At 38.3% G+C, this 72,089-nt stretch overlaps 1 protein-coding gene across 2 annotated transcripts; it reads left to right on the top strand.

Moving 5' to 3' along the window:
• The first annotated feature begins 14,921 nt into the window (after window positions 1-14,921).
• Window positions 14,922-51,165, top strand: VRK1 (VRK serine/threonine kinase 1). 2 transcript variants are annotated; one of them, XM_037395642.1, is made up of 13 exons: window positions 14,922-15,026; window positions 21,566-21,724; window positions 23,213-23,268; window positions 28,027-28,096; window positions 28,493-28,580; window positions 29,980-30,088; window positions 30,227-30,319; window positions 31,300-31,432; window positions 32,701-32,821; window positions 33,908-33,966; window positions 35,130-35,308; window positions 39,580-39,673; window positions 50,970-51,165. In XM_037395642.1, the coding sequence occupies exons 2-13, from the start codon at window positions 21,571-21,573 to the stop codon at window positions 51,050-51,052; spliced, it is 1,239 nt and encodes a 412-aa protein (XP_037251539.1). In that variant the 5' UTR covers window positions 14,922-15,026; window positions 21,566-21,570; the 3' UTR covers window positions 51,053-51,165. The 2 variants fall into 2 exon arrangements, with proteins under 2 accessions (XP_037251539.1, XP_037251538.1); XM_037395641.1 differs by lacking the exon at window positions 14,922-15,026 and adding an exon at window positions 15,167-15,319.
• The last annotated feature ends 20,924 nt before the right edge of the window (window positions 51,166-72,089 follow it).

The following is a 72,089-nucleotide window of genomic DNA, read 5'->3' as shown; positions in this document are numbered from 1 at the left end:
TGTTTTGGATAGTAACAATTACAGTAAAAAGACACCACACTTCAACGTCTCCTGTTCCACCCCGTGGTTCTTGAAAAACATGATGCAGCTTATTAATAATGCAACCCTTTACTTAGGATGTAGTTATGTGTACCAGCCTGGAATTTCTAATACTCACTGAATGATGATATATCAAATAATCTGTATTATAAATATCTTTTGGAGTTGCTCTGGTTTGTGCTAATTACCATGTTGGATTCTGAGTCATAAAGGTATTAAACCAGATAAAATAGACTGTATTTTGCCACAGAGGTGGCATAGTTCAGCATGACTGAGTCACTGCTCTGAAGAGAAGCGGCACTGAAATTTTATGCAGGGTATTGCAAGTCAAGCCTGAAGTGCATTGGCAGAGCTGCACAGCTGCAGGCAAAAAGCTGCTTTTCAGTACATACCTAATTTTACCTGTGCAATTCACTTTTTTCCAGATACACATCTTCATCATATAACCTAAACTACGTATTAGGTGCAAGCGTCCCAGGATGATTCATGCAGTGAAAAGGGAACAAGTAAAATTCTGAATCATTGCAAATGGTCAGTTTGGCAGGTGCCAAGTACAACATGTGTGGCCATGCTAAACAAACTTGGCTGGGAACTTGAAGCTGGCAAGTATCTTCTAGCTGCTGCCTTGTCTGCTTCAGTTTCCCTCTTTCCTCAGCTGGAAAATGCTTACTTACTATAGTGGAGACCTTTATGACAGATATGTCTTCTTTTTCCTCCTCCTCCTGCCTGTGCTTGCCCTTTTCTAACCAGTGCTGATTTGAAAAGGGTTTCCAGTTGGTTAGGTCTTCTCTCTGGTAACTCCAACTTGGTTCCCCTTGCCCTGTTCTGTCTGGACTCCCTGCCTTCTTTCTGCTTTACCTGTTTCCCAACAACTTTTGTGCCCAGAAACACCAGATGCAATTCTTTTCTCCCTGCCACCAGAACAAACCTCTCAGCTGCCCACTCCTACCTGCTGTCATCTCTCACTCATCTGTTAAATCCCCAGGCTTCCTTTATTCCTAGGCAAATGTCCCTTCTGGTTCTTTCTTGGAACATCTTCTATGGGTTTTGTGAATACTTCTGTCTGTGTATTTTTCACAATGTTTTTTCTTGGTGTTATTTCCTCTGTTGGTATACAGCAGGAAACAAGACTATTTTAAGGCTCCGACTATTGTGTTTATTAGTTTCTTGAAAGTTTTTTGCAGCTTATTATTGATGTGGGATAGAAATTCACAATGAATAAAAGGTGAATAAAACACTATTAGACCACATCTTTAATGATTCATATTCACTCCAGGCTCACAGTGCCTTGGTAAAAGTTACCACAAAAGGGCAGACTGAATTTTATTACGCTATGTTGTTAATTTAAAAAAAAAAATCACCTAAAAATGGTGTTTTGCAAGGAACTTTTCAGATGCTTTATAATAACCTGCATCCTTTACCTTATGCTTGGCATTCTACTGGGGGAAAAATAAGCCAATAACTTTGAGACCATGAGTTAAATATGTCATTCTACTAAGAAAATTCTCCATAAGTCCTTGCTGTCTTTTATGCTTTCCATCTTTTGAGGTTTTGGTAACTAAAGATTATTATACCTAATAAATTAGTATCTTGATAACTAATAAAACAAATCCAAGTATAGCCTACCTATTAGGTGAATTAATTGTTCACAACTTCTGGCTTGTTTGAAAGACCAGGTGCAAATGTTGTTTAGCATATCCCTGGGAAGGTACACACCTACATGTACATACTTCTTCCTTCCATGCACTTTTATCATTCTAAGATGATATAATGATTTACTATTTCCAACAGATGCTCTGGCAATCTAAAGATGTGACAAACAACACTTGCAGGAAAAGGTTATATATCTTATCTCACCAACTGTATGCAGAAATTATAAACTTCCATGCATCTGAATTCCCCTTTCGATTCTTTTTATAAGAGAAAATTTTCTTGCACTTCATTCTGAGCATTCCCAAATGTAGCCTTTCCCTCTTTCATATGACACATAAAGTGGTCACTAAATAATTGCATTTTGAGCTTAATCCAAACTACAGCACAAAGACATCAGTACTGAAGTGGTGCGAAGTGCATCTTTAGGTGGTTATATAGGATATATCTTCATATTAGGTTTTTAAAATTATTTATTTATGGAACAGGTATGTTTGTTTTTTTGAGGCCTAGGTTGTGTGTTCTGGTCTTACTATGCCATGGGGTCTTGATTAAGAGTTAGAGGCAATGTAGCATCTATGTTGAACAGGCGTTCAGTGATAGCTGACTACAGGGAGGGAGCTTTTCACCCCAGAACAAATGCTTGAATAACAGTCTGTACAAGCAGGAGAAAGAGATGGCATGTGCACTTTGGGCTGGTTCAGTGCTCTCTGCATGCAGAGTCAAGCAAACGGGACCAATGGTTTCATGCCTGAGCCAGGCAGACCCATCCCTCTGCTTAGAGGCCTGTCTCATGCACAAGCAATGTAAATCTAAGTAAACAGCCAACACTTAGGAAGCATTTTCAACCTTAAAGAAATAACTTAATAAAAAGGGAAAAACACCCGATCAAGCAATCTAATACTTTTAAAAGTAGTTGTACCCTCTCGAGTTTTCTGAACTAGAAATGTAGGCGAAGCAGGCTCTATTTTGGGGCTCTGTAAATAAGTTATTTATTAAAAATATGATATTACTTTAATGATCATTCTCAAAAGACTCTTTGAAAATGAAGGAAAAGCAAAGTTTATGTTGGACAAGGAGACGGGACACAATTCTGAGAAATATTCAAGAATAAGTTATATGAAGTTCACGAAACTGGAAGATTTACTCTTCTACCCATCTATTTTGGCCCCGCTCGCTTACTTTCATCACGAGAGATGGCATGCTTTATACCAGGGGTCCTCAGACTTTGTAACCAGGGGGCCGGCGCGCGGATGCAGTGGCAGGCAGCCCTCTGCGGCTGCTTGGTTTCCCCCCCCCAACCCCTGGCGGGGGGTGGGCAGGGGGAGTCTGTAAATACCGGGGGCCGGATTGAGGACCCTGGGGGGCCGTGTCCGGCCCGTGGGCCGTAGTTTGAGGCCACCTGCTTTATACTTACAGCCTTTCTAGCAGTCAATGTAGTATTGACTGTATTGCAGCCAGTGTAGCCAGTGTGGTGATGAGATACTGTAGTTTTTACAAGCTTTCATTAGGTTTGCTGTGAAATGCCATATTCTCATATTAGTCATCATCCCTGCTTTATATCTTAAAAGATGCGTTTCAAACTGTTTTAAAAGTACATTATTATTCAACTGTTCACCAAAATAGACCAATATATATTATAATATGTTTACAAGGTGGCAGTCTTACAATTCAACAATTGAAAATTTAGATTCCATCTGAGATAGCCACAAAATTGTTTCAAATGGCTGTGCTTACTTTTTGGAGCAAGTAGTTCTAAATGAAAAGGTTGATGGCTGCAATTTGATTATTAGCAAGTAAAAGAACTCCGATAGAAACATTGTAGTCAGTATGTTGATATTCCATGGAGAATGAAAAATGTTTAGTGGACAGTTTAGGATATTGTCAGTATACGGTGTCATAAAAACTGCTGAACATGCTTCTTTATTTATATCATTGAGGCAGGTTTAACACCATTTAAATATCTTCAAAGCCATGTCTTTACTGAAAAAATTAGCTGTTTCAACAATAGATGGTAAACACTTTCTCCCTGGCATGTTTCAATTGAATACAAGCTTTAGACAGCTGGGGAGGGACAAAGCTTGGCATCTCCTGTCAAAAAGCACCCAGTCTGCAGGGAATGCAGAACTCCTCATCTCAACCATGAGATAGGTAAGGTCATATTTCATATGTGTGGATGGAGCCAGGTTCAAGTGTGTGAAGGGAGAGAAGGAGGTGAAGGGATGGAAGGAAAAGGAAGAAAATTAACCTATTCCCCAAGAACAAACCGTAACACAGAGAGCCTATCAGATTCTAGACATCTTCTCTTAGCGCCCTGGTAAGTTCACTGCGACAGAGGACAAAGCTGATTAATCATGTTTTTTTTAGTTGCTACTACTACATTAATTAATTCAATGCTTTCAACAGATGTCTGCATGAAAATACAGCAACTCAACTAGAAAAAACAGATCTTATAAACAGAGGTCTTAGGAGCTGAGATAATACTGAAGTAAAACACTACTTCTCTGAATAACAGGGCCAGTGCCAACGATATGGAAAATAAGCAAATGAGACCCTGAGGACAGAATGAAGATGGAGAGGAGCACAGCTACAGTGTGTCTCCTCAAGTCAAGGGTGGAAAAGTGTTGGGATTGTGTGTGAAGCTAGATGTGTGTTCTTGCAACTTCTTAAAAGCCTTGCATATTTCTCCAGTGAAAAATGTGTTTGCGGTTTTCCTTACCCACCATTGCAAAGGAAGAAATGAATTATTAATTTACTATCGGACAAAAGATTGTCTTAAGTTATCCAAGCCCATTTAGATCAAGTTATTCTACTGGAATACCTGCCTACAAATATCCAAACAAGTGGCTTTTAAAGCAAAGAGCACTGGTCACATAAAAGATGCCTGAATCAACAATATTGCACGCTGAAAATGCAGCACTGTCAGTGGTATTGTAAACATCCTCCATCTTCACCTGCCTCCTCGTAGCAAGGAGGACACTCTCCTGCCTCTCGTCCATTCATCCTGAGCCTGCGCTGCTGCCAGCATGTGTGACAACTATTGCCAATTATGACAGTTGTTTTTGCGAAGGGGGACATCTGTCTACATAAAATCAGGCTGGGGTCTGAAAACTTGTTCACAGAGGCCATGAAATAGTCATCAGATGGTAAAAATTACCTTCTTGGTTAAAAGATAAACTACTGTCCCAAAACTGAGACAGACTGTATCTGACTAATACCTGAGCCAGGCTGACGTTTGTATGATATGTGTTCTGGGGAATCCTTGTAATTGCTGACAGATGGGTCTTCATCTAAAAAACCTTCCACTGCTACATGCATCTCCTAAGTTTTGAAGTGTTAACATAAAAAATATGGTCCCCACTATATACTAAAAATCTGGAACATTAAATTTTTGAAAAATATATCGATATGTACTATGGATGTCTTATCTTGAGCTGTTTGCAAATGCTAATCAAACGGCCCACTAGTTTTGTGGCTTTCCATAGATGGGATTGTCTCAGAGGAGTTTCAACATGAGCCCAGCTCTTTTCTTGGCATCTCATTTCTCCACTCATTGTCTTCTATATCTTTTGCTGTAAGCCTAAAAGCATAAAGATCCTCCATACAGTTGGTTCTAATTAAGTAAATTAAAGCTATAGATTTTTAAACAAAAATAAAAATGACATGAACAACAGTTAAGCATTTAAAGCACAAGAATGAATATATCCGTAAATGGGCAGGCAGTTACATTAACTCTTGACTTTCTACCTGATGCAACATATTTGCAGGGTAAATGCATTAGCAGTTCAGTGTTTCTTTAATTTTTGCACAGAAGCATCAATTTTTTTTTGTCAGATCACATTTTGTAACACAATATCAATCTTGCCATATCCATGTTCTAGACAGGCTGTAGGGATTCTGCTGTAATTATGTCAAAAAATGAAATATTTCAAAATCTGATTGACAGCTTGATTACAATAATGCATGTGATTAAATTCAGGTTGTGCTGGTGTAACGAAGGAGGGAATGTCAGTGGTAATTAACTGTATTTTTGTTAAATTTTGTTGAGCATTTCTTCCTCTTAGGTTGAAGTATATCGAAACCAATGAGACACCTAGTGGTAGCATTTTTTCAGAACTTCTTAGTGCCATTTGGGACTTGGAGAAAACCAGTTCTTATGCAAATCATATATTTTGTTACATGTCATGTAAATTTTATGTAGATTAGCATGGTCATGAGCGGCAAAACTATGCAGTACAGCAGCATGACAGGAAGGATTCCATGCTATGCTCACGTACAGAAGAGCAGCAGTAAGTACTTTTTCTTCTCCAGACAGCTAGTTCTGGATAATAAAGCTTGCCAGAAGACAGAAAATTGTGGATTATAATGAAATGCAGTGGTTTATTTTCAATTTTCTTTGTATGATATCTCCTTCTGAGGAAACAGTCAATGACTTCTGCCCCTTCTACTTCCTCAAAGAAAGTTTGTATGAGACAATTAATCCACCGAATACCTATTTATATGAATATGGATTAACTTTTGATATGAAAAAGGATGCAATGTGCACTGATTTTCATTAGGTTTTTTCTTCTCTGAACAGTAAGCTCCATGGAAAAAAAATGCTATATCCAATCTTATAAAAGTTTTTAGGTATTTTAGAGTGTTGTTTGAAAATAAAAGAAAAATGTTACCTAGATGATAAATATTTAGTGCTCTCTCTCTCTCTGTATTTCTACTTCTCCTCCAAGCATTAGTTAAACTGCAGGATAAAAGCAGAGATGGGAAACTGTTAATTCTTAGATTCAAATAATTGAAGGTGCTTTGCCACACAGTATAATAGACTCAAAACTGTGATCCTTCACTGATCTGCCGATATCTGCTAACCTTGATATTTTGCCTGCCCATCTCTTCTACAAGTTTCACTGTCCTCTCAAATGTTTCCCTTACAACTGGAACATCCATTCCAGGCCAATACTCTTCTCTCAATCCAAATTATACTCGCTCTTAAAAGCCTGTAACTGCTGACTTGTCAGAAATCAGGTTACCTATATTCATTCTATTTTTGGGAGTGAAGGGACAGGGTAGAATAACTAACAGAAAGCTTTGGAATTTATCTGGTATTCACTGACTGTATTCTCTTTGAACAAATGTTATGTTTTCCTCTGACTCTGGAAAACACTCAGTAAACTGCTTCCTAGCAAGATATAGACAGTAAAAATACGTAAATAAAATGCACTGTAATATAATAAAGTGAAATATAAATACATAAAGCTGGCATCCTTATTTATTTTCCATGAAAGAAAGTTCTGAAGAGATTGTTAGAGAATGTAACAAATACATGGTGGTTCTTTATTTTTCCCACTACACAAACACATTTTCAAAACCCAGGGGGAAAGATGCTATTTTTGCTATTTTGAAGCAACAGAGTTAATGCTGCAGTATTTAAAATCCACTGTAGAAAACCTGCAACAGCCCAGTGACCTTGGAAGTCATGGTGATGTCTCTAAACAACAGGAAATATGGAACTGTAGATGGGGAGTAAACTACACAAAGTTTTGCATCTGGCTGTTTGCATCAAAAGAAGGTTTAAAAATATATAACCTCATTCTTCCTTGCACTTTGCTAGAACCTAATCACCTTAAGAAATCATTATTTGATCAGTAGGTCTATTGCTAATAGTAAGCTCATCTCATCCAAGAGATCTGAACTACAGAGGATAGTAAATAATAAGTTTATAGAATTCTGGTTTGTTATTGAAATAGCGTATAGTGAGAACTCCACTACTGTTTAGCAGAAAAGTATTTGGAGGTATGCTAATGACCACAAGAAATTTTCAAACCTTCATAATGTGCTTTAATCATCAGCTGGAGATCAAAAGCCACCATGTGATTTTATACAGCATGGGCAGCTTCCAGAACTGCCTTACATGGAAAAGATCAATGGTAAAATTGGTAGATACAGCAAAGCTTTGCAATAAAGGCATTTTATGTATCTTGTTCAAAGTATTTAAGTGCCTTTTAGATCACTGATTGAACCATAGACATTATAAAGTGGAACCTTTTAATACCAAAATAAATTTGCAGAATAAAATTCCATTATAGGAAAAAGCATTGCACTGCAACAGGACAGATAATAATTCTTTCACATGTAATGGGATATATGAAATGTTTGATGATAAACAGAAGTTCTTTGTATAATTATAGTTAGACTTCATGTACTGTTGTTTGTGTGCATGCAAATGTATCTGCAGCGTAGGATATACAGTGTTCCCCAGATAAAATGCATGCGTACCTATAAATACAGCTTCTAAGATGGGTGAAAACACTTCATATTCAAGACAGTCCAGTTATTTATTTTTAAGTAGAAAAAACTGCCCATGCATATGAGTTTGGACCTTGACCAAAGAAAACATACAAACCATTTAGAAACTCATGAAAGTCCTTTAATTTGGATTAATTTAATGCACTTCAAACAAACTCTAGTCTTAGAAGCTTCAAGTTATTTAAAACTATTCCCTTTCACAGCTTCAAATCACGTCTGTTAGCATCACAAAACTTCCAGAAAAAGTGAAACTTCTAACAGATCTGACTGTAGCTTTTCTTCTGGAGCATTTTCATTAATTCTTCTAATACTCCATCCCCTTTCCATTAAATTATTGGGTACTCTGTAGAGTCTGGATCTCTTATTCCCCATATTCCATTCCTTCATTTAACTATTTAACTGCTTAACTTGGGGAGTGAATACAGAGGATATTTGCAAAGAACTGCAAGATTTATAAAGACCTTTCCTGCCTCTGCATATTAATTTTGAATTTAGTATGTTCTGAATAGTACAATTAATAATGTTTTTTTAATTCATAATACAGAATCAGGATTCAAGAAATCCAGGCCTTACTTTGACATGTATTACAAATTTCCTTTGCCACTTCAAGCTAAACAAACTTCACTCAGCATCTCTGTGACTGCTTCTTCATTTGTAGTAAGGGGTAAATATTTATTTGCTGAAGGGACTCTTTATCAAGTTCTGTAAGAACTTGATCCTATCATGAAACAGTGTTGTACTTTCCTTTAGTGAAGAAAACTTAGGTGACAGCCTTATCTTGTGTAATTTTTTAGATAGATATGTAAGAACTCTATTATATAAATAAATAGTCTCATCAAATAGATTGAATATTCAAAATAATAGTTGATTCTCTCTGGTTTCTTATTCTCTGCGTTCTGAAGGAACTAATAAACAAAAAAATTAAATTCCTACCTCAAAACACCAAAATGAGTCTAACTTGTAAAGACACGTGGAAAGATCTTAAACACGGGGCAAAACCAATTTTGTTCCTAGCTATCTTCCAACAAGCACTAGGACATAATAGGATGTTTTACTGCTCTCCTAAAATACACACAAGCTCTGAGGTTACTGGGCAGACCATCTTAAATACTCTCAGAATGTATATTAATGGATGAACAAAGACAACTCTGGAGTGCCATATTGCTATTCTTAGATAATAGTGATTACCCTTTTAAAGTTTAATAAAAGTGGAGTAGAGGATAAACCCCACAGGCTTCACTTAATTTATACACATCTTTCCACTGTGGAAGATGGCATGAAATGTGAATGAGAGAAAAAAAAGAAAGTTTGCAGTTACCTCATTTTTCCCCCAGTGTTGTTATAGTCACACTGCAGGCTAAGACATGGATATGATGGGGAGCATAATCATTTCTACACCACAGTAGGTACACTGTGGATGGACAGTAACACAAGGCTACTGAGTCAAGAACTGCTTCTTGGAACGTGATCATATCACTGTTCCTTCTCAAACTGTTAATGAACTCTGACCAGCAGGTTTTTAGCAAATCTCTTTTTGTCTAGCACTTTACAAGGACTGTAATTTGAAGCCAATACCGTGGAAATTTTTAGGACCAGTAATCTCTAACCTCTACTCCTGCCTGTGGTCCTCACACCCTAGTTAGGACAGCCGAGTGCAGTGCCTATGTACTCCTTTATCAAGTATCTCTGGTGGCACAGTCTACCCATTAATTCTGGAATTGTCTGCTGAATTATTTTTTTTTAATTTTTCCTTTTTAAAATCTTTGTGTGCAGTATGGCAAGGTGTTTGTGAAATGTGTAATAGTTTTCTTATTTTGCAAAGTAGAAAAATATAAAAGACTGCAGGAAGGGAATGCATGCTCGAGTTCTGAACCATTTCATTCTGTAATTTTTGGAAGAGTGGAAATGTGAAGAACATAATGTAAAAATACCACTGTATCACTTAATAACTTTTTAAATCCAAAGGTAATTTCATGTTTTTATAAAGAGATAAGCAGCAATCTTGTGAGGTTTCATTTTCTATAATTTCCAAGAACAAAACTCAAGGGATATGTTGTATTACTTTCACATTTCTAGATTGTTGCTTGTTTACTTGCATCTGTATGTGGAAAAGCATGCATGCATCTTTTGCTCCAATATTCCTTTCTGATATCTTGCAGAAGTTTAGACCATGAATCACAGCCTGGAAAACCTACACTAAAGCGGAAATGAGCCTAACTGAAGCATAACACTGTCTCACTACTACCTGCCGACATTTGGCATTCTCTTGATATTTTTACTGGAACCCTCACATTCATGCATTCTGGTGTTGCATTCTACCCAGCCTTGTGAGAAAGCACTGAACCCACTCAAGAGATTTGGGCTACTTTTCTGACCTTGCCTAATAATCCCTGAAGACCTTGAACAAATATTTTACTCAACCTATGCCTCAGCTTTCTTAGTGTAGAATGAAAGAGGGGCTAAATCACTTGGAACATTTCACTTTTTTCTCTATTTTTTTGTTTGTTTGTTTGTTTGTTTTTGTGAGGTCGGAGGATTCGGATGTTTTTGTACTATTTTAAGTCTTTTGAGGAACATTCTTAATATTCTCTTAGTAATGAGGATGTAACTTGCATGTCTTCTGGAATTCATAAGTACACATAGCTCTCCCAAACAAATAGCCGTTTCTGCAATGGCTATTCTCCATTTACTCTGGAGATTCAGCAGCCCTCTGAAAACTTTCACATTTAATCTAGGTAATTTTATAAGGTGCTGATTTAGAATAATTTATCCTGTAGTTTGATTGCTACCTCTTCAGATGTTCTTGTCAAGCCACATTCAAAATGTGATTCTTTTTAACCCGTTGCTAAATTAAAGGAATCTGACTGTTTATATACTATAGTTCATTATATACTGCATATTTGCTATTATTTAAAAGTAGCATTTGAACTCTTCTTACAGCTGTTTCTGTAGTGCATACATAGATTTGATTGCCCATGCCATTTAGGAAAAGAGATCTTTTAAGGAAAAGATACAAAGTCCTCTCTTTGGAGAAGAATCAAATATAACTATCAAATCTAAAATAATTCTTAAAGCATATTTGAAAGTTGTAGTCAACACATTCCAGGAATGTTCTTACTACGCATTAAAGTGAAGGATGATAGTAAGAAACTCACTCTATGCTTTTGTTTGTTCCCCTGTACTTGGCACGGGTGAGGCTGCACCTCAAACCCTGTATCCAGTTTGGGCCCCTCACTACAAGAGGGATGCAGAGGTGCTGCAGCGTGGCCAGGGAAGGGCAATGAAGATGGTGAAGGGTCTGGAGCACAAGTCTTATGAGGAGGGAGGCTGAGGGAACTGGGGTTGTTTAGCCTGAGGAAGAGGAGGCTCAGGGGAGACCTTATCGCTCTCTACAACTACCTGGAAGGAGGTCATAGCATCATGGGTGTTGGTTTTTTTCCCCAAGTAACTAGTGATAGCAGCCCTGGCTAACCGGTCACATCCCAGAAAACCAGAAATTAGGAAACATGATGCCCATCTACAAGAAGGGCCAGAAGGACAACCTGGGGAACTACAGGCCTGTCAGCCTGACCTCAGTGCCAGGGAAGGTTATAGAGCGGATCAGCCTGAGTGCCATCGCATGGCCTGTACAGGACAACCAGGTGATCAGGCCCAGTCACTATGGGTTTATGAAAGGCAGGTCCTGCTTGACGAACCTGATCTTCTTTGATGACATCATGACCTGCTTAGTGGATGAGGGAAAGGCTGTGGATGTTGTCTACCTGGACCTTAGCAAAGCCTTTGATGCTGTTTCCCACAGCATTCTTCTGGAGAAAGAGGCTGCTCAAGGCTTGGACAGGTCTACTCTTCAGTGGGTAAAAAAACTGGCTGGACAGCTGAGCCCGAAGAGATGTGGTGAATGGAGTTAAACCCAGTTGGCAGCCACTCACAAGTGGTGTTCCCCTGGGCTCAGTACCGGGGCCAGTCCTGTTCAATATCTTTATCAATGATCTGGATGTAGGGGATCTTGTGCACCCTCAGGAAGTTTACAGATGACACCAAGCTGGGCAGGAGTGTTGATCTGCTGGAGGGTAGGAAGGCTCTGCAAGGGGATCTGGACAGGCTGGACCCATGGGCCAAGGCCAGCTGTGTGAAGTTCAACAAGGCTCAGTGCCGGGTCCTGTATGTGGGCCACAACAGCTCCACACAGCGCTACAGGCTGGGGCAGAGCGGCTGGAGAGCTGCCTGGTGGAAAGGGACCTGGGGGTGCTGGTTGACAGCCGGCTGAACATGAGCCAGCAGTGTGCCCAGGTGGCCAAGGCAGCCAACAGCATCCTGGCTTGTATCCGAAACAGTGTGGCCAGCAGGACCAGGGCAGTGATCGTCCCCCTGTGCTCAGCACTGGTGAGGCCGCACCTCGAGTCCTGTGTCCAGTTTGGGCCCCTCACTACAAGAGGGATGCAGAGGTGCTGCAGCGTGGCCAGGGAAGGGCAATGAAGATGGTGAAGGGTCTGGAGCACAAGTCTTACGAGGAGGGAGGTTGAGGGAACTGGGGTTGTTTAGCCTGAGGAAGAGGAGGCTCAGGGGAGACCTTATCGCTCTCTACAACTACCTGGAAGGAGGTTGCAGCGACGTGGGTGTTGGTCTCTTTTCCCAAGTAACAAGTGATAGGACAAGAGGAAATGGCCTCAAGATGTGCCAGGGCAGGTTTAGATTGAATATTAGGAAAAATTCCTTCACTGAAAGGGTGTTCAAGCACTGGAGCAGGCTGTCCAGGGAAGTGGTTGAGTCACCATTCCCGTAGGTATTTAAAAGAAATGTAGATGTGGCACTTAGGGGCATGGTTTAGTGGTGGACTTGGCAGTGCTAGGTTAAGGGTTGGACTTGGTGATCTTAAAGGTCTTTTCCAATCTAAATGATTCTATAATTGTTTGGTCAATATTTGCCTTTCTGATATCTAGTCGAACAATTGACAGTATATGGGGAACATCTGAGAAAAATTGTATTCACTTCAGGTTTGGTTAATACTTGAAGGATTTCTAGCTGTAGCAATATTAACACAAATGTATCCAGATTGGCTAAATAAAACCCTATCCCTTTAGTGTATAGAAACATAATATATGAAAGTCCTTGCGCTGATAGTTTATTGGCAGAATCTTATGATTTTTTTAATAGAGCCAGGATTAGTATATTGAAACTGTACTTTTTGATTTAAACTGAACTGGTTATTCTGGCTCAAAAGAGAAAAATCTGAGGCAGAATGAGGTCCAGGTTTCTCTCTTCATATAAGAAAGATAATACATTTTGGCCAAATTTTTACATGGGATAGAAGAATTTATTTTAGATCTCCATAGCTTCATTGTTAAGACTCTGTCCAGAATGACATCTTGAAGGTCAACTTTTCACTGAAGTTTGAATAATATTTTTTTTTAAACTAAGTACTAGATTCTAGTAATTTAAAATGGGATTAATGTGTAGAAATTAAATTTCTCATTTTCTCTATTGGCATCTTAAAATGGTTTCACAATCCCAGTAATCTGATATTAAAGACGATGGTACTTCAAATGAAATGGTATTATGTGTGATAGCCTCATCCATTTCTTTCAAACAACCTTTTGGTCTTTCCTATAAGTGGCAATACTCTAGAACATTCAGAATAGTTCAGATTCCTGAACATCTGCAGGAGTACCTAGGATTTCTAGCATATATTTCTGTTATTCCTAATGTAGCCCAGGTTTTCATGGAAATCTTTATGAATACTGTCATTGTGAACATACTATGGAAAGATAGTTCTTTGGTTCAAGCTGTTTAATACCTCTAAACCTGCAGCGTGTGAAGATGGTGGCCATGAAAACATAATGCTTTTCTTAAGGGTTTAAAATTCCCATGAATTTAACAAAACAAAACCATTGTCCTTTTATTTTCCTGCCTCATCCCATAAATCCCCTGTTTTGGCCTGCCTTTAATTTTCCAGGCCTGTCTCCTATGTCACCGCTTGGCAGAAGCAAATGTGGGTGTGCCCATACTTGTACCCAACAATAAAAGAAAGAGGTGTCAATGGAGCACTTAGGGAAATGGTTTAGTGGTGGACTTGGCAGTGTTAGGTTTATAGCTGGACCCAATGATTTTAAAGGTCTTTTCCAATCTAAATTATTCCGTGATTCTTTGATTCTATGTAGTGATACCAGATGATTGGATCAGACCTGCTAGATGAACCAACACCATGTGATTTGACTTGAAGAAAAGGAGAGGAAAGAGAATCAGAGCAGTCAGAATCCATGCTGACCCTACAAAGGCATGGGCTTTTTTCCATAAAGTTTTGTAATAATTAATTTTGCAGAATGTTCTTGTGTACTCTGAACAACCTAAGTATTAGAGATCCCATTAAAAAAAAAATAAATCAGTCAGGACTAATTAAACGCAGACTTTGCCAAAGGGCAGATAAAAAGCTTCTTTGGAGCAGGGAAAACTCCATCAGTAGATAGGTAAAATCAGTAGTAGGGTAAATCAGAAAAGGTCTGACAGTATGAAAGTAGGTAAAGTCAGGACGTATGTAATGGTATGTAATGAAGTAACGCACAGCTGCAGGCTCTGGTGCTGCGGTGGCTGGAGGGGTCAGTTTTTGCCTAGGCATCTGTTGCACAAGATGGATCTTGCCTCCTGGAAACCTGTGTCTTGCCCTGTTTCCTGAACAGGGGTTATCACCACACGGCATCAGCCTGACACTGGCATTACTAAACTTATTTCAGCTTCAAACGCTGAGATTCCTCACAGCTCCCCGGCGAAACACCTCAGCTTTTGGCGCGCTTTGGCGCGGTGCCTGCTGGGAAGTGTAGCCCGTTCCCGCCGCCGGCCCCCGCGCAGCTCACGGACTGCACTTCCCAGCAGGCACCGCGCCCGAGGCGGGGCGAGGGCGGGCGGCCGTGGCGTGGCAGCCCAACGGGCGCGGGCGGTGTTGCCAGGTGGGCGCCGGGGCGGGCGGGCGCTCAGGGCCCCTCGCAGTGCGGGAATTTCGGACAGGGCGGAGGGAGCGGCGGCCGGGCCTGGGCACGGAGGAGGTATTTGAAGCAGGCTTCTGCTTTTGTGGTGTAGTTTTTTATTTTAGGAGGCAAGTTTTGGGGCGCTGTTTCTCCTCCCCTTCGGCCTGTTGAGCGTCCCCGGCCCTTCTGGCGGGTTGCGGCTGGGTTTTCCCGCTTCCCTAGCTAAGGAGGCTGGTGGTACCGCCGGGGCCTGCTCGGATCTTGTGCCTCCCTCGCGGGTGGGGAGAGCACCTTCCCCGCTTTCTCCTGACCCAGCCCGTGGCGCCGGAGGCATCTCGCTGGGTCAGCAGCGAGGGAGAGAATGGGGGGAGGTGGGTATGAGCTCCCCTGAGTTTCACCCTTGGGGTCTGCTGCACCCACATTCCTCTGCCTTCATGGGCTGTTGGCTCTAAAGCTGCCTTTGGTGGCAGGGGCCTCAGTTGCTTTCTTTCGTGGTTATTCTTTTTAGCTCTAAGACTAGGTGGGGTAGGTGGAGTGAAAGCTATACTCGGTGCACTTAGAGGTTTGTCGCTTTCAGGAGCATCCCGGTGTGGCTACCAAAAAAACTACCATCTTGGTTGGGAGGCATTCCTGAGTTTTGTTTTAAAGTAAACGTAATTGGGTTTTTTTTAATACAAACCTACAAATCACAAATTAAAATCTTCAATATTAGGATCAGGACAGGCCTGTTGTGTAAGAACGGGGCTAAGCTAGTTTTTGTCAGTGGTTGTGGTCTCTCTTCACTTCCTTTTTTTTGCCATTCTCCTTCCTTGTTCAAAAATTACACAATTGCAGGTAGGGTAAACCCTGTATCTTCTTTGGTTTTCAAGTTGTGCTTAAGCCTTCTAGTAATTCATAGGGAATTTATAGGCCCTTCTTATCATGAACAAAAATATAAAAGCTGTTGTGAAGCGTTCTGTAGCTATTGCCACGTCAAAAGACTTTTGTCTTCCTCTGTAGGAATAAGCTGTCCACTTAATTTTTGGGGATAATCCCCAAATGATGTAGGATTCCTAATGAATTTCAGAGCTGTTGATTTTTATGCAGTGTGCCAAATTATCAAAAAGCCTTTTAAGTGTCTAACTCCCATGCATAGGTACTTCCTGTTGGTTTGGTGGTGAGGTGATTTGGAGTACAGATGATTTTGTACCTTAAAAAGTTCACTGTACTCTTTATTGCAATAACTCTCTCGGTGATGCTCAGGGTTTTCAGGAGAACCTTAGTAACACAGTAATTTCTCTTGTAAATGCCTGTTTCCTATTTCTGAACAAGCTGTATTCTGGAATTTTAAAAAGTTATTGGTGTGTTTGAAAAAAAAAAATAGTCTGTTTGTCTTATGATGAAATGCTTCCCATTAATTGCAGTCCACCAATGTACATGTATTCATTTTGTCTAAAAACACATTTTCCTGTTTACTGGGGAAAGAACCCTAGTACCTCTTCTACCATACGTACCATTATTTGCCATATGTCTTAATAGCCAGGAAGTGAGATTATAGCAGCAGTCAGAAATGTAACACAATGATAGACCAGTCAGTCACAGTCCAACTTAAGCAAGAACACGCTCACTATCTACCTCACTTGGTATTACAAGTCAGTGATACTTCAGGTACTGCTTTGGTGGTCCCTCATATGAAACAGTTTTACAGTTTTCAGAAGTCTTAAACCGTCATGTTCTTTCCCTGCCACTCCTTGAGCAAAAACTTGCTTTTGTTTTCTGCTTGTCTTTATTTCTTTTTTTGCAAGCAGTTAGATGTCTTGCTGTGGCTGATGAACACTGTTAATGATGCATAGATTTCAGGTCTTGCTGAGCTACCTGTTTACAAAGAGGAGCACAGGTTGCCAGCATGCCTTCTCTGTGTTGAGAATGAAAGTAGGTCCTACTCAGAAAAACAACTATAAAAATTGCAGTATCCAGAGAATAAAAGAACAGGATCAGGAAGACACCAGTCTGACTTGACACACAGCAGAAATACTTCCTTCAAAATAAGTTTGATTTACATTAATTTCAGAGTTATTGGGAATGGCTGCCAACAAAAATTGAGAAGTGGCTATTCATATTTATTGTAAGAGTTCAAGTATCGCTAGAGTAGCAATGATTGCAGACAGCATTTGTAAGAATAATGCCACTAATAGCACTATTGATGCAAAATTGTCTATGTATCTCAAGTACAGTGTATTCAGTTTCTTCCAGGATGTTTTATTAGGGAGAAGCAGGAGAGATAGCCTTTGTGGTACTAAGAGGCTTTTGGAGAGAGTTTAGACAAATAGACTTCTGTTATTCATACTTGTTAGTAGAAAAATCTTTGTTTTGAGCATATTGTAGCCATATAAAACACTGCTGTTTACAGTCATGCACCCTGAAAATTGTTCTTGTCAGATACCTTGGCTAAGTAGGGTCAGGTCTGTTTGATACTTGAATGATAGTACAGTACTTGACATCTATGGCACTGTTTCCAAGGACTTCAGCATGGTTGCAGGCAGTAATGAATTAGCTTCACAGTACCCGTGGGATATAAAATATTTCCATTTACTAGTGAGAAGTAATTGAGATGCAGGAAAGTTTAAGGTGTTGGGTTTTTTTTTAATTTTTTGGTATGTGTGTGTCCATTTTTAAAAGTGATTTTAGGGAGCAGTATGTCTATTCCAGTTGTGCAATATTACAGTAGGGACCTCTACATCATGCTTGCTAGTTTGTAGGTTTCCTGACAAACCTTTCATGTTTGCTGTATCATGAGTTGAAAAGCAGACAGAATGATAGAATTTGCACGAAGATGTAATTTTCTTTTTTCATTATATTTGGTGGGGTTTGTTTTGCCCAGTTCTATTTTTTCTTGTAGAAAATTTTTGCAGTCTCCAGGTGTCTGTGGTTTCAATCAATAGAAGATCCGTGAATGGATTTATCCAAATAAATGGGAAAGCATGTGCAGCCATTGCTTAAATATTTCCATGGATAACAGCTTTTTTGCAAAAGAGTGAGTGCTTAGTATTGTGCATGCTGCCCAGTGAAAGCAATCAGTGTTTGGAACCTATGGCCTACTGATAGTTTGACCAACTTGTAAGTAGGCACAGTGCCATCTTAACAGACGGATATGAATATAGACAGCCAAGAAACCATGTATGTGTATCTAGTGTATTTGTTAAGGGCAGGGTTCCCAGCTGGGGACGTTCAAACTTATGTCCATTTTGAATTTTTGCTTTTATGGATAAAGGGAAGTTGTGATTAATTTTTATTTTTTTTTTAACTAAATACCTTCAGGCATACAATTACTGACCACATTAAATGAAAAAAGGAATTAAAAAAAAAAAAAAAAGGGAAACACCAGCTCTTTCTTTGATACTCTTGAGGAGCTATTTTAAATAAACTTTATTCCCTTTTAACCAAGGCTACTATCAAGAGACTCACTGTGAGTGTCAAAGATGTGAAGCATATCAATAGTTTTACTTCACTGACTTGCTAGTTTTATTGGAACAGAGGCTACAAATTTTTCTTTTACTGGGCAGCAATCTGTCCAGAATTCAAACACCTAAGCGCATGTGTCCAAGTCTAGCTGGAATTGTAGTAATTCAGAGAGTCAAGGGATGCAGTCCTTCAAGCCCTCTTCATGTCTCTTGTACTGTTCTTAGCTTAAGGACAGTATGCTTATTTTGTATACATTTTTGTACCCTTTAGATGATAGTGAGTGTGATGTTGTCCCACATCTGAGTCATTAAGTAACACTGCTGATTTTTGCACTTTAGGTTTCTCCTTATCTGAGTCAGTCTTGGGGCTGTAGGCTTCTGGTTTATTATCCTATTACCACTACAAATGGTTTAAGCCTGTCCTTTGTTTTAATCTTTTTCTTGATCTGAGTGTCCTGAGAAGCTGCTAAAAGGTTGACCTGTTCTTGTGGTATCAACAGTCCTGCCACTCTTTGTTCCTTCTGGCACTTTGACACCATTATGTTCTTATTGGTATGGTCCTAGCAGAGCTAGCTGGAATTGCATTTGGTTTTTGGAAGTGTCATTTTTCTTATGTAGAAAATTTGGAGGAAGAACCTTCCTCTAAGACAGTACAGTATGTATCACCTTGAAGATTAAAAAAACCCACAACAAACATTGAAGAGGTATAGAGAGAAGAGTTTCTTGAAGATGGGGTATGGATAGAGCTGTGGGTAAAGTTAGCCTTAAAATTTAAGTGTAAAATGTCAAAACTGTATCTTGATTACAGGGAAGAAGTATCTTGATTACAGGGAAGAATGTTACTGTATAGAAGTGGAAATATGGGAGAGTAATGCAAAATTAAAACATCCTGTTTTGTGATAATGAGGAAGCTTATGCAGTGTAGGTATTGATGAATACCAGTCTCTTCCTGTGATGTGGGTGTTTTGTAATACCATTTTGTTGAAGTTTTTTGTTTAACCACAATAGGTATTCGGATGTGACACTGAGACTCTTCTCAGATTAATGAGGACATTGAAAAAGCAGAAGTTTTCTTTGGCATGGACTCTTACACCTTCTATTCTGTGTTTATTTCTATATTGAATGACTGTAGCGTCTGCAGACTGCTTGCAGCCACAGTCCAGTATGGTCTGACTAGGTTCTTTTAGATCTTCTTGTACGAAGGGTGTAATATTTAATGTAAAATTTTACTTATTTGAAGGTAGTTGATGCTATATGAGATTTCTGATGCAGGAGAGTGTTACAAAATATGCTGAAAACAATACAAATGTAAGCGGTGTTGGGCAAAATACAGCAATTGCAATACATGTTTTGGCTACAATACTGATGTGATTCCCTTTGCTGGTCTGTGTAATATGCTTACTGTCACAATGCTGGTGTCCCCACTTACCACAAAAGGATACCTTGGTTGAAACCAGCTCAAAGTTGTTGATCTCTTGCAAATTCTTTTGCTGGTTGTTTATTTTTTTATACTCTTATGTTGGGCTGAGCCTCATAGTTACTGGCCTGGCTAACTCGGGAGACATTTACGTATCATTTGATCCACTCCAAAATTTTGAGCTCCACTCAACTGTTGTTTAGCTATTACCCAAAACAAAGGCCACCCACCCGTTCCCTTTGTGTTGAGCTAAAGAGAGCTCCTTTGCATTATTTCCAGATCTCCTTGGGCGTGTCACTGTGCCCATCTTGATGGACTGTTCCATACATTGTTGAGCTTTTTTCAGTGACTTTCCACCCCAAGGGGTTTGGTGAGTCACAGCTGCACACTTGAGTATTAGCAGACAGAATAACATTTTCACGGAACTCGACAGTTATTCTTGCATTTAGTAAGTAGAAAAATGAGTATGAGTTGCTCTTTTCAGATGTTAGTTGGGTGATAGACATTATTTGGGGAAGAAAATTTCCTAAAGATACTACCTAGTCAGAAAAGAGACTTGTAAAGTGGGGAGCACTTTTGAAACAACTCTTGTAGTTACGCAATTTTCGATTTGGGAAATTTAAAAAAGTCCTAGAGGAGCATTGGAACTAAAAGAGGAAAACTGATGTTAAGTAACTGCATTTGGCTTAGGCTTATTGAATTTTGTAGCTAGACTGGGAAAAAGTTATTTTGCTATCCAGAAACTTCCTGAATTTGTATTAATACTCCTTCCTGCTTCCCCACGCAAAATAAAATAATACTATTAAAATCTCACCAATCAGAACCATATCTTTTAGAAAATTCCTCTGGCTCTGTTTGTATGACTTTTATCTTCACACTTTAGAAGGAAGGATCAGTTCATTGTAAAACAAATCATGAATGTTTTTAATGTAAAGAGATCCAGCGCACTCTTTGCCCTATTGTGGCTGCATATTCAGTAAGTTATTTTCCCAAATGAAACTCTGACTGCTAAAAACTCAAAACATTTATTTGCTCAAAATGCGGCCTATTCTGCAGAAAGATGCATGTGTTTGGTTCCTGAGGGCTTTTATGTTATTTCCGGAACTATTGCTTACCTGAGACCTGAGGCTGGGAGAAGGCAACAGTAATTTTTTTACATTTATGTTCTCAAACTAGGTAGTTGTGTGCTAGTTTGATGATGATCTATTACATGCTGCCCTGTGAACAACAATGTTTCTGTTGCATGCAGTTATGTAGGAGAAAAAACCCCATTTGAATGGCTTAATTTTTTTTGGTATTTTTTATAGCTAAGAGGAATTCCTCATATTATTAATGAAGACTTAGACTATGTGACACTTCTTCAATATGCAAGTTTCTTTCCAGGAAAACCGATGAACTTTATTTCAATAGTTTACTTTTTTCCTAAGTTTAGACCTATGATTTGTTGTGATTAAGTGCAATAGATTCTGAGATTTTTTTCTAGCATGTATTATACAGGGTCTTCTAATAGGTTTCTCTTGTGAAGATTTTTGCTGTCAAATTTTTATGTGATGCCTGGAAAAATTAGTTGGTTTTCCACTTAGAATTCATGCCAATAAAACTACTTACTGTATTTCTTTTAAAGTATTTTTGTAGTAACAAATTAAAACTTAAACAATCCATACTTTTTCATGCTTCTAATAAATTTCTACATAAAGTAAGTCTGGCTAGCGTGTAACCTCAGCTTTTGTTTTATTTTTCCTTCCCTCCTCTCCCTCCAGGGAAAATGCCTTATAAGAAGACTGCTGGAAAAAGAGCCCCTGCAAAAAGGAAACTTGCTGAAGTGTTTGCTCTGGGGGAGGTTCTAGCAGATACATCAAGAAAAGAATGGAAATTAGGTATCCCTATAGGGCAAGGAGGCTTTGGACGGCTGTATCTTGGTAAGTGTAGTTATCTTTGATAATGCTTTAAAATGGAGAGGGAGATGTTTATCCTTATTCAAAGCAATGAAAAATTGAACCTAAGTTAGAAGTGCGGAGTGTCTTCAAGTGATCTTTTTTACTAGAACCTTAACTTAGTTCATGGTGTTGGAAAAAAATTCCAGGAGCGCATAAATGGTCATTGTAAGTACTGTGGTTGTGTGAGATTCCAATGGTAGTGCATTCAATTTTTAAACCAAAATCTTTATTACTTTTTAGCAGTGAAATGATAGTTTAGTATTTATTTAAACTTGATTTCTGGTCTGGCTGAAAGAAAGTATTTTCACGTGAGTGTCCTTTTCACAAATTCTGAACTGAAACTGTCTGTCCTGTTGAGGCTACTGATCAGCCAGTATTTTGGCTGGTTTTGACTTCGGTGTTGCTTGTGACTTTTTCATTGCTTTGTGAACTTATGACATAAGTCATATACTTTTACCAATGCTCAAAATAAATTGAAATCTTGGACTTTACAGTTTAAGGCATCAGCACAGATCTTGGTTTGCAATGCTGTTTATCGAATTGAAGGAAAACTTCTGTTAGTGGATGGTGTTTCATACTTAGTATCTCTGTTACTTGAACAGATGAAGAGGGGTCTTGAGAATACCTCAGGGAGTCCAAAAAACTTGATTGCCCCTGTTAATTTTCCACACAATTTTGAAGGGATGAAAGTTAATGTGATCATGATGGTAAGGTTTTTTGTTGCTATGGATTTATGATCTGTCTCCTCTTGGTGAAAAAGTTGCACTGAGTTCATAGTGAGTTGAAAAAAAAATTATTAATAATCTATCCTGATTTCAAAATGAACAGACTGCAGCATAAGTGGATTAAGAAGGAAAACAAGACCAATGGGTGGCTTCTTGCCAAAGCAGCTGCCCTCTACTACCTATTCAGCCTTGCTCAATAAGCTACTACATTTACTGAGACTGGAGTTCCAGCTCACTCAAATTGTGCAGTTCTTCATGTTAAGATTTCTGGCTTTGTACAAGCCAAATCTTGCTTTCAGTTTTCCTCCCCATCATTAGCACAAAGCTGTGCCCCTGACTGTTCCTGTACTTTGTACTTGCCTAACTTGCCCTTCATACCTGTATTGCCTTCTGTCACAAATATCAACAGCTTAGTGGCAATGGAAAGTCTCTTTTGCATGTATGACATAGCAAAATAGTAGAGAATGTGTTTTTCGTCTTTGTCCACTGTGTATGTTCATCATAGTCCTGGAAAAAGAAAGTAATGCTATTGACTAGGAAAAAGTTCCTAAATAATAAAAAAGAACTTGTTTATTTAGTAAATTGCCCGTTTTCCTCAAACAGGAGGGAGAATGCAAGACCATATCCATATAGAGTAGTTCTCTTACCAGAGAACATACAGATACATGTTCACATCAGTACTTAATTGCTTTGTTGTTTGTAACTGTATGTTTTATGACAGTTTCCTCTCCTTCCTTTTTAACAGCTGATGTTAATTCTTCAAAGTCAGTTGGCGGTGACGCACCTTATGTTGCAAAAGTGGTAAGAGCATTTGAATCTTTACTTCACAACTTGAAAATGTTTGTTCTAGAACAGCATGTGTAATTTAAAACATCTTCTGGCTGAAAATAATACAGTTGCATAGTGCTGTTTAAAATAAAAGTAAGTGTGGTGATATAGAAGAATGCTGCTGAGAATTGGGACTCCTCTATGAGGGTGGATAATGGAATATCAGCAAGTTGGAAAAGGTTCATTAAATGGATCGGATTCTGTTTCATTTGCTTCTTCCTGTAAACAGCCCAAATAACACAAAATGAATGAAATCTGGCTAGATTTTGGAGAATTTATGTGATTCAATGGTGAGTCTGTGTGAACTGTTGCTCACCACTGGATGTAGGTAAGCTGACAGATGGCTTGGGAGTAGAAACAGAAAAACTTTGATTCCTGAGGTCCCAACAGATATGAAGTCCTTTGAATAGTTTATCGTAAAATACATATGTATTCTAATTTCTGTTGAATTAAAATGGCACTGACACATAATTTTTTTAACCTAATGATTAGAGAGAACAAAAAGCATTGTTCATAGCTCATTTTTAGCCCATTGTAGCAAATCAGCAGACTCTTTTTATTAGTTGAAATTTTCTTGGTTTTAATCTTAAAATAAAAGAGTTATTTAACTTGATTTGGCTGTAATGGTCTCTTCCTAAGTGCCATGGTTGTAATCCTGGTTTAACTAAGCACTGCACCACTGCTCACTTGCTACCTCCCCCAGTGGGATGGGGGAGGGAATTGGAAGGGTAAAAGTGAGAAAGCTTGTGGGCTGAGATAAAGACCGTTTTAATAGGTAATGCAGAAGCTGTGCATGCAGGCAAAGCAAAATAAGGAATTCATTCACCGCTTCCCATCGGCAGGCAGGTGTTCAGCCATCTCCAGGAAAGCAGGACTCCATCATGTTTTCATGGTTAATTGGGAAGAGAAATGCCATGACTCCAAACATCCTCCCCTCCCCTTCTCCCAACTTTATATAGCTGAGCATGATGTCGTATGGTATGGAAAAACCCTTTGGTTAGTTGACGTCAGCTGTCCTGGCCCTATTCCCTCCTAACTTCTTGTACCACCAGCCTACTGGCTGACAGGGCCCTGTTAGAAGCAGAAAAGGCCTTGAATCAGTGTAAGCCCTGCTCAGTAATAAAGAAAACATCTCTGTATTAGCAACCGTGTTTCCAGCACAAATCCAAACCATAGCTCCCATAGTGGCTACTGGGAAGAGAATTAACTCTATCCCAGCCAAAACCAGGACACCAAGGTATAAAGTATTTTTTCTTACATTTTGCTAAATTATTTTGTATAGAACCTACTATTATATGTGATTCCCCGGTACAGTTTTAGTGAAAAAGCCTAAGAATATGTGAATAGCCATAGTAGATCCAGACCATTCATTTTTTATGTGACAAAAGGAAATACCAAAACTGTACTTTTATTAAACTAAAAGATCAGGTTAATGTAGAATGAAATACATTTTAGTCAGTATGTGCCTTTACTCTTGATATTTACATCTGCTGACTATGGGGAAATTCTGGAGTACTGGTTTTGGTACTGCTCAGACTGTTGGTGATGAACCTCTTTCTGAAAAGTTGTCCCTTGCTGAAAATTCTACTGATTATGTTGTAAACATCTACCACACTTCCAACATTGGTGTACTGCTACTGCCTTAGATGTTTGTGGGCAGGAATCCCCCATAGACCAGGAGCCCCAGCCTGCAGCTGTTGCATGGTGGCAGCCTGCTTTTCTATGTCCAACGTGTGCGTTGAGGGCAGGAGGTGTCCATTGTGCAGAAGCTGTGGCCTGTTTTAGAGGCAGACAACAGACATTCAAGTTATCAGTAGTGGCTTGCCTATGAGAGGCAGTAGCTCCTAATGGCTGGCTCCTGCCACGTTTGAACTGATCAGGAAGCAGAGCACCATTCAACCCTTCATGGAAGAATCCAGCTTGACTTGCTTGGAAAATTGTCAGATATGCATTATTTTATGCTGTACATAATTGCTATTCTACTTTTTCCTGGATTTTGAAACCTGTTCATCAGCAGCTTCTCTTTGGGCTCTGAATATAAGAAGAGTTGCTGTAACTTCTGGGTTGCTTTTATGCTAAATTCACTTTGTTGCAGCACTTTGTAAATACCTCCATTGCTAATCTCCCAGATGACTACTCACTTTTTAATTTGTCTTTTATAATTTTGTCTTTATGGCAATAAAGAGTAGCCCCAGTCTTTGTGCTGCGCTCACAAATGACCCATAATGTGTTATGCCACTACAGCGTAGTATAACACAACTATGAGTAAGAGCCTGTTTTCTGATGCCTGGGTGATTGCTGGTTGATCCATCAGCTGAAGCAAAGCAGTCAACAGCTTTGAACAATTATTAGTGTTTAACAAAATATGTGCTTCTATAGTTATGTTCTTCAAATTAAGCTATTAAAGCAGGATGGAAATTGACTTACTTTTTGACATATCCTTATAGTATTGATGTCTGGGCAGTATGAAATGAATCACAGTTTTTATTAAAAAAAGAAATGCTTTTTAACATGTGGACCTTTCAGATTTCATTGTTCAGGAGTGGATGCAGAGTTTAATAACACGTCATTAAATTGCTGACTGAAAAAGACCAGAATTCTTAAAGTACTACTAGAAGAAATTTGTTTGGTTTCGACACATACTCCGTAATCTGTTCCATTATGATATCTTTTCTAATTAAACTTTAATTGCAGTTTTGCAAATCATGTGTTTAGAATGACCCTGGGCATGAAGTTGTAGAAATTTGTGTTTGAAGTCTTTCTGGTTTTAGCATATTATAAGATGACTACTATGGCAAATATTGGACATTATTACGTGAGCCTTTTTAACATAGTGTATGCATTTCTTTATCTATATGTAGAATTAACAGTATTATGGGAAAACTGCTTCATGGTCAATATGAAGATCTGTTTTGTGGTTAAATCATTTATCCATCCCCTCAAGTAAGAAAACATACTAAATTTTCAGCATTTGCTCTGACTAGAGAAAGATATATTTTCTTCAGCACTGAGACAGAATTTTTTTGTGGAATTATTTATTAAAATGTTTTAAGAATTTTTAACACCTACAGTTTTTTGTTGTATTTCAGTAAGAAAATAACATTCTTCAAACCTGTGTAAATTGAATCAAAATAATATGTATAATGGATTATGCTACACAGAAACAAATGAATAGGTCAAGTAACATTTATTTGAGATAACTGCAGTATAAGAATTCAGCTATTTAACCCTTCTCTCTGTATGTAACCTCTGTATCACTAACTTGTCCATAGTGGATAAATAAAGTAACTGAAAGTAAATATGCATGTTCCAAAGTCTATGTGCATTGATCAGTTGGTCTGGTTGGTTTTTATTTTTCCAGTTCATGGCTGAAGTCTGAACATTGGTCCCACACGGAGGGGCCAGAAAACTCTTGTCTTGGCTCCATTGTTTGTCAGGGCAATGCTGCTGAAGATGAGGTGGAGATAGGTGGTAGCTATATAAATATATATATACATACATACTGCAGGCCTAGGAGTGGTGCCTAAGCTGGTATCTGCTCTCATTCTGACCAGTCTTCCTACTCTACCTCTGAGCCAATACAGCAGATGCACACTAAAGCCCATGTGCATGAGTGTGTTTGATCTCTTTACATTGCTTCATTAATGTCAGACAGCAGTAAACCTCTATTAGCTGAGTGGTATAGTCTGGCCTTTAGCAAATTTCTGCATCACTACATCTGCATTTAAAAGTTACAATTAAAACCATTTGAGACTGATGTTACATATCTTGGAACTTTTGGTAATATCATGTGATTGTATTCTTTCATGCCACCAATCATATTCTTTTTTTTTTTTTGTTGTTAGCTGTTTAAAATGTAGGATATTCCAAAAAGGTATTTTCACTGAAATTAGGTGACTTGGGACATACATGATTAGCTAGACTAAAATAAATTGCTTAAGCTTATCTCAAAATCAATCAGTTAAAAGTTGCAGGAGTTGAAATAACTTTTTTTTTTCCACCTTCACTACATTCTGGAAATGTAGAGTCAAGGTACATGTCCATTTGCAATTCCTGCAGTATTTCAAAGCTTTGGGGTTTTCAAACCAATTTCTCTTGCACTGTGCTTGCATGATTACCATAGATTTGTTGCTAGAAAATGAAACTGAAATACCTTATGTTAGCTTGAATACAAGGTAAACTCTGAAGTCCAAATAGCTGTAGTTCTTATAATTTAGTTTGATAAATTGTGAAATCCTCTGTAATTTTTACCTTGATCAACTAATGTACGAACAACTTACTCATGTTCAGCAAGGATTTAACTTTTAAGATTTTTCCATCAAATCATTTAAGATGTTATTGTAGGCTCACTGGTGATGATTGCAGCTGATGCAATCCAGCTTTAATCTGGAAAACCTGATATAATAAAAGTTGTTTAATGTTCTCTGCTAAACTTTTGCTGCCAATTATTGGTAATATTTCTACACATTTCAGTTAATTTGTTATTCTTTTATTTTTTGTTATGGGAAAGGATTCTTTGATACCTTAATGTTAAGCAATTTATAATAAAAATAAGTTTTTAGAGCCAACTTTCTTTGTAGAAAGAACATATTCTTTTGAATTTATCGGCACTGGGTAGAGGATTTGAGGGAAAGTATGTTTTTTATAGGGTGGACATTACGCTTTGTGAGCTTTTAATAATTATTGGGCACTAACACAGCAGTTTTTAACTAATTTTAAATTGTCTTAAAGGAACCCAGCCAGAATGGACCTCTTTTTACTGAGTTAAAGTTCTACATGCGAGCTGCTAAGCCAGATGAAAGTAAGCAGTCTATTAAAATATTTTTAATGAACTACAAGTATTTAGGAAAATGGAGCCTACAGGAGTAAGGTTGAACTTTAAGAGAATCTTTTTAGGTCGTATTCAAAATTATTTTTTAAATTATTGAAATCTAAATCAGACATATAGTAAAATTAGGGGGTTTTGGTAAGATGTTCTTTATAGTTGTGTTGATGGTATTGTCTAAATTGAAACTTTAGTTGCATCTTTGTCCCTACAATGGATGCGTCATTAACTTTCCAGTGTACTTTGCATACAAGTTTCCATGAAATAAGCAGCTCACATGTATGCAGAAACTGTAAGCGATGTGAGTACTCACTTTTAATGTAAGTCTCTACTATTGCGAATTCATGAACTTATCCTTTTTTGTATTTTCAGTTCAGAAGTGGACTAAGTCCCATAGACTGAAATACCTAGGTGTACCAAGATACTGGGGTTCTGGCTTGCATGAAAAAAATGGAAACAGGTGAACATATCTATTGTTGGCATATACTGGGATTTGTTTCATCCACAACGATTATCCATTTTAACCTAATTTACTTTACCTATCTTCATATTGTTCATTTCTCTTACGAAGTTTCATGTTCATAACAGGGTGTGTTTGAGGAATAGATGAGTAGATGCATATTGTCTGTATTCTCTTTGTATGTGTGTCTATTACATTCTTAGATTTATTTTTCATTCCTGTTGAACATTGCTGTTATACAGTGATGCTGATAGAAGCTTTTCATATTTGAATTAAAATAAAGTCAACTTCTAATGTGTAAGTCCTTGAATAATATGACAACCTTTAAAGTTTTTCTTCTTCTGGTGTGCTGTGCACTTAAAGGGTATTTTTACTCACAAGTATAAAAGACTTAGTGGTCTCTCTAAATGTATTTTATTTTCCCTAGGGATAGTTTGCTTTTTTTTTTACTTAATCTGTGAGCTAGAATCACTTCTAGTCTCATGTTAAATCTGTCTTACATCTAGGGATAGTTTTTAGTATTGTTCCATATCACGAAGGGTTTTTGTTACTTGGTCTTGAATGTTATGCTTATTTGCGTAACAGTCCTTGTTTCATAGTGGGCTTTCTCTAAACAGCTGTGCTGCAAAGGCGCTTTAGTAGTTCTCTGGCAGCTTATATTAGGTCAGGCTGCTTTGTGTGGACCACTGTGTAGGGCAGTTGATATCTATGCCCTATGGTGTCAGAAGTATCTTTGTTTCAGTAGATCTCGACGTTAAAACTAATCTAATGTAAAAACAACATGACTTTCGAGAGGCAAAAGTACATATAACAAAAATTATTATTGTCGTTCCCCCCACACTTCCCCCATAAACTGTTCTTTGTATTCAGTGTTTAATGCATGAGTTCCATTAATACAGCCAGTATTAATTTAAGTATTTAATACAGCAGTAATAGAACCAGTTTGGCTATAGCAATGAATATCAGATCACCTTTGGCAAGTGAGATATTTTTTTTTAATAATAGGTTAAAAAAAGATTGCTATAGATCTATAGATTTCAAGAAATGGTCATTTATAAAGTAAAAAAAAAAATTGCTGTAAGTAATTGATGCTTGGTTTTATCTATAGTGAATTACAATACAGATATTTTCCCCCGTGAGTACTTTTTATCGTACTAGCCAGGAATAAAGAACAGTTGTTTTGATGGACAAACTTAACTAGCTGATGTAAAAGATTTAAGAACTGATATACATTATAAAAAAAGTCAGGTATTTCCCACATATTTCTTTTCTTTGTACCTGCAGTTTATCTTTTGAGAGACATGTTTTCATCAGTAATTTGTGCAGTTAACACATTGCTAAAATACTTTGCTAAGTTCAGTTCAGTAACTTTGCTGCTTTTTTCCCCCCTTGCGTTTAGTTATCGATTTATGATTATGGACAGATTTGGCAGAGATCTACAGAAGATGTATGAAGAGAATGCAAAGCGATTTTCCCATAAAACTGTGCTACAATTAGGCCTGAGAATAGTAAGTTTAAAAACCAGGTATTTACAGCCTGGCTTCCCCATATAAGTCTTTCCCTTAAATCACACTTTTGTGCTGACGACAGGTCCTCTGCTGGGTGGAGCGGGGTACTGCATTTATATGCCTGTTTTGTTTTGTTAGCTTGATATTCTGGAATACGTCCATGAGCATGAATATGTGCATGGAGACATCAAGGCCTCAAACCTTCTTCTGAGTTACAAGAACCCTAATCAGGTTATTTCTTATGCATTTTATTCCTCATGTTTTAAACCTTTTATTTGACAACACATGGAAGTGCTTTGAACCTGTGAAATCTAGCAGAAGCTCATTTTTAAGAATGTATATATACATTATTTCTGCTTGACATTTATATCTAGTTAATATTCTATGGTTTTTCTAATGCATTTTGCTGGACAGTTATCAAATTGACTATTTGGCCTAAATAATATTCTAGAGAAATTCTCAAGATTAAAAAAGAATTGACTCACAAATAGGTATTTGCAGGTGGAAGCTTAAAATTATATAGCACACTGGTAAATTATGTTTGCCTGTCTGCATTGTTACCTCATTCCTTTGTTCAAGAAATCCATCAGATAAGTGTTCTGTTACTTGGAAAAATTGGTCTTTAAAGTGTTGATTGTTCCACCTGATTTACAGAAGTCTTCCATTTTTCTGCATTTTTAACTCTCTTTACTATTCAAACAATGCATATTAGAGTTTCAGAATTATGTATGTCTTCTTGCCCAAATGTTTTAGCTCATGAAGTAAGTAATCTCAGTTCTTTTAAAGTAACTGGTCTTAGTGAGAAGTAATAGTATGTAGTGATGTTCAAATAAGAGAGCTGACTTTAAAGAGAGTAGGACAGTAAGTGTATTTATAAATCTATGAACGTTACATCTTTTTTTTCCCCCCATATAATCTTAGCAGTTATTTATAAAATAACTGACTATTTTACTGTACTTTGTTCTCTGTATCACAGGGAATGACTTGCAGATCAAACTGCTATATGGAAAACAACGAAACCTACCTGACATGTTCTTTTCAAATCATATGTAGTAATCTCAGTAATGCACTGAGAAAGGATCATATAAAGTTGAAAACCTCACCATTTTTAATACTTTTTAAGAAGTTATGAGAATGCTTATACATTTATTATTTCATATTTTTTGTGTCTATAGTTCTTTAATCTTAGAATTCTTTGTGGAAATTACTAGGTGTACTTGGTGGATTATGGACTTGCCTACCGATACTGTCCTGAAGGAGTCCACAAAGTATATAAAGAAGATCCTAAAAGGTGTCATGATGGAACTATTGAATATACCAGTATTGATGCACACAAGGGTGTGGGTAAGGAGGTAAAACTGTTCTCAGCAATAGGCATTTGTGCATCCTTTTCATAAATGCAAAAGAATTTATTTGCTGCATTGAGTTTTGTAAACAACCGGGTTTCTGAATCTATAAAAATATGGTTTTCTTCTCTATGGACTATGCTGCCATCTTTCTTTTTTTCCATTTACTAACGTTTACTTTGATATTAATTTACTGTATTTTTCATGTAACTTTCTTAAATAGACTTCCTTGATTTATAGACTGTTAAGATTTTTAGTGTGGTTTTTTTATTAACTAAGTAGAAACGGAAGAGTGCTTATGAGATCTTGATAGAAAAACAGGCCCTGCTTTCAGGAGATAAGTAGTTCCTGTTGTCAGAAGGATACTGTTCTTTCATATTTGGCAAAGTTGCACAATATTCTTTCTTGTTTATAGCTTAATATTTGGAAGATTTTTAAACAAAACAACATGAAATATTATTTTATAATTATAATGACTGAACATCAAAAGGCAGGGAGTGAGAAAAGGTTGAACATGAAAAGGACAGGTCTATGTCTGATTAAACATTGAGGATTCATAGTGAACACCAGTTTTATTCATTATTATTTTTTTGTTTTATTAGCATAGAAGTGTGTCCTGCAAAAATATCAGTTGTTGAAAATTATTATTTACTTCAGGATGAACTCTTGCACCCATGCTTAGAACTGAATGTGAACAAAGATGTCTTGATTTGCCCATTTATATTTCTAGTGTAGTCTGTTGTCAGTGTGCATGTGGTTGTGGATTTGGTTTTTTGGGCAGGGCTTAGGGATCTGATCTGTTGTTGTCCTCTGTTCAGTTTTCAGGCCACATGAAATATTTCAGCATCATGGAATATTTTTTTTTCAGGAGGTGGGGTTTCATCACTATTACCTTTTTAGAGAAGGGAAGTAAAAACTGTTTTGAACAGAAAGTGAATCACTTCACTAACTTGCTCTATTTTTTCCACAATCTTGAGTACTTAAAAAGCTTCCCAAACTGGGGTAGCTGCATCATGTCATGTCCTTGAACAGAAGAAAGGTATTGATAAAGAACTTGAAAATAAAATTATCCATTCAGATGTAGGATTTTTCCTACCTTGCTTTCACACTAAAATAAAGAAATCGGTAACAGATACAGTAGTGTTAAATTGTTGGCATTGGCTTTCTATTGTCTTAATGTATTTACAAATTTTAACTGTTGTTAAACCGTGTGCACTTTATTAGCTGCTTTTATGGTTCTTTTTTTATGTGTGCATATATATTTAGCACCATCGAGACGTGGTGATCTGGAGATTTTGGGTTACTGTATGATTCATTGGCTTAGCGGCCATCTACCATGGGAGGATAATTTGAAAGATCCAAATTTTGTCAGAGATTCCAAAATCAGGTGAGAAACTTGTTTTCTCTCTCTTTTGAAATTGAAAATACGAATGAAAATATCTTAGTCTAGAAATGCTTTGTACTTTGAGTATGTTCCCTTTTGGTAAGTAGACTGTTGTTTTGTATACCTCCAGTTTCCCTTCATTGTGTCTCATGTATCCTTGGCTTGTAATTAAACTTAACTTCCACTACTCTGCTGTTGTTGTATATGTGAGATGCTTGCTTATCCGACACAGTATTGTCATTTTAGAGTACTGCCATGGTTAAGCCAAAAAGCACTTTTCTTGCTGTGCAAGTAACCATTATTCCTGCTTTACAGAAAGGGAAGTGTGGAGTATGAGTAGCCTTTATAACACTATACTCTGAAGTCAGTGGCAGAGATTAGTACTAAAAGTGGATGGATCTAAAATCTCTTTGAGCATCATTCCAGCTGGAAGGCTACTGATGTGGGATTTCTTTATTTATTTTTTTGTCCTTCTCCCTCACTGTTACATTTGTTCATCTTCCCCCCTGCCCTGCTCAACTGTTGTCAGGTATTTAATACGAAGAAAGCTGTCCCAGCACAGCAGTTTCTGTCTCATTAACAAGTTTTTGTTTCCTGGCTTCCTTGTCTTTACTTTTAACGCTTAGGCCTCCACCAATGTTGGTGAAGCCCTCCCTCTCACTTCCCCTCAGTTATTATTTTGGCAGAGGATCTGCTCTGAATAATCAGCTAGACAGAGTGTCCTGGATCTGCTCTGAATAATCAGGTAGAGAAAGAGTCCTCTAGCCAGAAGAGGCAAGGGGATTGGTATGTGAGAGCTTAAAATGCACCAGTTCTTTTCCCTTCAGTCTTCTGCTTGCTTGCTTTTATATGGCAAGTTTTTGTTCAACAGGTTTTGATTCTTATTTCAAATAGCCTGTCTGGCATTCATCAGGTTCTCAGATGTACTGCACTCCTAAAAATGGTTGTACTAAGTCATACCAAAGTTTTACCTAGTAGTGTTTCCTGTTTCTGACAGCAGCCCAAGCTATGTACTTAGGAAGTTTATCAGGACAGGGCAAGATTCAAACTTTGAAAGAAACAATAGATCTGAATAATTTTGTTTTTCAGATGTAGAGATGATATTTCAGTTTTGATGGACAAATGCTTTCCTGGGAAAAATAAACCAGGTAAGAGGAGCTATTTTAAATTAAAATACTTTGGTTTGTACCATGTGGTAAATGTTCTCTAATAATTTGTTTTAGTGTCTTTTTTCTTTGATGGATTTTACTATTTTAATCTGTTTGGGTGCCATCAAATTGTCCACAACTTCAGAGAATGGCTAGAAGCTCTGAAATTTGTATTTACTTGGGGCATGTTGAGTGTGTACAAGGGAAGTCTATGCTACTCTGTTCAAATAAAAACAGATCAATTCAGTTGCTGCAAAAGGTGAGGAGGTGTCAGACTGTCAGCAGCTTTTTTTTCTGAGAAGCCTGTCTTGGACATTGTACCCTGATCTGTTGCTTCTTTAAGTCCTCCTTGTTTACTTAAGTTTCTATCTATTTTTCTTCTTACTCTTATCAGCAACAATGAAGTGGCATGTGTTAGATCGTTGATTAAGAGAAGTTTAGACTCTTCCTTTTGGCTGCAGTTATATGAACTGCAGACACTATGTTGCTTCTGATTAAAAGACTGTATTAAGTATTTGCAAACGTAAGATGTATAAGTTGATTTTTCACAACTGAATTTCAGAGAATCGAAACATAAAATAGTGCAAACTTGAAGTATAGATCATTTCTATTTGGCATTGGTGATTTGCTGAGTAGGATTTTTTTTTTAAACCTGACTATTAGAAATACACTTTCTTGAGATCTTAAATATTTAGTTATTTCCAGCTACTCCTGGTGATCAGAAGAGTTTTCACTGTCAGATGTGATTTCTCTTTTTTCAGTGGTCAAATGTTTCTTTTTTTATTATATGTTTCAGTGTTGAACTGATAAAGTTCTGAGGTAACACTGAGTTTCCTTTTCAACATTTTAAAATATAGACATAAGAAATAACCATGTAAACAAGCATTCATTGGTGAAGATTGGCCTATTACATTTTTCACGACTGACTGTTTTCTTCATTGCAATGAACATGTAAAAAACAGTGATGCTGTCATCACTGGGTAATGAACCTTGGTATAATTTTTTTCTAAATCGTGTTGTAGTAAAGTCATAATTATGAGTTTATAAATAACCATTTCAAAAAATAGCATAAGTAGTGCATGCATAATTTCTGGCTCTTGTGGTAAAAATGAATGATTAAAATGTTTTCAAATAGAAATTAATTGGAGGTACTGTTTCTTTAGATGAAATAGCCAAATATATGGAAAAGGTGAAGCTACTGAGCTATGAAGAGAAGCCTGTTTATCAGCATTTCCGAGAAATACTTCTGCAAGGTCTTAAGGCCATTGGGCAAAAAGATGATGGAGTACTTGACTTGGGCTTGTCAGAGAATGGAGACTTGCAAACAAATCCCATGCAAAAGGTTTTTACTCTAAAAATTTATCAGCTGCTTTTAATGTATTTTTTTTGAGTTAAATAAGTAGGAATAAGTATTGGAAGTAGGTGTCATAAGTACATCCAGTAAGAAATAAGCAAATAGTGAAATGTTTAAGTCCTACTCTTATGCATTATTTCTCTAATTGAATGTCACTAATTGTTGTTAGTGTAATACAGAATGATGTTCGTAGGTGTACTTTCATAATAGGTAATAGCTAATACCTTGACTGAAGTATATAGAATGCGTATATATAGTTGTAATGACATTTGAACAGATGAACATGCAGCTAATTTACTTACTTTTGTTAAATTGGTAAAACTCTAGATGGGTCAAAATCCATGTAAGGTAAATTAAGTCTTGTTTTTGTTTCATATTAGTTTCCGTGACTAGTGAAAAGCTTAGTTTTAAGTAAACAATGTTATGCCAAATATCTGATTCTGGAGTTCACATACTCAATTCACTGTGATCTAATATGTGGTTTATGAGTCTTAATTATGGTGGTAGTCTAGGGGTATTTTATTCCTTGTATTTAAGAAGCCTTAAACTCTAGATTTGGACTCCTATTTGAATACAGTGTAAGATCTTTTTAAGCCTTAAGGAACATTTATGTTAGTTTTTTATAGTAACAATAAAACGTGGTCAAATAATGGAACAATACATATTATCCTGTACTTCAAACTGCATTTATTACTTGTTTATTTGCATTTGTTAATAACAGGTGGGCAGTTTATTGGTTCCTTTAGCATGAACCTAGGAACTGAGAATTATAATACAGGATAATAGTACCAGAATTCTGCCTGCTTACTGATATGATCAGCAGTGTGTTAAAGATGGAGAAAAAGCACAAAAGAAAAAAAGCTGTAGGATTTTAAAGTCTTCTGAGGATATATGTCCACCTTTTCTTACTTTTTGCCTAGTTAGTACTTTGATGAAGATTGTACAGCCATGGTCTCTATACTAATATTTTCTGTTGCACTGAGTGTAAAGATCTGTCCAAAAGGAGAGCTCATTAGCATGAATTCTTCTGTTCCCCCGTGGATCAACATGGCTTGAGACCTGTGCTTTGGGGGAAAAAAAAAATATTTGTTTTTAATGGTTGGCTGGTTTCTTTGCTGAATAAGTTGGCCTGCTGCAGAGCCAACATCTGTGACCTTTAATGTCCTTGTCCAGCAGAGATGGCTGGTGCACATTTCCAATGGAATAAAACTTCAAAAATCTTATTTATTTAGCCAATATCAGTCAAGACTATTCCCAAAGGGTAGGATAATAATTTTCCGTAGGTTCTTACTTACTAGCATCAATTAGGAGTTAGTTTTTTAGATTGGGTTTCTTTTATTTTACTTTTTTTCTTTCAGGAACCTTATGTATGGTCAGCTTGCTTAGTTGTCGCAAATATTTTTAAGCACTTAAAGAAAAGTGAGTGTTACTGGCCTGTTTGAATAAAAACAAAAATTTCAGTTGTCTACTTTGTAGTGCAGTGAACTTTATGCTAGCTACTTCATGCCAGCTACTGCTAGTGTCCAGACAGAATAAGATTGTTTGCTTGAAATCAGAGTTGACATAACCTGCTTGCTTTTGACCAAATACCAGACAGATGACTCTTCCTTCTACATTCTATTCCCTAGGCCTTGTAACACCTATGGTATAGTCTAGGGTAGAAGAATAGATTGTGTCTGTCCTCCTTCCAAGGGTGTATTTTGCACTTCAAGAATGAGTGGAAGGAGGCTCTTCAGCAGGATGTCTCCTTTCCCAGAATATGTGTTTGGGAACTCATGCTACTAGGTCTTTCTTCCAGAGGATGTCAGACCTTGAGAGGCTAGGAGAACAGGAAGACTATCAGTGCTAGTTGAGAATGGCTGGACACATAGATACACAGAGGAAGAAAGGAAGAACATAGAATGCCAATTAAAATTATATGTACTTTCAGCTGTGACAGGAAGCTCAACTTGATGACTGTTTTAAAGATAAATTCCAAACTGTTGGAAACTGCTTTCCATAAAGATAATTTACCATTGATCAGTAGCATCTTGCCTTTGAAAGCCTGTATTTTCTAGCACATGCTGAATTCCTTTTGGCATGCTTAATGTCCAATATGGAAAAGAAAAATGCAGTCTGGCATCCACCCTTGAGAAGACAGTGACCTCAAATATAGAGTATTTATGGCATTTTGGCTGTACTGATCTTTTAATCACAACAGGTCTTAAGACACCTACTTTTCAATTCCTTTGGGACAACCTACTGTAATACTTTCTTAAAAGTGTTATTTGGTGTTCTGAAGTTTGCTGTTTCGTATATAGGAGATAATATTTCTAGCTTCTGTGCAAATAAATTCTTAGAATGTAGGACTCTCTTGTGCTTCCAGCTCATATAGCTAACTGAGCTATGATGTGCATTATATGTTGCATATAAGCATGGTTGTTCTGGAATCTCAGTCAGTCTCCAGTATTGGTATCTGGCTAAAACTCACAGATGTCTGCTATATTAAAAGTTAACATTTTATTTTTTATATCATGAGTCAAGTTTCCCCACATGTATAAGTAAATGAAACACAGTCCACAGTTCTGCTGGAGGGTTTTTTTGTTGTTTTGTTTTCTGTGTAGTAAATGCATATTGGTTTCTCTGTGTGGTATTTTATGATAGTTTGAGCAAAACAAGAAGCTAACAGTACCATGTGTTGAAGAAAGTATCTGGAGCTCCTGACTAAATTATTTAGGGCAATGACCATATCTTTCTTTTATTTAGTGCTGAAGAATTGTTGGGAAATACTGGGAGTAAACTAAACTGGAAAAATACGAACCTTAGTGATTTGTGGTTCCTTCTATTGTTCAGTTTCAGATGCACAGATGTCGCTTTTGTCAGATGAATGCTGTGTGATTTCTGCTGCTATGTAATTCACCTGCATCAAGATTAAGAAACCACTTTTTATTAAATAAGCTTGGAAACAAGATAAATGTATTTTGCTTTTGTGTGGCGTATATTGGATATCTGCTTTTCTGATGAGCATTTAAAATGTTTTCTAGTACAATTGGGAGGAATGCATTATTTCTCATATAAAAGCAGTACAGCGGTGAAATAGTCCTCCTTAATTTTGGTCAGAATGAACAAAAGTGTCTGTGTTTATTCCTGCCTAATGCATCACAAATCTGCTGACATGCTAACCTTGGAGTCTTGGCTGGCGGTAATCAGGCCTGTGCACCGGCAGGAAAGATGTACCTAATGCACTCCATCAGTGCAGTTTGCATATGGAAGTTCTCACAGGGGAGCTGCCCTGTGCCAGCTGAGGGTTACCTGCCCACTGCAGTTATTGTATGTAATTATCGAACCAATCTGTTCAGCCCAGCAGGGTTTAGATGGTAATCATGAAGCAACACTTTGGAAAGGAAAGATGTAATGCACTCTCCCCTTCTCTCATGAGCTATGTGAAGTTGTAGCCACTTTTAAAGCTGTATTAGTAAAGCTCTAGTCTCATACAATTAAAAACAAAAAAAAAAAAGGGAGACTCTTCCAATGTCCATCAAAGTTATTGTCTGATACAGATATAGGTCAACTCATCCTTTGCAAAAATCACATGGCTTTAAAAAAATAACCTTTCCATAACCACCTTAAGAATACTTTGCAATAGTAAGATTAAGTGTAATACACAGATAATAACAGTTCTATCCATTTAGAGGTTTTAAGATAATGTACCTTGAATAGAGTTCAGATTTCCCAAGTACCTTTCTGTGGAACAGAACCAATAGTTGCTATTAGAGGAAAATAATAATGTACTGTCAGTGGGTGTTAGCTACTTCTAAGCTGTGCAAAGAAAGCCATGAGAAGCAAGGATCCAGATAAACTTGACTTTCATGAGGTGTAATTGCTTTTAAAAAAAGCAATTAACATCAACTTTGGGTAAAGTGTTTTTCTGTGTACTTTAAGATTTTGCAGATTGCTCCTTTCGTAACAGTTATTCAATGTAAATAACCCCCCCAGGTTTTAATCATAAAAACTTCTGTTTTCATACGTGAAAATTTCAGCCTCTAATGTGACCTACAGGTACGGGAACTCAACTTTTAAACTATCTGTTGCCTACTACTAGTATTCTTGCATTAATATATCTGCTGTATAGCTGGAGACATTTTATAATATATGAAGAAATAATGCTTATAATTGGGGAATATCTTGTGAGAATAAGATATTTTCTACTTTGTGTGGTCTTTTCTGGTCTTGAATTCAGTTCCTTTTTTTTTTTGTTTGTTTGTTTTTTTTTCTAAAAGAAAAAAAGAAAAGTAGCAGCTGCAGCCAGTGAGAGCACTGAAGCAGAAATGGAAGCTACAGGAAGTCCAGAAGAAAAGAAACCTACTTCTTCTAGTAAGTCAAAAGATTGTTCTCACAGTCACATGTACTGGTGTGGTAGGTTAACCCTGGCTAAGGGCCAGACTTCCACCCAGCCACTTACTCCCCTCCTCTGGAGGACAGCAGGAGAAAATGGGATGAGAAAACTCATTGGTAGATACAAAGGTGGGGAGATTGTTTACCATTTACTGTTGCAGGCAAAGGAGACTCAACTTGGGGAAAATTAAATTAAATTTATTGCCATTTAAATTAAATTCGGGTAGTGTCAAGGACACCTTTCCTTCTCCCAAGCTCAACTTAACTCTTCACTGTAGACTTATCTACTCTACTACCTGTGCGGTGCAGGGGACATGGAAGGGATGTTACGGTCAGTATATGGCATTTTCTCTGCTGCTCACTCCTCCACACATTTTTTTATCTCCGCTCCAGCGTGGACTCTCTTTTGGGCTGCAGTCCTTCAGGGAAAAAATATGTGGTCCAGTTCCTTCAGGAAATAGCAGTCTGCTCCAGTGTGGTCTCTCCCATGAGTTGCAGGGGATATCTGCTGCATCCTGGGTTCCTTCATGAGCTACAGGGAATATCTGCTCTGGTGCTGTGCAGCACCACCCCCTCCTCTGGCCCTGGTGTTCCCTCTGCTGTTTTTCACTTTCTTCTCCACACTGCCACCCTCTGCCTGCCTGCTCAGTGGTTTTTGCCCTTAAGTGTTCTCACAGAGGTGCCTCACAAGTTTGGCTCAGCTTTGGTCTACAGTGGGTTTGATTTGGAGCCAGGTGGGAAGGACTGTCAGGCACAGGGCAGCACCTGGCCTCTTCCCGCAGAGGGCACCCCTGTAGCCAACCCCAGCTTACTAAAACCCTGCCACATGGCCACATATACCCAATACAATCATTTACCTGCAGCAGTTCAAGTGCTTTCAATCTTGCATAATTTCTTTTTAGATTAATAAAATTGAAATATTTGAACTTTCTGTATCAGAAAGGTATACTTTCCAATTACATGCTGCCTAAATCTGGTAGAAATGCTAGGTGATAAAAAAATGGTGGTTGCAGCCAGCTCTTTTGCCATCATTCATTCCCTTCTCCATGCTCATTTTTGTCTTTCCATCTTGTCCAACTCACTGTCAGAATGTGCTGACTCCTCAGGACTTCTTCGTCACAGTGTGGTAAAGCCAGGGGCTCTAGCAGTAGCAGCTTCCAAAAGTGAGTGTATTTACAGTTGAGGAAAGGATCAGCTATAAAGATAGAAAATGCTGAAGCTACATTTCAGATAATTTGGTATAGTTTCAGTGTTGTCTGGAAAAAGTCATGGACAGATAAAGTAGGATTATTCTAAGTCCAGGATTGGAAATCTTCAGTAGATTTGTATAAGGTATGTGTATAGTGAGTGTCTAGTCAAACTTTTCTGGATCTAACCTTCTGACTCCTTTATGTAGATGTGAACTAAATTAAAGTAATTGCAAGCATGTTTTTCCTAAAGAATTTTTGATTCAGACTATTAAGTAAAAGACCAGGTGTTGTCCGTGATCAAGTAGTCTAAAAAAGTAATGCAGTAGCACTGGAGTCTATCCCAAAACAAATCCACTTGTTTAAAAAAGGTTTGATGAAGGAGTATGGCATTATACAGGAAAATGTAGCATTTCAAAGACGGTATTATTATTGGTAAGTTATGGATTTACCCTAAAATATTTACTCAAACTATAGTACAAAGTACAAGTAATTAAGCTAATGGTATTCCAGGAGGTGACACTGCTCTGGTCATTTTCAGCTCACATTATAGAATTCTGATCATTATAATCGGTGATATTTTTTTTTTTTTTAATTTGAATGCCTTTTGTATTGTTGACTTCCATTTATTATGAATTTTCTAGTCTACCAGTGGCTGAAAAAGTGTTAATTAGATTATGCTTTCTCTCCAGGAAAAACGAATTATTTGAGAAGATGTTGATGTTTGTTCATAGTTTTAGCATTTTTGATTTTATTTAAGACTATAACAAAATATTAGATATGGATGACTATATTTTGGTTGTGATTTGATACACATGAGCAGAATATACTTTCATTTTATATGATATATTAGGCTTCTCTTTTCCTGGAATGTTAGATTGAAATTCTCATGGATAGAGATGAAAAAGAACTTGAGGAATTGTAATCCAAGTGGTGATATCAGCTTTTTGTAAATGCTGTTTCTTTCAGACTAAGCAAAGGTATTTGGGAGGTTATATATGTAATTTTCACAATCCAGTGCTTAAAATGAGTGGGGGACATAAGCTTAAATTTAAAAACTCCTCTTGCCAATTCAATAGAATTACAGGTGAAATGGTTCTAACTTCACCTTTTTGTACTACCCATTTTAATGAATACCAAGTGAGGGGAGTATATCAAATGATTTCAGGTGAGAAGTGATATATGCACTTACTCATTTGGTTCTCTCCAGATTTGGAATTAAAAACTTTACCACTTACTACATGATTCATAAATCTGTGTTGAAGGGAAGTGCAACTGTTTCATAATCTTATGATTCTGATGCATTTGACAATTTGAAAATGGCTGATTATTATAGAAATATTTAAAACTGTTTCCAAATCTGACTAGTTTATGTTACCATGGACTTGTTTCTCTGTTATGTAATTAGTTCTGTGACTAAAAAAGTATCCTGAAATTTACTGTCCAGTGAAATGGATAACTTCTTGATACCTCTTAATTGTAGAACTTGAAGTTTAGTTATTTAGCTATTGGACTTATCAGCACTGGTGAGAAGAGCCAGCCATGCAGCCTCTTGCTGCTCAGCTGCTCAGTATTAACCGCATCTGACTATGCAGTTTGTCTAATCCAGTCAAAAGATTAATTGTCCCAAAAAGACCCTAATCAGCTGTGCAGCAGTTTGAGTACACCAGGGTGCTCAGTGGCTACAGGGACTCTGTCAGTAATGAAATCTGCCACTGCTGAGGCTGGGGAGCCCCCAGGCTTGGTGGAGGAGCAAGAAAGCATGGCACTGAGAAAAGAAAGGACAGGCATCTTGAAATTCTTGCTTTTTCCTTCTGCTCCCCCTGGTTGCTCTCAGCCTAAGGGTGGCTGCTTCAGGTGCGTTCCCTGAAGGCCATCTTCTTCAGTCCTGTTGGCCATCAGTGTTTCTGGAGCTGTCGAGCAAGAGTGTTAGACTCTAGACACAGAATTTTAGAAAGCTCTCAAGAAACAAGCTCTGTTGTACTTCCAAAATAAGATGCACAAAATTTTGTGGAATTCTGATACTGTTTTTTGTTTAAATTAGCATGTTATTAGTTTCCTCTTTTTCCCCCCCTGTGATAACTGGAACCCGTATTCTTTCCTGAAAGGTTGAATTTTAAGAGGTATCTTTTTAAGGTAATATGGATGATGTTGAAGTATTATATTAGTCACTGTTTGTCCACCAGGAAAAATGCTATCAGAAGAAATTATTCTTATTTAAATTAAGTTTTTTTTCATGCTGTCACAGCTCTATTTTCTGTATCAGCTGCCTTCATGTATAATAGTAAAAATAATACAGGCCTATAAGTGATGATACTATTAAAGCAGAATACCAAATTTTGATATACGCTGTACATACCCAGCCACACTTCTGCAGGGTTGTACTGCATAATAGTAATAAGATTCATATGCTTATTTTTAATCTGTTTGTATGGAATAGGAAGCTAGTATAGCGAGCTTTGGAGAAAATGGCATAAATGCTGGAAGAGTTTAATGGGAATTTGTAAATAATCCTAGGTTCAAAGCCTAGTCTTTTTTTTTTCAGTCTTGGGGTCGATGGAGATTGGGTTATAGAAATACAGGATTTTTTTTAGAATAGGATTTTTTTAACACCAGCCTTTTTTATTTTCTGTTGTGATTTTTTTTAAAACAATTTTGCAGTATAGAGAAATACTAAAGTAATCATGACAATGAAAGTACCGTATTTCTTTAAAGGACTTTTTTTTAATAGTCATTGCTTCTCAGGGTAGGAATTGTGCATGTCTGCATTGCTGAATAGCATCCAGCATGGTAAGGCCTTAACTGGGGTTTATTTATACTCTTGCAGAATAAATAAAAACTATGTAAAAAGCTCCAATGTAAAAATGGTTATACTGATGGATTGGTTAGGCGGCTTTCCAAAATGGAGGTTTATTAGTATTACTCAATTAATAGGCACTTAGCTTTGTTTATTTACATTGCATGGCTTCTTTATTCAAGCAAGATTTATTCCTTAATGTTGGATTAAATCTGCACTTAGGCTCATTTTTATATTTAAAGAATTATTGGCCTTATCATCAAGCTTTAGGAGAAGGCAAATCATACGGGTTTTTTGAGCTTGTTTATGGCGCCACTTGTTACTTGTCTTTCTACTCCACACCAATGTTCCCATTATAGGTAGGTATTTTTTTTACCTCTTAATTTTATACCCTAATACAGACATTTCCAACAAAACCTGTAGCTGTACAGTAGTTCTAGTTGTCTGTTATTCATCTTTTCCTTCTTTTGAAGGAGTTGATACTATTATCAGTAACACACTCCAGGAGTAAGTGGATAGTAGTTTTACAACAGCGTATCTGTTTCTCTGACTAGTCACCTAAAGATCTGTCCCTTTCTGTGCCATTCTTAGCCTTCCCTCCCCTGCCTCAGGAATGTTGCAGGTTAAATGTTCTAGTATGAGAGTTACCTGATCTGGTTTTAGAAGTTAAAATTAAAAGCATGTGCTGCTATGTTGTGTCTAGAAATTAACAGCAAGATTAAGGTTTTAAAGCAGAGAAATACTGTGCTTAGTTCTCAGAAATATCGGCAAACTTGCTTCTGTATTTTTCATTAAGTATATTTAAACATGATATGATCTGTCTTTTTATGGCCTGTCCCAAAATTGTTTGAGGATCTTCAAAAGCTATTTAAAGTAGAAGAGGGGTGGTAGAAGGTGCTTTTAAAGTATAAAGATCCTGAAGTATTGTGGGTAGGAAGGTTAAAGTAAATTAGGTACAAAACAAATGGATCTTTGTGGTTCTTCCTGCATACTGGTTTTCCATGACAATTTGCAAGTGACACATTCACTGAAAAGCACCTTGAACATGTGCCACTTATAATAAAGAGGCAACATTAATGTCCAAGATGTGAAGTATGAGTGTTCCTGTTTACTCCTGTCTCTGCTTAGAACAGTTTTCTACTTAGTCTTGCTTTGTATTTTAAGTTTCTTTCTATACAATGTCTTCAGAATGCTTCTAGCATTTAAACACATTTAAAATGTAAATACATTTAAGTTCCTTGTTACACTTCACAGGATTGTCTTGTGTTTGCTGCTAATAAAAAAGTGTTAAAACAAAAGAAACAAAACAAAAAACCTTCTGAGGAAAATTTTTCATGGATTAAGGTTTTGTATAATGACTTTACATGTAGAACTAAATCATTTAAGCATAAAAGTGATGTCTGCTTTTTTGTTGTTTTTATGTAACCTGCAGATGTATTGCAGTATGCTGAACAAGTGTTGCAATTCAAACTCGGATATAAAATTTGCAAGTGAAATTTTTCTACAGTAAAGAAAGAAAAATTGTACTGCAGTGACTCAGATTTTTACAGGGTACTAACCTTTTTCAAGATTGCAAGTAATATATTTGAATTAAACTTTTGTTCCTCCTTCAGATTGCTTTGTGGAGGTGAAGAGGGATATTTTAAACACATGCTGTGTGTGACTGCTGATTTATATGTGTACGGACAATTGTGTTTTGGAATGTCTTCAGTAAAGCAATTTTTACAAATGGAAGTAAGTCAGTTTTATCTGGACCAATTCTATCTTAAAATTCTTAAAACAGCACTCATAGATTTGATGTTATCTTTAGGAAATACATAGGCCTAAAGTCATCAAACAATATGTTCTTGTGTCCTGATGTTTTTCCATACGATAATACTGAAACATGTCAGCTTCATTTGTTGCAGGAAACAGAGGGCTTGAAGGAACAGTGCACCGAAAGCCAAATCCCATCCCATAACTCTTCAAACTTACTTTCCCCTCTCTCATCCCCACCCCGCAATCATATTTCCTGGAGTTCCCATCCATATTTGCATTCTTCTGGTCTCTCTGTTCTTTTTTCTGAATCATACTTCTGGTTTTTTTGTAGAGGAAGAGAACTGCTGAGAGAATGCCAAATAAGCAAAACTACTGTTTGTTGCCCTTGCAGTTCCTTCAACAGCCTTCAAAGTACTGAAGATTTCTTGGTTAAGAAGTGTTATACTACAAGGTTTATCAGCTGTGCAGTGTTCCCTGGCCAAGTTGGGAAAGGGTTTGTCAGAGGACTACATACTCTTCCTAATTTTATCTTAAAAGAAAAGTAGCTCTTCCTTGGTACCGTATTTGAACTGCCCAAACTGATTTGGGAATGGTAGACTAGTGTGATGCTTAACTCTCCTCAAATGCTGCACAGCCTGGCTTCTGTTCCCATTTGAGGCTTGCAGCTGGACGCTGAGTGTAGTCTTTCAGCTTCCAACGCTACTCATTTCCTTACTCCTTCCATACGTAAATAGCAATTGTATGGGTTCTATTCTCTTGTTTTCCCTTTTCAGTTTGATGATTGTAGAACCCTTTTAAGGGGCTGTTGAAGGAAAAGAGTCTCTTATGGAGCCATCCAGCAACATGACTTGGTTATTTGGTACCATCAGAGGCAGCTGAAATATGACTGAAACACATTTTGCAAGTAAAAAGTGACGCTGTGGTCGGTGGAGGAATTTTGAAGAACAGTGTCCTAAATTTGTCTCCTCTGGAGGTTACAAGTCCACAATTAGTTACTTAGACTATGAACAAAACATATTCTTGGATTAATTTATCTGATCTAGTGACATATGTAAGATCATATCTAGTTGACTAGGGAGAGTTGTGTTAGGTCATAGCGATCCTCTCATTCCTACTTCATCGCTTCTCAGCTTGACTGTGGCAGTTCAGTGTATGTGGCATGAAGTTACCAGCATTAAAGAAACGTCGGTTCTGTCATAGGTGTCCTGCTGTAGCACACTGGGTATCTATACAGAAAAGATGATTTATCTCCATCTATGTGGAGTCTAGAGAACATCTCTTCCAGAAACCACTTGAGAATTCTTCAGCACCTGGTCCAACACGCCCAGTCTGTTGACCTTAATTCTTAAATCGATAAACATACAGCAGAGTGTCTGCGTGAGATTATACGCATGTGTAAACACACATTAGGTTATTTTTTTTAAAGAAAGGAAACCTGGTGGTGTGTGGTCAATGTACTTGGATGCATATGCTTCTTTCGAGGGTGAAAGGTATTAGGTGTGTTTTTTAATGATGATTACTACAAGCCTCGTTCAAGAGCTTGTATTAACTAGAATTCCTGGAACTCTTCAGCCATTTTACAGAGACCGGCATGTACTCAGTCTCTGTCAGGTGTAAATTCAGCATATGCAAGTGACGCAGCTGCTAACCTCCGGCACGCCTGCAATAGAGGTTTTTCACTTACTGATGTTTGCCTAGAGTCTAAAAATCTGTATGACTGAAAATGTATGTTTTCAAATATGCTAGCCTATGATGTAACCTAGAAGTCACCATTATCACCTAAATCATACCTGATTTCATCTGCTCATTAGCTGCGTTTTCTTGCTCAGAATCTCTCACTGTCTTCATTTCCATCAAAACAGGCAGTTGAGTGGGAAACTCGGGACTCCAGTGTCTGCTTATTTTTACCAAAGGAACTTCTGTCATTTCATAAAAACTCTCATTTTTTGATTCAAGTACAGTTTTATTTCTCTTACTTATAACACTTATGTGTGTTTCTAAAACAGTGTATGTAGATTTGGAGAACAGGAGGAGAAGGGACGACAAGAGGTCACCTGCTCTATACACCAGCCTAAGGACAGGCTTATCTCTCTACACGGGTGCCAGTATTTTCTGTTAAAACCTCTATGATTAAGGTTTTAAAACAGCCCCGGTCAACACCACTTGCAATACTTTACTGTCCTTACTACTAAAAAGGATTCCATAAGGCTGAGTATCTTCTTCTGATATCTTCAGTACCTAATACAAATTTCCCTTAAGCTTATTCGTTGTCCTATCCACTGTGGACATGAAAATTGCTCTCATTTTATGCAGCAACCTTTTGCACATGTGGTACACATTTGCACATCACATCTCTCTCTAATTTTTTCCTTTCTTCAGATAAACTCGTTAAATTCAATTTATTTATTTTTTCCTAAAGCTAGAAACCATGATCACCACTCCTGGTATTTCCCCTACCTCCATTTTGCTCAGAACTTTCTTGAAGGATAGAGCCCAAAACTATACACAGTACTGCTGGGCTTCTTTTCTAAAGTTGCTTTATGATATTGGTTTCACAGATATCACAGTCAACTCGTCTAATAATTCCTCTAGAGCCTGTGAGACTCTATGCCTCTGCTGAACTTTGTTCCAGTCTCAAAGCAAGCTGTGCAGTGACACCATCTGGTTTGGGTTTGCCTATATAGTTCTTCCCGCATTTAAATTGCTGTTTCAACCTAATTCAGTTTAAGCTGCTTTATAAAAACTCTCTCCTTCCCTTGTAATAGCTTTGTGTCCTCATTCGGTGCTGCCCACACAGGACTTCTCCTGTTTTCAGGAATAGAGTTGGCATTTCTCCCACACGAAAAGTTTGTGGGGAGGGGGCAGTATATGTTATCAAACTAATTAATTTTGAAAACACAGACAAGCTTTTTGGTACAAAAGACCTTTAGTTCTGAAATAGCTGAAAAGTTTGAAGATAAACCTGGGTTCAGAGCAGTCATTCTGACTTGAACATAATTAATTAGTTTAAGAGAGTCTTTCTGCTGCTTAAGTTTGAAATTATGAATAGAAGAACCATGACAAGGATTTTTTCCCTTTTTTGTTATGATTCACTTGGAGATTCTCCATGATCATGGTTTGTTTAGAAAAGCCTTGAAAACAATTCATTAATGCAATAAACATAAAGGACAAATCAGAGACAGGGCATCTGTCTTCTCCTTTTTGATGTTCCAGCATAGGCACTAGAAATGGGTAAGCTCTTGCTGAATGAGGAATGGGTGAGCTGCAGCTGCTTGTATTGTCTGTGACAACCATGAAATACTACATTCTTGAAATACAAATGTGAAAATCTGGTAACTCATTTCTTTTTTTCTCTATAAACCGACACCTTCCTACTGAAGTTCATCATTTTCATATTGACCATCTTTGTGATAGTAGAACCATGAACTTGACCTGTCTTTGCCGTGTTTGATCACACAGTCTTATGATTGGATGAGAAGAAAAATCACGGTTACCTCAGTCATAACCAGTGAGGATTAATGAAAGGGGAAAAGATCAGGTTATTGTATTTTCTTGAAGAGAAAACTTGGGTCGTTCTCTGCTTTCTGTTGCAATACAAAGATTCCAGGAAAAAAAAAATCTCGGGAGGGGTGGAGAGAGGAAAACTTTGAGCTCATGCAGTTGGTAGGACAGCTTGACCTACATACCACTGAATACTCCATTGGAAAACTCAGGAGAACCGTCTATTGCTAGAATTCACAGTTATAGTAGCTGAAATACTTTTGTATTTTGTGACTCTGAAAATTATAAAATAATTCTTGAACATAAACCAGAATTTAGCTGAGAGAAGGAAAGATTTACACAGTTAACTTACTACTTCCGTTTATGATACCTGCTTGTGTATCTTTTAGCTGCGTAAGGGTACCAGAATGGTACAATGATTTTTACATAGCAGCTGGGGGGGAGGCAGCGGTGTGTTTTGCCAGAACATATTTTTCATTGGTAAAGCTGCTCTGCTCAATGAGAGACTATCACCAGAGCTGTCCGTTGTGTTGGTTTTTTTAAAGTGATTTATTAATCAAAGATGTATTGTCTGGCAATTTTTTTATAGTTATGTGTTGGCTGCAGCAAGTGCTTTTGGACAAAAAAGGAACAAGAATATTTTTTCATTCTCCATTTTATTTTCAAGACTAGAATTCTTCAAAGCAAATTTTGGTATTTTTAATTTCAAATCAACATTTTCAGAGCAAATTAAGTTGTGTAAAATTAAGCAAACAGGAAAGCAAAACTGTTTGCAGTAGTTTGCTGCTTTTCTTGGTGTGGTTTTGGCTTTGGGTAGCCTCAAAACTGTTTGGGTTTGCTTTGTATTGTTCTCTACCTCTTACTTTCCCCCAGACATACTCATTGAGCTTGAACAATCGGTGACTCCTACTGCTCAAAGGCTGTTGTCTTACGCAAGCAGCTTCTTTCTTACAGACTTCCATGAAACTCAATTTTATCTTTTTTTCTTTGTCAGTAATCCAGATTAAAAGGTTAACAGGAACTGTAGAGTTACATATAGTTTTACAAGCAAGAACTTAAATAGTTAGGCATACTGACTTCAAGGGTGACATCAGGATAAAAAAAATGTAAACCAAATAATACTGTGGCTAAGAGATGAAAAACATATTACTGTTACTGCATTTGTGAAAATGGTAGCAATTTTTATGGTAAGTAATATTTTTTTCTCAAAGTGACTACAGTTGAATGTGATTTACAGAAATGAGCTGCGGTGTTTTGTTGGGGTTTTTTTCCCTTTTCCCTGTTAGTGGGCAGGAAAGAATCAAAGTTTTTTATTGCTGCACTTGAGTATGGTCTTTTTGAACAACCTGCCTGCCAAGTTTGTTAGGAATCTTACTTAGATGGCACTGTTTGCTACACTTGCTAATACAATATTGCCAAATAATAGCTTGAAATGTGTAGGTGAAGTTGCACTGATAGCTGAGCTGATTTAACAGCTCAACAGTGCCAAACAAAAATCTTCCTTTTTTCTACCTGTGTGCCTTCCACCTCCCTTGTATAAGCTTCATTCAGAATGCTCTAAGATGCTGCAGCTCACTAAACTATTAGACCAAAGAAAAGTTCTTTGCCAGATTGTGGAGCTGGATCAGCTTAGCAGAAGGGCTAAAGAGCACCAAAAATGGCTTAATGCTGGGAGGTATCATGGAACTGAAAGTTGGTGCGTGGGGACGAAGGAGGAGTTTAGGTTTTGAAGAGGATCTGATTCTTCATCCTTTAGTGGACCTGAGCTATTAAGTTGGCTCCAAGGTATGTAATGCTACCGTTTGAGAAGCTGAATTGTACAACATGTTTTTCAGGAAAAAATGTTGTGCCCAGAAGTTGTGGTAAATTCTTCTGAGTCCCTGTCATGTGTCCGCCTGCCCCCCCGTCAAAACTAAATGCATGATCTGAGTCGATCTGTCCTCTTTAAGACTATACGTATTTTCTTCTGATCTGTTTCTGTTATTTTTTTAGAAAGTCTTGTCTTTTTTTGTTGTTGTTGTTTGAATTGCTGATGCAGTAGCTACCAGAAGGCGGAAGATGACCTCACCAAAAGCCAAGAAAGGCACAGCATCCAGAAGGGGAGTCCAGAAGTAAATTATAGATGGAACAACAAATTAAGTTGCTCTTTGGCTTACCTCTGGGTTGTCTTTTTTTTTTCAGTTACTGTAGCACTGGAATCTATTTCTTTCCTTTTAAAGTGATGAATCCTGAAATGTTGTTTGTACCTGTTTTGAAGAATACATGTTTTATTAAAATAGATGTTTATTAAATAGCTGTTTTATTAAAATATTTGCATGATTTATGAATACTTCAATACGAATGCAGTTTTGCCAACTTTGAAGTGAGGATGTGTTTTCTTTATATACACAAATTCATGTCTTAAAGGCAAACTAAAGTGCTTTTTTCTGCTTTATAATGTAGAAATAAAGCTTTATTTACTTTTGTTGTGGGTACTTTATAAAGAACAGTGGTGGTGCATCTGATTTCTTCTAATTTTGAGTAAGTCCTATTGAGGGCCACTTAGATGTACACCAAGAGGAAGTCTGAAATGGTAGAGACACCTTTTAAATATTTTTCAAGTGTTTGAATTAAAAAAAGAGAATGTAAGACAAAAGTCACGTCCTTGCATTCCAGTTTGTTACAAAATATGTTTAAACAATTATTTGGAGAACAGGTAGTGAATGTTAGTTATTTTTTTCATAGTATTTGTGTTTGTGTCACTTTTCTAATTACTCAGATTTTCTCTGGAAAGGAGGAGACCAGCATTTCAGACATAGGGCCCAGGGCAAAGAAAAGAACAAACCAAAACCCAAGGTCCATTCTCAACTGCCCCCTTGGGTTTTCTTTTTATGTTAGTGAAAAGTTGTAATTATTAATTTTGTAAAGTGTCTAGTTCCAGTGGAAGCTTGACTCACATGTGCTTCTCATAACAAAATAATGGTTTACCTTTTTTTCATAGTTGAGAAGCATGTAACCTTCCAAAACCTTTCTTAAAAGTACTTCCTTGCCTGGCTTTGAGTCTTGTTTTCAGAGTTGTAAGTAAAAAAATGCAGTGTTTAATTTTGGTGTGAAATACCACTACTTTACATTTAGATACTGAAAAAAAAACCCAAAACAGGGCATGAACATTATTCTTATCAGGGAGAGTGCTTTATGAAGCTTGGCAAACCAAAACGAATGCATATGAGCCAGTGGGTGGTGTATTTGTGTGGATGTCCAGTGCTCTGCTAGCTTGATTTTATGTCTGAATCGCTACTGAAATAAATATGTTGTAGCATAAAATGTTGAATGAATGCTGAGGTTATGTTTTGAAAACAAGGGAATCCATTGTTTTGAAATAAAACTGGAATAACATATTTAAAAGTTCGTTTCTACTCTGACTGCTATACAGACTCAATCAGCAAAGTGTGGCTGGTGACTTTAAGCATAGCATTCTTTTCATTTCAGATGCAAAAACAGGACTGCTAAAGCCTCTCTCATATTTAAAACTCCTCAAACCAAACTATCATTTTAATGACTTCATTTAATCATTTTGTTCAAAAAGTATGTTACACTATTCCGAAGAACTGTTGTCAGGAAAGCATATGGTATTCTCTTGCTGTCTTGCATACTCAAAGTTAATGTCATTCTTTTGTACTTTAGTTGTTTGACATTTTAATTGTTTTAGAAACTTATTTACCAGTAAACTTTCTCTCTTTATTTTGAAGTTTACAAGCAGTGTGTTTTCTTTTGAGACTGCCAAAGCCAAATGCAGGGAACACAGATATTTCCATATATTTGAAATGTATGTTCTGAGGTGCAGATTTCGTAAGCCATCCCTGCCTCTTCCCACCCCAAAAAAGTCCTGGAAAAAGTTTGTACTGGCAAGTGTTCTGCGAAGAAAAGGGTGCTTTCCATCCTAGGTGAATGTTGTTTCAGGGCTTGCCGTTGCTCACAAGAGACTGCAAAACTACAGTCTTGGCAAGCAAGAACGTCTTTGGCTCACTGTGAACTGCAATGATGTTTTAAAGCGTGGGATGGTCAGGATAAGCGAAGCGGAAGGCTGTGATAATCCCTGTAGTGCTACTGTACATACTGCGTGCTGTATGTGCTTGCACACGTGTGTGTTGTTTTGCAGAACAGGGATAGGGAAACAGTAGGATTTTGTTGCCATCCCTGTTTGAAAGTAAAGCCCCCAACACAAAAGAAGCAAGCTGCCTTTAGACTGCATCTACTGCTCCTGATGGCTCCAGGTGTGTGTAAATATTAGAGAACAGCAGGGTCCTGCATTCCCAGAGCCACGTGAGCAGTGCCGTGAAGACAAGTGTCCTTACTGGTATTGCAGTCATACTCCCAAGCTCTCCTGCTGTTTCCAATCTGTGCGCACAGCCGTGAAAAAAACGGACTGACATTTCCAGCACAGCAGGGAGACTCTTGAGTAGGGAATGTAAAAGACTCCGCTACCTATGTTTCAGAGTGGCCACTATACATGATAAATCTTCACAGGAGAGCTAGTCGGCACTTCAGCTGATGGTGTAATGAGGCTATTGATAATGAAGCACGGAATGCTTCTTTTAGTGCTTGAACGCTTTGCAGACAGATTGTTTCTATTTTTTTTCCTTAATCTAAAATATCTGGCGAAAGAATCAAATTCAGGATGGGTATAAGATATTTTTTAGATGGTGCTGCTTTGCTAATTTTTACAGGAATATTTCCCAATAAGTTAATCTAAAATGATAATGTAATTCCCTATGTCTGTTACAGCTAGCATTAAGAAGGGGGTCAGTTGCTTTCCTGAGTAGTTTGACAGACTTTACTCACTGTTTTATCCTAGTGAGCTGCCAGATTTGGGATGCCATAATAACAGTAATGCAATTAGGTTTTCTGCACATTGTCTGGTTGACTTCTTAGTTAAGAGTTTCTTTCCCTTTGGGAATAAGACTAGACAGACTGTCATTTGCTATTACTAATTCTGCTTAGCATTATCACTGGAGCTTTTTTGTAATTAGCTGTCTTAGTTGGCTCTTAAATTTTAATAGCCAATTGAAGCTACATTTTAGCCAAGTTCCATATCTAAATTGCATTCAGTCCATTAACAAAGTTGGTTAAAAGGCTCTTAAAACAAAAGCCAGTAGATGTGGTTAGCACTCCCATGTTTGCAGCAGTAGCAGTACCAGCCTCCAATGAATATTCTCAAGAAATGGCACTTCCTTCTAGCAAAGGAAGTGAACAAAGAATGACCAAAGTTTGTTTTGGGAAAAAAGGCTGATTATGCAGAATACTTGTAGAAAAAAAATAAAATTGAAGTGTGTCTTTTCTGGAAGAAGGTGGGGGAGATGCAGAAGGGGGAAATTAATGGTTCTGCTCAGACTTGACAGGTTCTGGAAAAGCCAAATAAACGAAGTTATGTTTTTCTCCATTTCAGCTGATCAAAATTATTAGCAAAACCATCTGAAGCACCTTCTGGTGGAATTGTCATCTTGCTGAGTTTAGTTTGTAAAACAACCTGCCAGACATTAAAAAAACTGTAAGCATGCCAGCACATAGGCTCAGAGCACCGCTTCTCTAGTTGATAGACCCTATAATTTTCTTTTATACTGAAGACCATGGCTGGATACCTCAGCCTCCCAAATAATTTAATGTAACATCAGTCTGAATTTTTTATCCCTAATAACACTTGTTTAAATTAGATTTTTCTCCTCTTTTCTTTCTTTAAGGTGTAGACAGGAGATTAACAGCCTTTGGATCATCCCGTGACAAATAATGGCTTTCTCAGACTTTTCTGCTTTTAAAAAAATAAATAAATCTTTACTGTTGTGAAGACATCAAATATTAATACTGCTACAGTTTTAATACAGAGTCTACTAGTTGCTGATGAGTTGTTTCAAGGATGGTTTGGTTTGCAATGCCCTGTATGTGTGACGATAGGTAAGTATCAGTAGCTTCATTGCAGGAGGTGTGAGGCAAACCCCAGATTATGTCTGAATAATCAGTGTGTGTGTGTGTATATATATGTGTGTGTATATATATATATATATATATGCTTTTACCAGCATATATAGTGGGACATCTAAATTAGAGTTTCCAGAGTGCACCACTTCCATTGTTCAATAAGACGTAGAGCTGGAGCTCTTTGAACATGAGTTGGATCCTGTTGCTTGTAGCTGACCTGCAGTATCAAACCGACTGGAAATGCTCTGTGGCAGTAAGTGTCAGTTCCTTCATCTCTCTTGCTGTTCTGGGGGTGCTGGGCTCTCTGTGATGATGCAGTACTCAAAGGGAGAAGGAATCTCATCTGTCTGAAGGTTGATTTTCATGATGTCCTTTCTCACAGGTAGGGAGAAAGCAGATGTGGTGGGATCAACTTCTCTGGAAATTCCTAGAGTCCTAGTTGATCTCATGGATAGCTTTATGCAACCGCATGCTAACTCACATGCATTTCAGTTTTCTTCCCCCATATTTCAAGATTGAGCAGCTGAAGATTTAGAAGGGTGATTCTATGAATTCTTGCTTCATTTTAGGCCTTCTTTATCTCTGTAGATGATACCTCTATAGCAACAGTTTTGGGGGTTTATGTGTCTTGTTGTCTGTTTTTTTTTTTTTTCTTTTCTCCTGAAGTGATACATAAAAAAGGGAGTATACTATTTCTGTAAGCTGAGTTTTGCCTGGATGCAGACTAAGCCAGACAGCTTAGAAAAATGCAGCAGCTCTAATTGGATGCTGCAGACTAGTTTTCTCTACACTGATGTGCCATGTTTTTAAACATGAAGTCACCAGCAGTATTGCACTTGTACTTCTTTCTAGCTGTTTTTGTTTCATCTTATCTCAACCAATACCTGTCTTATTTCAGACTGGAGCATATCCTATGCATGTAGGCTTTCATGCCAGATTTTAATGCCCTTGCATTTAGGTCTACTGCATACAAATAACTGAAATATTTTCAAATGGACCTGAAGTTCTTCAACTGCCTAAGCTGCTGACAAGTGAATCCTGACAGCTTTTTCTCCATCATTGCGAATGCTGCAACAAGCCAAAATTGAGGTTTTGCATTTTCTCAGGGATATCCCAAACAGTAAAAGAGTTGTGGAGGAACTGTTATTTAGTGGGAGAAAGATTGCCTCCCGTATTTCTGCCCCTTGTGTTGGAAGGTCAGCTTTCCAACCCTGCAGACCTTAGCTGCTGTGATGGGTTTTCATAAGTATACTCGAAAGAAAAGTGACAAGAGCACAGTGAGACAGCTGTGGAGTGTAGTAGAAGTGAAAAGAAAATATACATGTTTATGAACTTTCCTGAACTAATTCCTTTTGCCAAACCACTCCAGACAGGAAGAAGCTGGCACAGTGGTAATCTGCATCTGCAGCTCCTGAGAGAAGAAAAATGCTTCTTTGGCAAATGGAGCAAGAAACCTAGAAAATTAAGGATTAATATGTTCATTTATAGAGAAGCAGTGAGAACACAGTAACATGAAATACAACCAAGGAGGATGCATTTAGAAGACAAAAGAGCCCTGGAAGGGAAGGTACTTAGCTTTGTTCAGAATGCAAACTATAACACGCAGTTCTTGGAACTGGTGAGTTGCACAGCTGAATGTTAAAAGAAATTAGTTCATACCACAAGAAATACACAATCTGTGCCTTGAAAACCTGAAGGTACTTTCCTTTTCTTTTCTGCCAGGAGAGGAGTGGAACACTGGATCTACTTGAAAGTAAGTAACCCTCCAGCTAATTTTGTCTATCTGCTGCTAAACTTCAACAAAAATAGTCTTATTAATAAACTGAATTCCTTTCTGAAAACAGATATATCTATAAAAAACAAGAATGCCTTTATTCTTGCATTCTCACTAATCTGTCGTTATGGAATTGTTTCCTTTGGAATGGTGAAGGTAGATCTGCGCTAGCAAATGTGCAGTCCCTGACTCACTTCTAATAATGCTTGGTGATAGCCGTAGCGAAAGGTATATAGTAAACACCACCACATTTAGAAGACAATATGGTGCTGAAAATATCTGGACATGGTCTAAGAGCTAGTTCCTTCTGTCACTGTTGGAGCCGATGATCAGTAATTTGTAGGATTTGGGTTTTTTTAATTAGTGTTGTTAAAGTTAGGATGAGGTGGAATTTAAAACTAATCTCTTATCCAGACCAAATGTTACTTGATATACCACTTTAGAGACTTGACAACGTTTCTTGCCTCTGTTATCTTCATGCATTAGCTGGTTCATGTGTAGCAGTGAGTTATCTCACTGATTGCTTATTTCCCTTCCAAGCCCTCCTAAAAACAGCTTTGAAACTTGTCATCCATTTCTGGTATAAGTGCAACACAAGGTTTTCTCTAAATCTGACCAGAATACTTTTTTCTCTGTGTGGAAACTGTTCTGTTTTGGGGGTGAATTCCAGTTGTTTGTATGGAAAGCTTGAGTTTTCTGAGGTGGTAGTGCCCAAAATATCATTTGAAGCCAGTAAGAGCTGCAGGTATCCAGTATCACTGAAAATCAAGTTTATGCTCCTCTAAAAATATACCCCTTGCCTGCAAGACAGATAATGATATTTTTGGCTGTTTAGCACGCTGCTGAATTACCTTTAAGAGCAGTGATAGAAGCAAAATCGCAAGAGAGGCCATAACAAGGAATGAGCAATTAATAAGTGAAATTGCATGCTGCAGCACTGTAACTCTTAAGCTAACCCACAGAACTTAGGCTTGAACTCGACATTCTGAAACCAAAGGTGCTGTGACCAAGGTAATGAGGAACCACAGGCATGAGAAACAAATGTATTGAAATGTGTTCATGTTTTTGCTGTGTTCCTCACAGTTTTTGCCTGTTGGCTTTGTTTTAAGCTCTTTCAAGAGGTGGTTGTCTTCTTACCCATGTGCATAGTACCTAGTGTACTAGAATGTGAGATGCTGAGTGCTGATGGTAAAGTGAATTTTCTTTTATCAGGTATTTTGCTTATTTCATGTCAATATACTTCTTCCTTCCGCCTTCCAAGAGAATTTTTTGGTTATTCCAACCAGTAGTTTAGCTTTATTAGACTAATTATTTAGCCTCATTAAGCTAATTATTAGCCTTATTGAAATCTACATTGCCCTGAAGAGCACTGAAAATGAGCCATAGCAGACCTGAGGCTCTGGCAGGCATTGAAACAGGCCAGGGCACAACAGACCGTTGTGCTTATAGCTGGGGAAATGGAATTGCTTTCCTGGAGAGCCTCTCTGATTCTTGCCTAGGGTTGAAGTTTCAAGGTGTGGGCCTTTCCTACAACAACGGTTGCCTTGCTGCTTCCTCTTCATCATATCAGCTTGGCAAAAACAAGACAGAGCCATCCACCTTGGGTCTTCCCTTCATCCCTGTCAGTCCTATTCAAGCTGATTTCTTCCCCCTTTAAGCGCAGACAATGTTAACTGCTATTTGATGCATGTGTGATCATACAACTGATGTCTAATCAGAGCCGTGCTTGCAATGTTCAGAGCCCTGGGACCAGAAGTAAGAGTCCTGCACAGGTACTGGGGGACCCACTAGATCACTGCGGGTCAGCTGGGTTTTGCAGCTTGGCAGGGGCTGAGATATTCCAGGGAGCCTTCAAAGGGACAGAAATAGCGGAGAAGGGTTTGTTCTCTGCTCTTCTCTAAATTCTCTCCTTCTATTTCTCTTTTCCACCATAGCATCTCCTCATATCATTATAGAATCTACAGACATTGTTCTTCCCCTTTCACCCATTTTCCCTTTACTTCTCCCCTACAGACACATCTGACAACTCATCAAAGAAGCCTACAGTTCACTGTGCTTCCACATTACCATGTTGCCTTTGACAATTCTATTAGTTTTTCTGAAAGACCATAAAACTAGGAATGAGAAAATTGTACCAAAGAAGTGGTTTCTTCTGGAGAACAGTTTTATCCAGGTGTATGTTCAGCCACCAGAGTATTCCTTTACTTGGTAGGCATGATAGTTTTCTGTGTATGTATTTTCTTGGTATGGTTTCTCAGGAGTATTTGAGTTTCTTAATATATTAATGATCCCCAAGGAAGAGACAGAATAGATTATAAACCCTAAGATTATAATCTCATGAGTTCTCAGGTATCGGGATTGGAAGACGGACGGAGATTTTTGTATTTCATATTACATTCCGCTGGGAGCTTGTTTACTGTGAAAACTTGCCTGAATGCATTGATAGCCCATGTAGGTCAACAGCAGGCAATGGAGAGTGTCCAACTTCTTAAAACTGCAAGTTTTATTTCTAACTGCAAAACTTCTTTAGAGAAGTGCCAGGGAATATTATGTGCCCAACTGTTGATCGGTCTAGTAGAACACCAGCCAAACAAGGATCTGAATGTCTGGTGGCAAAGGGACTTTCATAATCTTCTATGTTAAGAATGACTGCCTGTTCATAAAGTGGAGCTTTAAGTGAGAAACAACATTCATTAAACAGGTTGTTCATAAAGAAAAAAAAAAAAAAAAAAGAGATGTCTACTAAGATATTTCCATTCTTTTGTTGCCTTTGTCACAACCTGAAGAAGATCTCTTTGTCTGAACTTGTAAATTTCAAACTCTGCCTGAATAGGTGCATTTCAGTTATGGGCAAGAACACACCTGCCGTTGTATCACAAGCCGTGGCATGTTTCTAGTATATGATCTGCTGGCAAGTTTTTTAAGCCATTAGCCTGCAAAAGACTATCAGACTTGCTTACCCACATACTTTAGAGCAGAATTTGTGGGCATTGCCAGTTACTTATGTTTGTACCAGCAGATGTGATCTGTACTTCTGCAGTTCCTGGTGACATCCCAACGTCTGACGAAGACACTCATCAAGAGGAAGGGTAGGGAACATCTGGTAGGTGAATGGGAAAGCAGGATTTCAGGATATCTGCTCCACAGACACTTGTTCCCAGGAAGCCACAACTCCCAACAATTCCATGTATGCTTGCTGATCATCACCTCTGCCATTGACACTAGCCTACTACCCAACTTACTGTCACCAGCACTGTTGTAGGATGCACTAGAAACTTTTTTAATCCTGTCATAAATTCTTCCAGGTCTTATTACAGGATCTGTATTTCTTGTTTTGTGTTTCTCTGGAGGAATCAATGAAAGATCCATGATCACTGCTGAATTTTCTGCATTGGATTTTAGTGCTAGATTAATCCTGATAATTAATGAAGCACTATCAAATGCAGTAAGGAATGCTTTTCTAACCTTTCCAATAGAATTAGTGAATTTCTGAATGGAGCACTTCTTCTCCAGAGGCCTGGGTTGTTGTTTGTTTGTTGTTGTTTTTTTTAAAATTATTTTATTTTTTGTTTGTTGTTTTGTTGTTGTTTTTTGTTGTTTTGTCATTATATTTTGTTTGTTGTTGTTTTGGGTGGGGTTTTTTTGTTTGTTTTTGGTCCCTGTGGAGTATCAGCCCAGTCCTAACACTGAAAAAAGGTGGAGGAATAAAACTTCAATATATCTTTGATCATTCAGACTCAGAAGTAACTCAGAGCAAATCATTGCTGCATCTTTCTGTTTTCAGAACAAAGTTTTTGAGAGCAGTGAAATTCAACAATTACTGTTTTGGAAATTTAAACAGATCACTAAGATACATTAATATTTTTGCTTCCTCCTCATCAAATATTTGATTACCATTTGATGGTTGGAGGACTTCACAGTCAGAAACCTTTTGCCTCTCACTGTTGTATCCTTTGCAAAGAAAAAGTCAAATTCAAGACCTGCCCCAGAATTCATGCCTACTTTCTAGCTCCTTTTGAGAGGTTGAGGGGTGTTAAGAGTAGCACATAGCCTACAGAGGGCATACACATAAGTGGAATGAAACTATTTCTGAAATGTCTAAGAGCACCTCTGATGAGGAGCACAGTTCTTCTAAGAATTAGGGCATGCTATTCCTCTAAAGCCCTTTGCTGTGGAAGAAATGGACAAGTCAGTGGATTAATTATGTAAAACTTGTATTTAGTTTTGCTTCCCATTAATGATGAGGATATCATGCATGGAAATTTATTTTTACATTCAGGATTTCTTATTAGCCTATTTTACCAAAGTTAAGATTCAATCCATTCTCCATCTGACTTTTCTCTTCTTATCAGCAATCCTGACACTTTATTGATGAGATATAAATATGAAATGGAAGACTCTACAAGCTCAAATGCAGAAAAAGAACTTTTTATAGGGCGGTTTTCTCCCTTAAGCTGTTTTGTCCTGCCTACCCTAAAAAACAAGCGAGCACCAGAAGAGAAGAATTAACAGCAAACAAAATGATATAAAGGGAGACATCATTTTTCACCTGTCCTTTTTACAGGGATAATTGAAAGAGACAGAAGTCAACTAAATTTAGTACACTAAAACAATGTACAGTACTGTGAGTTCCTCAACCTAATGGATCAAATACTGTTCTTTAAAACCTTCCCATTGCAAATGCAAGGAGAGAGAATAAAAAGAGGCTTTATTTTCAGAGTTGTTATTCAGTTAACTGTAAAATAATTTCCAAAGATAAAAAGATGTCCTTAATGCTTTACACCATGTGGATTCAGGTTGGAATCTTTTTGTTCTGCAAAAAGTTTTCATCACCAGAATCTCTTTCCTTCCTTATTCAGGCATTTAAAACCCACATTCAGACCTGTCAAGTCATATACTTGGAGAATGAGACTCATTCAGTTGATTCCTGTCTCACATGTTTCTATAGATAGCCTGGATATCAGTCAGAGAGCAGATTCGCTTTACAACAAAGTTAATCTAATGGGTACATGGGGTCAGTAGCACAGTCCTGCTTCCTTCTGCTGCTCCCTAGTTGCGCGTTCCTGCCCCCTTTTGCTGTGCTAGTATTATTGCTCATTTGAGCCTGTGGTGAGCTGGCTAAACCTCCCGAGGGTACATCCCTTTTTTTAAACAGGGGTCGGGGTTTTTTTGTTTGTTTTCAGAAGGAAATTTTAAAGCCCCTTTTTATCTAAGAAATATATCTTTTTCCCTGGCCCATAATACTTTAATGTCATCTGTTACTGGGCTGGATGTAAGTCATTCAGGTACTGGCCAAAAGTGGTTGTTGGGCAGCTCTGAATACATGTTCTGTCCTAAGAGCCCTGCACTCTCTGAGAAATTCCCTTCTGCCTTCAGACAGTAGAGAATTAGCCAAATATCTGATCAAGCTGCATCATTGCCCCTCATCACTGATATTTTCCTATTGAGAAATACACATCATAAGTTACATGTGAAAGACAATTATGGAAAGCAAACTTATGCAGGCTGAAAGAAGAAATGAAAACCCCTCAATTACTTCCATTTTCTGGCATTGCTTCTGGTACTGGAGCCTCAAGCATCACTAGGTGTTGTCACTCTCAGCCTGGCACTTGTACCACATTTTGCTGCTCTTCTTGTTACCAGCTAAGCAGGTCACAGGGTTAACTCCAGAATGTCCATTTCAAGCTATTAGTTTTGTAATCAGAAGTGCTGGGGAATATGATGAACTGGTTTAGAATAATTTCCAGGGCTGTCAAGGTGCACTTGGCTTGCCCTATGACTCCAAGAGACATGCAGTGGAAGCTGAATGATTGGGAAGGACAAGTTGGAACCAGTTTGCTTCTAGGCTACCCTGTATCGGTTCTTGTATTATAATTAATGTACGCTTATACAGTGGGTGGATTTGATTTTTCATGAACTGGATTACCATAAGTCTATGAGGTGGTCATGACATTATCTTATACTGTAACATTGAAAGGAAACAAAATACACATCCTTTCACAGAAAATCAGTGGTCCCCAGGAAGGTCTTTTTGTGTTGGAAGGATAATGAGATCCTTCAGAATTTTAGGCCTTCACCTGAAATGTGCATGTCTGAAGCTTTGTGTGTTATAATTATGAAGGGAAGGCATTCTTCCCACAAGTGTACTACCTGTTTAAGAGAAAGAGAAATTACAAAGAATGTGGAATGTAAAATCAGTCTTGATGTTTTAAATAGTATTGACTAGGGACTCTAAAGATTTCCGTGGACTGTTTGATAGAGTAGAAAGAGACAATAGAGAATTTTCTGCATGCTGGCTTTGCAGAAACATGTTCTATATTTGAGTGTTTTATTGAGTGCAGCAACAGAGTATACAAAACATTTGGGATCAATAATGATTTCGTACATCTTTCTTCCGAAGATCCTAAGCTATTCTTCAAACATTGAGCCTTACGGTCTTAGGAGGAGGCACTCGTATCTAGGTACTAGGTACCCTCTTCCTTTTAAAGGCAGGGAAACGGGACCAGAAACACTGTTCATATGGCGCAGCATTACATGCTAAGTCAAGTGCTAAACTGCATTTAAAATCCCCACCCAGCACATGTCACTTCATCTCCTGGTCCTTCATACGAGTCCTGAAAAGCATTTGTTCTTTGTTCACTGTCCAGCTAAATTATTTAGGAACAAAGTTAATGTCCTATGGAGGCCCTGTGTACTAAAACAGCCTCAGTCTGTTCAGTCAAAGCTACGGAGCTATCTGTAGCGGAAGTTATACAAGTTCTTCTCTAAACTCCTTTATCTGCCACAAATGAAGAGCAGTGTGGGTATGTCCTGGATTATTTCTCTTGGTCAGTTTCTCTTAAATACCAGGGGTTGCATTGAACTCATAATTTGGCCTCCCCTGGACTGGGAATTACATTGATCACCTTAAGATGGTAAATGTAAGTGCTGCATCAACCAAGCATTCACATGGCTGACAATTTCCCAAAGCCCTTTAACAGTTAAAATATAATTACCTGGGCAGACACGAGATGATTGACTGACTAGGTTGTGTCATCACCTTAACTATAATTCTAGGACTCCACTGGTTTTATGAAGGGCAGAAATTAGCACATTTCTGCCTCTTTATCTGAGGGAAACTTCCTAATGCTTACAGCAGGGTGCTGAGAGTCAGCATGGTGCTGGTTTCAGTGTCTGTCTCTGTTGCTGAGACCGGATTTGGTTTGGAGCTTTTCTTAACTCTTTAAGAAACAGGGAAAAATCATAGTCTGCTTCTGATAACTTCGTACTTTATAGTGCAAAAGCAAATTCTGATTCTTTAATTATTTGCAACAGTAAGTGCAATCTCTCTCATTACATTCCTGAAACCTTCCTCTTTGTACGAGTATGGACATTGAGCTGGTATATATTTTCTTTGCATTTTGAGGATCTGGTCTTTTCAAAATGATAGCTATTATTTTGTAGGAAGCTGCTAGTACATCATTAATAAAAGACCAGGGATATTTACCTTTCGAAATATTTAGTTATAATTTGTCAGTTTTCGAGTAATTCTATGATTGCAATCAGTTCTTAAGTTTGTGGGAAGAATTCTAAATATATATTCATAGAGGATGTTTTCTCAAAAGGGGAATAACAATGTTCAGCATAAGGTATAAAAGTAATAAAGGTCTTCCATTGTTTTTACAATTCTGGTTTAAATAAAAGGTGTTTTGTGATGCTAGTACAAAGAGCTGTGAGGGTGGTGAGGGAAGACAAAACTGGTGCCTACACATTCAGGTATTTCAAGGGGGAAATTAGATTGTCAGGAAAGGGTTTGAAATGGATGCTCAGGTATTGTAAGGAGTGAAAACTACAGTGTCCAGCATTCCTAGATCTGTCAGTGTTGAATACAGACTGAGTAGACATCCCATGCTCTTTTGTATTAATTGTAATTAACTCATTACAAAAATGTGTTCTGTCTCTATCTCCTCACTGCTTCCTCTAGCAGCGTAGAAAGAAGCTGACCCTTTGGTTACCCTAATAGCTTTATATGCAAAATCTCTACTGCTTGCTGGGCTGCCTGCTTGAAGCCAGCTATGGCCTACTGTCAAAAATTATTTATCAGGTTTCAAGAGCCTGTTATAGTGAGATAGTAAAACCAGTAGAGCCACAGTATTACTGTACGTGTAGCCCATATAGGGGCTAGGGTACAAACATGCGAGATGAGGTTTTTTTCACGAATGGACTTCTAATCCAATTGCCAGTTACTCTCAGAGCAGAGTATACCACTGTGTGTGGTTTTGCCTAAGGACAGAGCAAGGGTGGGAGCAGGAGGACCCACTGACAAGTAGCCCAGGGATGTTTGGGGTGAGATTTGGGACCAAAGCTGAGACTAAAGATAAATTCTGCATCTGAGAGTAGATGGGCACTTGCTGATGCTTCTTCTCCCACTCCCCAGTGGAGTCTGCCACGATTCAGGCACAGCAAGGCCCGGGTTAAGTCATGCCAAGGGCCCTCCCGCCTGGCAGAGGAAGACTATGGTAATGGCACATGAGGCTGCTGGAGGCTAGAGGGTGGGCCAGCCCTGTAACTCTGGCTTATCATCATGTGCAAAGCAGTGTGGGCTGTAGAGGGGCCGGGTGTGTGTGTGAGACCTGGGGTGGTACTGAGGGATGACAGCCTGCGTGTCCATTCAGACAGCTGTGGGGCTCTGCAGGAGCGCGCTGCCTGGGATTGGGTGAATTAAGTGGTTGCAGTGAGGCTTAGTTAGGAATTTGTTGTAGGAAAACTTCGTTTTTAACACAAGGAAGAAATCCTCCTCACTTGGGTTACAGCTTCCACTTAGCTCCACCTGCAAGTCCATTAAGGTGCTTGAAACTTCCCAGTATTTTGATACACAGCTCAGGCCCCATAAACACACACTAGACCTACATCACAGCTCTGGCTGAGAGACTGCCAAAGTTTTTAAAACTTTATAAAGTTATAAACATAGATGAACTATATATGTACACTGGAAACAATCCAGATGTGAAAATCATCTGAGAAGGCACGTGGTAAACACAGTGTCAGTTACTTTTTTATTACATAAAAGCTACAGGTTTTCCTCAGAACTGCAGAGCTCTGACCACAGTGAATTTGGAAAGCAGGCTGGCGTGGCTTAAGGCAGACCTATTTCTGCGCTGGAGAAGTGATTTCATAGGTATCTGGGGGATTTGAGGGAGAGGTAGAGGAGTATCCCCTGTTATCTAGAAGTGGCTTCATGTATCTGAGCGCCTTATGCAACCAGATTCACTAAGTGCACAAAATGCGCAGTTATCATCCATCCAGGGCACCAGCTGGATCTCAGCAGAGTCTATGGATTGCCATTTTCTCCTGCCGTGCTATATCTCTTCAATTTATAATTTCTTTTCCCTTATACATTTATATTCTGCAGCTGCTTGTAAACCCTTGAGATGTACCCAGTTTGAGCCTCCTTCTCCACGAGAAGCATTTACAAAAATGTAGCGGTGGGCCTTTGTCTGCATAAAGAAATTTCTGTCATTGCTGGACTACTTGCTGACCTTGTAGTCTTCTGTGCCACACTGCAGACAAGCGGTGTGTTTATTTAATAAATCTTCAAGTGTATTCAGGACTTAAAGCCAGGTCCCACCAATAAACCACGGGCCTCGGCTGACTCCAGTGGGGACCGGTGGTGTAGTGGAAAGACCTTTTTGTAAGCTGAGAAGAGCCTAGAGGTGGGAGCGGGGCTGAGCGGTTGTACTGATGGGAGTCTACATAAAGCTGTAGAGATGCACCACGAGTAGGGTCAGCAGAGAACTCCACAGCCACTTGCAGCCAGTTTGCGGCAGCGAAGAAGAGGAATTTTGCTAGCAAGTAGGTAAGAAAGGAGCTAGAAACTGTTTTCAAAAGAAAAACAAGCTTTAAGCAAGAGGTCCTAGTCTTCCGTCAGAAGGAAGAGGACTCAGTACTGGGTTGGCCTAAGGACTCCGGCTGGGCTGTGGCCCCTGGCACGGCGCAGTAAGGGGGCACACAGCTGTAGTCAGGAGCTTCTTACAGGCCTGGACTTGAATAGCTGGAAGGTTTGTTTTTAAAAGAATATTTGCACTCTCAGTTAAACTTTTCAGCTTCTTGCTTCTCTGTTGCGTTACCTCTGAAAGGGTTAACAGGGGAATGAGCTACACAGCTGAGAGCATTCCGAGGGATGGGGGATGAGGGCTGGGAAGGGCTGTGCTCCCCTGGAGGGCCTGGGCAGAGGTGGGGCTCTGCCAGCTGGGTCACTCATCGGGGAGTATGGTTCAGTGGCCCCGAGCCAGAGAGAATAACCGACTGCTCGTCCCGTACCCCCTCCTTTTGCCTTTTCAGTGGCGCTAGGGACCTGTTGAAGCATTTGGGACCGAGGGGTGTCAGCGCAGAAGCGAGTGGGCTGAGCGACAAGCCATAGGAGGGCAGCATTGCTCAGACACAAAGCCAGACGCCTTTCAGCCTTGCCCGCCACACATCCATGGAAGAGCTCCTTCTCTGAGGCCCTCTGCACGTCCCCAGTGCCACGGGTCCTGCCATCGGCCTGGGACACCGTGTGGGAGAGCCAGGCTCATGGGGGAACTGCTGCGCCCGCAGCCCCTGCCAGCTGCTCACCGGTCCCTTGGCAAGCACTGCTGTTCTTGAGCTAGTTTGTTTTTTGTTTTTTCTTTTGTCTTCAAGTGTCTTCAAAAGATAATTACAAGGAGTTAGGGCCATTTGCTCAAGTTACTTTTAATCCCCATGGCGGTTATAATGAAGTGAGTGCTGCACATCCATTTTACTAAAGTAGTGTATAAGGACACACTTGACTTTCTCTCTGCAGATGAGAAAGGACAGATCGTTAAGAAAACAGGTTTCCTTTGGAAGAGCTGCAGACTGAGCCTTTTAGACCAGCTGAGATCTTCGGTAAAGGGCTTTTGGATGCTTCCTTTCCCCCAGTTTGGTGCTGATCCCAGCATCATTGCAGGTTTTATCTCAAAGCAGACAGGCTGCTTTGGTTTACTTCCACAAGAGCACCAGTAAAAGCATGCTAGTGAATAGGAGAAATGTCTGTAAGAGGAGAGGAGGTAGAAACATCCCTTACCATGAACAAACACTTTTCTGAAGATTTCCACTTTGTAATGCTGGTAGGTGCCATTTCCTCATGGTTCAGGTGAGGGTTAGGGATTTGGCTGTTTAGGTGCTGGCTGGCTTGCCTCAAGCTGAGTGCCCAAGGTACTGCTAGAGGACAGATGTTTTCACATTCAAATCCTCCTTTCCCAGTTCTTGACTGCTCAGAAGTTGCAGCACATACGCAGATGCATATTCATTACTATTTCCTGAAAAATTGGCTTCTCAGAGCTGCTCTTCAAGGAAGCGTTGTCCTGCAGTCTCTTACAGAGGAACCAATAACAGGGATTTAAATCAAGCCCTTCCTGTGTGTTGGAAGAGCACATAACTCCCCATCCAGAGTACATTTTGAAGCTGAGATTACATTGCAGCTTTCAAGCTAGATATATTTTATATAAAATAATTATGCGGTCTTGTGTTTAAGATATTCGCTCAAGTTTCAGCCTTTGGTCTAGGAAATGCTTATTTCCCAAAGTGGAACAATGTCAATAGGAGAGATTCATACCTCAAATAGCTTTATTGCTTCAGGGCTGGGGTGCTGTCCTGGGAGACTGAAAACAGGGCTGTTCCATTCCAAGTGATCTACCCAAGTATTGCAATTTGTGAATAGAAGTCAGAGGTGGAAATGGGGCAGGTTGGCATCAGCAGTTTTGTAACAGTTTAGACTTGCATTTTCTCTGCTTTTTTTTTTTTTTTTTTAAAAAAAAAAAGAAGTTACCAACATGATTCATTTCAATCCAAACAAAATGCAGGGATTTTATCTTTGCTGCAGAAAACACAAAAATATATTTGGTCTGGATCCATTTGATTTTTGTCCATTTCTTCTTTTGTTTTGGTTCACCTGGTAAATAATATTCTCAAATATGATTAGAGGGGTCTATGCAGAGATTCATTGAGCAGAAACTGGTTTGTAATTTTATAAATCTTTGCTCAATGGACTTGGCATTGTCTGTCAAAGCTTTGATTGACATGACAACATTATGATGCATTTTTGTCCACGGTGACTCATCTAACATCCTTTGCTAGGATGGAAGAGATTTGCATTGTTTTTTCACGTCTACCGAGGGGTACAAACACCAGGAAGGGATAGGGATAAATTCCTAATATTCATGAATCTTTTGCTTTTGTGTTATCCTGCCATCCTTCATGTCTTTCCCCAAGTTTCTTAATGTCAGGACTCACTAGGATGAAAGTATTAAGTTGAAGGTAACTGGGGATTGAAGCTCTTGCATCACCTTAACATGAAAGCACCATTGATAAGGTTTTGCTTCACTCTTCTGCAATTCAAGGGGACTTTGAAGTCCACATATGTAAATGACCTGAGTAAACTCTGAATGACCACTAAAAATAAACCCGTTTGCTGTTTATTATTTTATAGCACTGCTGAATATGCTTGTTACTTCAGAGATGTGAAAAGAGAAGACCTCATCCGTAGTTGTCTCTGCAGAGCATTTGCAAAGAAGTCAGCATGCACTGGTACGATATTTGTTATGATCATACTACTACTCCACTACATTTTCAGAGTAAGGAAAATATATTCTCCTTTTGGAATTACTGGATTCAATCCTTTGCCCTGTGTTAAACAGATAGTAGCTCAGACTAAATGATTTTAGTAGTCCTTCGTCCCTTAAAAAATGTTAACCAAATCTACTACTCTGAGTTACAAAAAATGCCATGGCTGTATCAAGGTGTTTCACAAAAGAACTTTTAAACTCTGGATTATAATGAAAAGCTCATTCAGAAAAGAGCAAAATAGTTAATTTTGCAGTGAGAGTGAAACACATTCTTCGAATTCCTCAGAGAAGGTTTTCCTGTGGTAAACTCAGCCAGGTGAGATCTCAGGAGGAACAGTAACCAGAAAATGATTCCTGTGATGTTTAGACTTGCAGTTTGCTGTTTTGAAAAGTGCCACATAAACTGACTGACAAAAATGTTTATTTTCAATTAGGTGTCACTGATGGAGCAGCCGTACTTCTTTGACAGTGTGCAGTGCACTCCAGTGCTGCATTGTTATGTTCTGCCACTGTTAATTCAGAAGTCAGTGCTGATTTCTGCTCCACATTCCCCTATGGCAGCCTTAAATGTCTTTAATTTGCCATGACTCAAGATAGGTATCAGTCTTTTCTTTCCTTTCTCACTGTATCTCAACTAGAACCAAGCTTTTGGTGGGCTCACCCCGTGCTTCCCTTAGTATCACATTTAAGGCATCCAGATGGGGTGACAGAATGGAATAAGACACCAGCCCTCCATCTGTTAAAAAACAAGAAAAAAAAAAAGAGAAATGAAATACAAGGTTTTATTGTTCTTTAAGTAAGAACAGATACAGTCTGTATGTCAAGGCCAAACTATATGCTATTAAATCTATCCTTTGAAGTCTTCCATTGGGCTGACCAAGGACAGATGGTAAACTGTTATCATTTGATATGGGATTAGGTCAAGTCGAAGTTCAAGTTTGAAGGTGACAGTGAGAGTCTCAGTTCAGCTGTCAAATGTATTAGTTTATATAATGAATAGCACATAGTCAGCATCTTTGCTACTGTTGTGCTAGTGTAAAAATGGGGAGATTTATTTAGCCACAGATCTCCACACTCTTTAGAAGTCTAAAATGCCAACGTGTATCTGTTCTAACTTAGTAGCTGATTATCAATACAATCTTTATTCTTTTGGAGAAGAAAAGAATTTAGATCTAGGATGTACTGGCCTAAAATATAATACAATTTATTTTTTTTTAGCTGGCTGATACATTTTCATCATTTGCCTCTGTGTTTCTGTTTTCTTTGCCTATATGCCAAACCCATAATATTCTCATTGGAGGAACCGATTACTAGTATCAGATGTAGGGAAGGCTGTAGCAGCATTTCATTTCTTACACTTTATTTTCACACCCAAATAATGAATGAAGACCATTGACCCTGAAGCTGAAATGCTGCATACATGTTAGGCTTTCTATTGTTTAAATTTAGCAAAGGAAATGAACTTGCCTTAAAAAAACAATCTAACCAAACACGTTTAGAAACAGCTTTTGCAGAATTGGCTGATGTTTGCCATATGACACATGCAATGGACATTAGACATAATTTGGAAGCAAGCAAAGCAGTTAAGTGTATGCCAGCTGAAAAACTAAGAAAAACAAATTTTCAAGATCTGGTCATAATCTTATACAATAATCCTGTGGCAGCCTCACGGCGTAATAACATGCAATGCTTATATGAGTTAAGGACTGATGGGATGAGCCTTTGCTGGCAAAGTAAGAGCTAAAGACACTCAAAACAACTTCTTAGAGAACAGCTTTTCTTTATAGCTTTATGTAATATTTTTTTTTTCATAAACTCCTCTATAAGGAATTCAGTGGAAAGGAAACTCTTCTGTTAGGTGTGTTGAAGCAGAAAAGAGGAGCAATAGTCATGAACCCTGACAGTATGAGGTACTGTACAGTCACAGAAGAAAGAAGTGCTATTGCAGCACAGGGATTGTGTTTCAGGTACATGAGTCAAGAAATCAAAGCAATCTAAGGTTTTTCTGATACTCTTCACTATATTATGGGTACACATTGACTTTTCTTCTCCATATGACGTTTGTTCTTTTATGTACTTATTACATATGTTAATGTGTCATGTGAATAAGTAAATATTGCCAGAAAAACAGGACTTTTGAAGTTGTGACACTTAGTGCTTCATCACTCGACATTCAACAGCTCTTTTTAATTTTTACAGTTGGGATGATGTGTAGCTGACTGTAGCGTTATACTGTGTTAGTAACACATCCAAACTAAAAAAAGAGACAACCCTAGAACTGTTTCTGGTTTACTTTCAGCTCAGAGAGGTTTCTGTCTAAAGGCTCAGGACTCAGTTCCCGTTTGAACAGATTTTTAGGCTTGGCTGGAGGTGGTGGGAAAGTTGCTTCATACCATTTTTCCTGTCCCCTGGTCATGGGTCTGTCTGAAACCACTGTTGTAAGAAGCCTGCGGGCTTCCTTCTGTCACAAGGAATGCCACAGCTCCCTGAGTACTGCTGAACTTCAAGACTCAAAGGCGGCACTGTCTAGTCTGCTGCATCCTTTGCTATACTCCTTTCTCCCCTTGCTGCCTGCTTCGCAGGGCTGAGCCAGCAAACACCAGGCAGAGTGACGGGCAAGATGTGGCAGGCAGACAGGTACTTCGCAGGTGATGGACAAGGCATAACATGGCCCCACATGCCTGCTTCTTCTTTAGTAATCCACAATGCACTGCACTTTATTTGACCAATCTCCTCCATTGTACAACATGAATTTTTTAATTTCAACCTTCAGTTTCAAGACTGGTAAATCTTTGGAAACATTGGCTATGCAGACTGGCCTTTT

The sequence above is a fragment of the Falco rusticolus genome, chromosome 7 (assembly GCF_015220075.1).
Source record: "Falco rusticolus isolate bFalRus1 chromosome 7, bFalRus1.pri, whole genome shotgun sequence".
Lineage (NCBI taxonomy): Eukaryota > Metazoa > Chordata > Aves > Falconiformes > Falconidae > Falco > Falco rusticolus.
This window is presented reverse-complemented; position numbering and strand designations above follow the sequence as displayed.

What these genes read in the sequence shown, in the direction of transcription:
- VRK1 (XM_037395641.1), top strand. An exon ending in GTTACAAGAACCCTAATCAG is followed by an intron (nt 30,320 to 31,299) that starts GTTATTTCTTAT and finishes GGAAATTACTAG; the next exon opens with GTGTACTTGGTGGATTATGG. An exon ending in AAACAAATCCCATGCAAAAG is followed by an intron (nt 35,309 to 39,579) that starts GTTTTTACTCTA and finishes TTTTTCTAAAAG; the next exon opens with AAAAAAAGAAAAGTAGCAGC.